At 38.6% G+C, this 53,366-nt stretch overlaps 1 pseudogene; it reads right to left on the bottom strand.

The window, feature by feature from the left end:
• Positions 1 to 11,229: 11,229 nt before the first annotated feature.
• LOC123251669 lies at positions 11,230 to 42,055 on the bottom strand (annotated as a pseudogene).
• Positions 42,056 to 53,366: the final 11,311 nt, after the last annotated feature.

Here is a 53,366-nt window from a genome sequence, read left to right as displayed (position 1 = left end):
CCTTCCTTCCTTCCTTCCTTTCTTTCTTTCTTTCTTTCTTTCTTCCTTTCTTTCTTTCTTTCTTCCTTTCTTTCTTCCTTCCTTCCTCTTTCTTTTCTACTTATTTTTTTTTTTTGCTGTTGTTATTAGCTCCTGTATATGATAGGCCAGAGTGAGTGTGCCAAAGACCAATTATGCAATCATGGTATCTGAGAGTTGGAAGAATCCTTGAGATAATCTAATCCAATCACCTGCCTGATGAATGAATTCCCTTTCTGACAATTTTGCCTACCAAAAACTCTCCATTAACACTACCATCCTCCCCATCATTTGCCTAGAGAGTTTTTTTTTTTTGAATTGTGACTTATTTTGCTCAACTTTGGATTTGTTTTTGTTTGTTTTCATTCTTATAACCTCCGGACTTTCTGAATTGCGTGTGTGTGTGTGTGTGTGTGTGTGTGTGTGTGTGTGTGTGTGTGTGTTGATTAGGACCAGAAGCAGGAGTATCAAAGTACAAGAGGACAGCTATTCTTGTCAGAGTTTTGGACTGACTGAAAACCAGGAAGCCCTGGAAATGTACTGAGGGCCTGCCCTTGACAGAATTCCTGCCCAGAGAGATTGGTCAAGCTCACGATCTGTGCAGGAGGACCACCCCTCTACCACAGTATGCCGGGAACCAGAGTGTCTGTGCTAATGTCATGGTTTGGGAAAGAGTAATTGTCACCATCCAGGCAACACACCATTTCAATGCATGTCAACAGTGTCCGCTTGACAAGAAATCAGTTTTCCCTGTTCTCCACCCTGCCCAAGAATTTTCTGGTATGGTTTGGCCCTTCTCTGCCACATTCCATCTCAGAACCTTGGCCTTGAAGTGAGAAGGAACACGAGAGCCAAGCAGAGAGCCCTCCTCCCTTCTTCAGGCTGGTACAGCTTGACCGCCAGTTGACATCAAGGTCGACAAGAGACCAGGAACAGTTATGTAATGGAGTTTCAAACTAAGTTTGAGCAGGACAAGGGCCTAGATCAAATGATTAGGGCTACCCTGTTCCAGAAAGGAGGAGTGATGCGTCATCACGAAATTGAAAAGGCGGCCCCGCTTGCTGGGTAGGACGGGAATGTTGTATCATAGGGGGAAATTCCCATCTATTTCCAGGGTTCCTGGAGACCACTGAGCCTGCTGTTCTCCTTGCCACGTGGAAAAGAATAAGGAGAAGCAGTTGTGCTCAGTGGGAGGCAGGATCTACTTGGCAGGAAGGCTTTGATGAAACAACAGCAAACATAACACACACAAACAGAATGGGCAGAAACAGGAAAAGGGGGAAAAAAGGAATCGAAATACATGCCACTGATAGATTGCTGAGAAGTCTTGCTTCTTAGAGCAGAGGGAGAAACCTAGATGGGAAGCAGAAAAAAAGGGGGACAAGGGATAAGTATGAGGTGAAATAAGATCAAAACATATACCACCCTTAAAAGAGGGCTGAGAAGCCTTAAATGGGATGCATGGAGAAGAAATGAGGTAGGAAAAGAAAGAGATGGGAAGATGTCTAACAAGTGCTACCATTTTTTCCAAGATTCTCTCTCTTTTTTTATTCAAAAATATTTTATCTTTTCAATTACATATAATAACAATTTTCAACATGTTTTCTGAAAATATAAGATCCCAATTATCTCCCTCTTTCCCTTCCTTCCCCACTCTGAGATGGCAAACAATTTGTTCTGGGTTATATATATATATATATACTATCTGCAAAACATACTTCCATACTAGTCACTGTTATAAGAGAATGTAAAACTAAAGTAAAACCAAAAAAATATCCAAAATAAAACTATAAACTAATGTGGAAAATAGTATGCTTTGATCTGAATTCCAATTCTAACAGTTGTTTCTCTGGAGGTGGATAGCATTCTTTGTTATAAGTCCCTCAGAATTGTCTTGGATCATTATATTGCTTTGAGTAGCTAAGTTTATCACAGCTGATTGTTCCACAATATTGCTGTTAATGGGTACAATGTCCTCTTGGTTCTGGTTATTTTGCTCTGCATCAGTTCATGTAGGTCTTTCCAGCTTTTTCTGAAATCATCCTGCTCAAAGTTTATTATAGCACAAAACTATTAAGATTCTCTTCTTTAGAAAGGCAGTGAAACATGACCATGGTCATAGGCTTTCATAGAGTATCAGGAATAGATCAATTAGTCAATCAATATTGATTAGCTCCTTCTATTTGCCAAATGCTAAAAATACAGAAAGAAGCAAAACACAGGCCCTATCCTCAAAAAGATGTAATGATTAAAATTCTCTGAAGATCATATCTTAATAGCAAAAAGGAGGCTGAAGAAATTGAAGCACAAGCTACTTGGCCAACTAGCTAAAAGACCAAGAGCCTGGAGCTGCCTGCTCTGTGAGCAACTGAACAAGGCCAGAGCCAGACTGCACCAGGATTCCAGGGTTCCCCAAAAAAGTCTTATTTCCAGTCAATCCAGTCATTTTATGCTTTTCCTGATGTCCCTTTCCAGGGCCTCTCTGACTGAAGAACTCAGACCTCAGTCAGGACAAGAGGTAGGTCTTCCTGATGCCAAGACACCCAGTTGGCAACCCAGAATGGCTGCCTAGCTAATTGAATTACTTTACCACCCAAGAGAGTTCTTATTTACAGATAAAACAAGGAGAAGGGTTCCACTGTGCCAATTTTTACATCTAGACAAAAGAAGGGAGGACCCAACATAGCCTTGGGAGAGATCATTGGAGCCTCAGCCTTAAAATCAAACTATCTGATTTAAAAATCAAAAGGTTTTTTTTTTGAGAGGGTAAGTAGAGGGGCACAAATTAATATTAATTTTCCATAAAACTTACTATCTAATGGGGAGACAGCATGATAACCAATCTATACAAAGCTAGGTGGACCCAGGTGTGAATTATCCTTCCCCTTTTCTTTAGGCAAGGGTTCTTAGCATTTTTTTGTGTGTCATGGACCTCCTTTGGCAGTCTGGTGCCAAAGTCAATGAAAGTCTTCTAAGAAGCTTTTTTTTTAAGCCCTTAACCTTCCATCTTAGCATTGACACTATGTATTAATTCCAAAGCCGAAGAGCGGTAAGGGCTAGGCAATGGGGTTTAAGTGATTTCCCCAGGGTCACACAGCTAGGAATTATCTGAGGCCAGATTTAAATCCAGGATCTCCTGTCTCTAGGCCTGGCTCTCAATTCACTGAGCCATTCAACCATTCCTGGAATACTTTTTTAAAAATGCATAAAATAAAATATATAAGATTATGGAGGAAACCAATTACAATGAAATAAAGATGTAGTTTTTCCATCCAAGTTCATGTACCCCCTGAAATGTATAAGATCCAAGGTTCTCTATCTAAGAACTCCTCCTGTCTTAAGGGCATATCCAATGGTAAAGTTTTCCCCAAGGTGTGCCAGGAGGACTGACCAATTTTCTATGCACCACTATGGTCACAGTTCTCAACAGCATTAGAAATATAGCCATTTAATGTTTCTAAAACTGATTCATGTACTGTTTCCAGGATATTGTCAACTAAACATATATGCCCACGAGTGGCATTCTCACGTACATGGCTGAGATATCTTATCAACAGGAAGGAAGGATCAAAGGAGAGAGGGCAGATGATGGTTTGCTTTCCCAGACAGAGGTATGTAAAATGGTTTTCTTAAACTAAAAGAGAAATAGAGAACGTAGTATACTATCACGACCCTGCTCCAGGCTAAGATGATTCTATTAGTACAGAGAAGAGAAGTCAAAATGGACCAATACAGAGAAGGTGTTTCCTCCCATATGTGTGGAGGACAGAAAGTCAATGAAGGCAGACCCACGAAATGAGGAAATTTGTTGTGGCCAACCTTGTAAGATGCCAGGAGGGCACAGATGTTTCCAGTCTAGTTCTTTGTAGTAGCTAAACTGAACACTGAGGGGGAACTTCTACTTGCTGGTCAGCATACATCTGTATGCACACATTTGGGAAGGGGAGGTCTTATTTTCATTCTTATGCTTGAAATTAAGACTGTAAATTAAGACTAATTCTGTCCAATGTCTCTTTAGGCTTCCAGTTGTCTGTATGTGCTTTATATAATAGGGCAAATAGAATAAAGAAAAGCCCTCCTCCTCTATGCCAACTTGGCAATGGATATAGGCCCAGATGCTGGGCTGAATGTCCTAGGTTTCTTTATTCCAACTTGGTCCCTAGCAATGGTCACTAGTGTATAGGGGAAATTCATATTCTAGTGAGACAGGGGAGGAGGCAGGAGAGGGAAGAATATCCTTGGAAATACAGCAAAGTAAGAGTCCAGTATCTGAAAGATTGGAAATGGGTAAATTCTATTAAATCTTGCAGCTCACCCCCTGCCAGAGAAACAATTATTCCCCAGGGCTTTGTTTAATGCATTTCTTGTTAGACTCCCCAGGGTTGTGAAAATGAGATGAGACAGGAGACAACTAAAAAAAGCAAATGGAAAAAACAGAAGCCGCCATCCCTGGTGTTACTTGGATTGTCCAGGGATGGTGAGAATGGCACCCATTTGTTTCCACTACAAACATAACAGTGTTGCATAAGCAGCTACCTTGCTCCAGCTAGCACTGGGTTTGTGTGCTTGCACACCAGACTAAAACTTAATACACTTGGCAGGTTGTTGTAATATATGTCCTGGGTTCAGTAACAGGCTCTCTAGAATCCTATCCCACTAGAATCTGATTAGTATACCAACAAGCCTTTAATAAATGCCTTCTAGGTGACAGACACTGAGCCAGATGCTGGAGAAATCAAGACAAAAATGAAATTCTATTGAGGATAAACAATATGTATACATAAATATCACACATGGAGACATACACATGCATAATATATATATATGTATACATACTTACCTCTTGATATAATATATATATATTTTAACTGTTTTTATTGGTATTTTTTCTTTTTTACATCATTGTATTTTTTTTCAAACCCTTAACTTCTGTGTATTGGCTCCTAGGTGGAAGAGTGGTAAGGGTGGGCAATGGAGGTCAAGTGACTTGCCCAGGGTCACACAGCTGAGAAATGTCTGAGGCCAGATTTGAACCTAGGACCTCCCATCTCTAGGCCTGACTCTCAGTCCACTGAGCTACCCAGCTGCCCTTTCATTGTAATTTCTTAAGGATCTCTCTCCCTCCCCTTCCTAGAGACTTGTCTGATAACAAATAGTATTTTGGGGGGAATAGAAAAAGAAGAAAAAAATCAGCATGATTAATTATTACATTAATAATTATGTCATATGTAAAAAACTTGTAGACTTTCCATTTCTGTAAAGGGGTGAATCAGGCCTCAAATCTCATATATCTTCTTCTAGGAAATGCCGGTACTTTATAATTTTGCATCATTCCCTTTTTTCTTTTTCTTTCATTGCTGTGTTTATTGGAAGGGATTCTAGTTGATCTTTGTTACAAAAAAAGTTAGCATTTGTTTTAAGATACATAATATTTGCCATTTAAAGAAAAGATTCATTTATTCTTATATTTTCCTCTGTTTTTTTTAATTATTTTCACTTCAAAATTAAATCCTTCTCTCTTGCCCTTATCCTACCCATTGGGAAGGTAAGCAGTATGATACCCCCTTTTGTATATGAAAGCATGCAAAATGTATTTCCAGATATATAATATATGCATGCATGATAATATCATATGTATATTCTTAAGTGAATTTAGTGTATATATAAGAAAATGCCTGACAGGATTTGAACCCAAGTCTTTCTGATTCCAGATACAGGACTCCATTCGCTCTGTCTCTGTCCTTCCATCTCTGTTTCTCTCTCTCTCATATTATTGTATATGTATACAGCTCTGAATAAAAAAATCAGAATTTTATCTCATTTCTGTATCTATGCATAAATACATATGTACACATATGTCTCAAGAAAGAGTCAGCAAGAGATATATAATTTGTAATTCTATTGTAGATGAGAGAACAAATTCTTTAGCAACCTCTGAGCATCTTTTCCAATGTCATCTTCTTCCCTTCCCATCAAACCACCCTATAGAGTGGGGAGGAGTTTAGGGTGTGAGGGTGGGTGTCTTGAGCTCTGCCCCTTGATCCTCCTTCCCTTTCCTCTTCTCCACTCATCCCAAATCTTACGTACAAATCAGTACCAGTATCTGATCTCCTTAGACATCCATTTTTTTCCCCTAAACCCCATGGAGCATGTTTTGCAATTGTGCCCTAAATGAGAAAATATCTTATCCCAAATCCTTTCTTTTTAGGGCTTAAGAAGGGTCTTCTTCTTGACTTCCTTCTCCCCAACCCCTGCCAGCTGGAAGACTTGGAGAAGATTTAATTTTTTTGGTTCATTTTTTCATGCCATCCTCACATAACACCATCCAGATCCTGGGAATGGCTAAATGAAAAGCCCTTAAAACAGAAATCATAGCTCAGGGATGGACAGGATCTTCTCCCTTAAGCTACAAATCAAGGTGTTTGGGTTTGTGGGGGGAGTTGAATGTTTTTTCTAGTGTCATATTTGAAGTTAGAGAGATTTTGTATGTGTGCTATGATTAACATGATATTCCACAGTTCCTGGGTTGGATAAAGTAAGAGAGGCAGAGACAAAGACAGAGACAGGGGTGGTGGGGAGCAATCAGTGGATGGAGAACTGGATCTGGAGTTAGGAGTCCCTGAACTCAAATCCTACCTCAAACATTTAACAGCTGTGAGACCCTTGGCAAGTCGTTTAACCTTTGTCTCTCTCAATTTCCTCATCCATAAAATGAGTGTAATAATACCTCCAAGGGCAGTAGTGAAGATAAAATGAGAGAATATTATTATAAAATGCCTTGCATACCTTAAAGTGCTATATAAGTGCTAGCTATGATGATGATGATGATGATGAATTATTTTATTGTTCAGTCCTTTCAATCGTGTCCAACTCTTCATGTACTAATTTGGGGTTTTCTTAGCAAAGATACTGAAATGGTTTGTCATTTCCTTCTACAGCTCATTTTACAGATGAGGAAACTCAGGCAAATAAGGTTAAATGACTTGCCTAAGATCACACAGCCAATATTTGAGACCAGATTTGAATACAGATCTTCCTGACGCCAGGTCAGGTTCTCTAACCACTGTGCCACTTAACTACCCCTATGAATTATTATGAAAAAATAAATCAAAATAAATTTTGGCCACTGAGAGTATTGCCAAAAGACTTTGTGAATGAGGTGGTAACTAAGTCATTCTTTGGAGAAATTATTGAATGCTACAACTGAAAGTGTCCTTAGAAATCAACTAATCTAACAGATTCAATATCTGAGGCTCATAAAGGATGTGACTTGCCCATGGCTACACAGCTCATAGATGTGGCCTTATATAAGCAGAGCATATGTTCCATACAATGTATTTGCACCTGGAATCTAGACACACAGAGCTAATGAAATCCATACTTCATCCGAGAATAGCATGGCTGTTTCTCAGCAAAAACTACTTCAAACACATTTGGATCTCATTTTTTCCTCATCTCCTTTCTCTCTCTGACATACTCCTTCATGAAATAGAATACTGTACAAACCAGATTCTTAGAGTTGGATGAGACCTCAAAGATCATCTAATCCAACCCCATAGCTTCCCAAGAATTCCCTCTACAGTATCCCCAAGTTTCCTCTTTTAGCTCCTGTTTGAAGACCTCCAGTGAGGGAGAACACAGTTCTGCTAGACGTATCCCACATGCTAGTTGTGTATAGCTCTAATTGTTAGGAAGTTTTTCCTGTTGTCCACTGAAATCTTTTTAATTTCCATCCATTGCTCCTAATTAAACCAATATCGCACCTTCCATAGGACCCCACATCTGAATTAGAAATAAAGAGCAAATATTTTTTCTCTCTGTGTTATTGTTGTTATTGTATTGTTCTTTACATCTGATCTCAAGAGTTCAAATAGAAGTCATCCTGGAACAGATAAACATTGTTTTATGTGGAGCATTTTTTAAAAATCTCTATAATTTTATTTTGTTTTCTTCTTAATTACATGTAAAAACAGTTTCCAATATTTCTCAAAGAATATTGAGTCTCGAATTCTCTCTTTCCCTCTCTCCTAATGCCCCACCAACTTTGTTGATAAGCAATCTCATATAGATTTCACATGTGCTACTATGCAAAACATCTTTTCAATGAATCCTTTTGTGGAAGGAAACTTAAATAGAAAAAAAAATCAGAAAGTGAAAAAAGTTTGCTTTGGTCTGGATTCAGACTCAGTTCTTTTCCTCAGAAGTAGATGGCAGTTTTTATCATGAGTCCTTTGGAATTGTTTTAGATTATTTCAGTGCTGAAAATAGCTGTTATTCACAGTTGTTCGTTGTAAAGTAGTCCTGTCACTGTACATGTATTCTCCTAGTTCTGCTCATTTAACTCAATGCGAAGTTAATGTTAAATCTCCAGATTTTTCTGAGCTCCTCCTGCTTGTCATTTCTTGTAGTACGATGGTATTCCACTACAATCATATACAATAACTTAGCCATTCCCCAACTGATAGGCATTCTCTCACTTTCCAAATCTTTTCCCCTCCCTTAAAAGAGTTGTTTTAAATGTCTTTGTACATATAGGTCCTCCCTCCCCCACTTTTTATCTTTTCAGGGATACAAAACATACAAGGATATGTACTGTTTTATAGCCCTTTGGTCATATGTCCATAATGTTCTCCTGAATGATTGAATCAGTTCAAAACTCCACCAACAATGTATTTATGTTCCAGGTTTCCCATATCCCTTCCAAGTTTTGTCATCCTCCTTTTCTGTCCTAAATCAATCTGATAGGTGTGGGGTGGTACCTCAGAGTCATTTTAATTTGCTTTTCTCTAATAGTGATTTAGAGAAGTTTTTGCATAAATATAGAGTTTTAATTACTTTGAAAACTGCTTGTTCATATCCTTTAACCATTTATCAATTAGGGAATGACTTTTATTCTTATATATTCAACTCATTTCTCTATGTATTTATTTGAGAAATTAGGCCTATATTAAAGAGACTTGTAAAAAAAATTGCTCCATTATGATTATTGTGTATTACTTCCTTCCCCATTTACCCCTGTTTAGTTTCTGACTACTACCTCTCCCAATTGGCCCTCTTTTCTATCAGTCTCATCCTTCTCTTATCTCCTTCTCCTCCTTCTTTCCTATAGGGTCAGATAGTTTTCTATGCCCAATTGATTGTGTATATTCTTCCCTCATTGAGTCAATTCCATTGAGGGTATGGTTCACATGCTTGCCTCCCACACTCCCTTATCTCCCCCTCCAATGTGAATGCTTTTTCATGTCTCTTTTATATATAATAATTAACTTATTCTATTTTCCCTTCCTCCTCTTTCTAATGCATTCATGCTTCAATTTTATTTTTTTATACCATCCCATCATATTCATGCTTCAATTTTACTTTTTTATACCATCCCATCATATTCAACTCATACCCTCACCCTCTGTCTATGTATATTCCTTCTAACTGCTCTAATAAAGACAAAGTTCTTTGGTGGTACAAGAATCATCTCCCCATGCTGGAATTTACACCATTTAATCTTATTGAATGTCTTTTGATTCTCTTTCCTATTTACCTTTTAATGATTGCCTGAAGTCTTGTATTTGAGAGTCAAATTTTCCATTTGGCTCTGGTCTTTTTATCAGGTATATTTAATAGTCTTCTATTTCATTGAATACACATTTTCCCCTTAAAGATTATACTTTATCCAATTTTGCTGGATAAGTGATTCTTGGTTGAATTCCTACCCCTCTGAAATATCCTCTTCCAGGACCCTGATTTTTTAATGTAGAACGTGCTGTCTTGTCTTATCCTGACTATGGTTCTCCCATATTTCAATTGTTTCTTTTTGGTTGCTTGCAATATTTTCTCCTTGACCTGGGAGTTCTGGAATTTGGCTATAATATTCCTGGGAGTTATCTTTTTGGAATCTTTCAGGGCTTGATCAGTGCTATCATTTCTAAGTAGAACCCTCACTTATAACAAAGTAGAGAAACATAATAAGTCATGGATTGGTCTTGGTGACCAGAAACCTGGATTCAAATCCTGTCTCTGAAATATTCTTAGCTGTGTGACCCCAATCAGTCACTTACCCCCACTATGCTTCAGTTTCTTCACTTATAAATGGAAGATAATTCCTGTAGTACCATTTCAAAGGGTTATGGTAAGGTTCAAAAGAGATATGTATGTTGTCAAATAATTTTCAGTAATGTCCTGCTCTTCTTGACCTCATTGGGGTTTTCTTAGCAAATATACTACAGTGGTTTGCCATTTCTTTCTCCAGTTCATTTTATAGATGAGGAAACTGAGGCAAATAGGATTAAATGATTTGTCCAGGATTGCACAGCTAATAAGTATCTGAGGATGGATTTGAACTTTGGAAGAGGAATCTCCCTGATTCCAAATCCAAATGCTCTATCTACTGTACTACCTCTCCTCCCTTGAGATAGTATCTGTAAAGTGACTCACAAACTTTAAAGCACTACATAAATATTAACTATTATTATATAATATTTTATGTAGGCCAAACAACTGACCCATTAACTTTGTGGACAATATGGGCTTCATTCCAGGCCTGTTTCCACCATATCTCTGTTAAGAGGAAAGCTATATTTAATTAATAATCCTCTGGAGTCACAATTAGTCTTTTTATTTTTATTGTTCTCAGTCATGATCTCTTTTAAGGTTGATTTTATTTACACTGTTATGTATAGTGTTCTCTTGGTTTTATTTATTGATTATATCAGTTCTTATAGTCTTTCAGAATTTCTTTGGATCTTCCATATTCATTATTTCTTAAATGTAATCTTCCACTATATTCACATATATCTCGATTTGTTCTGCTACTCCACGATAGATAGGTACCCATGTCATTTCCAGTTGCTACCACAAAGAATGCTGATATATTTTCTGTCATTGATCTCCTTGGGGTATATTTCCGATAATAGAATTATTGGGTCAAAAGATAATGACCTACCTTGCAGATTTCCAAATTCCAAGATTGTTTGAATTCACTCATTTAAAGATACCCTGTGAATATAGTCATTACTGGTTCTGAAGTCTCATATATCACCTATTGTATATTAGCGAATTGTTTTCTGGTTTATAAATGAGTATCTTATACATTGGTCTTCCAGTACCCAACAATCATTAGAGAAAATGACAAAGATAAATTTCTAAAACAGACAATAGATCATGGTAGTACCACCACAACTAAGGTAAGGCCAATCCTTAGTAGGTCACATACCTCCCTTAAGTCCCTACCACATTTGGGTTGAAAGGAAGAGTGAGTCTCTTTTGGAATAAGTCATCACAGTTTATGGGTTGGAGAAAATACGATACTTTATTTCAAGAATGTCTGCTTTGGCACCCAGTCTTTTTTTCTAAACCTTGTGGAGAACACCATGCAAGAAGTCACAGACTGCCACTGTCTTGCTGCCTGGAGAGGTTTGTAAAGAATATTCTCATACAGATCAGAAACTTCCTGGCTATAGAAATGTGTCAAGCCACATAGCATCTCATACAAAGCAGCCCCAAACACCACTACTCTACTGTCCAGTCATCAGGTTGTTTTCTCAATGCTTCAGGAGCAAAATACTTCAGAATGCCACATTAATTGGATGTGGTTTCTTCTAGTTCCATTCCTTCTTTACAAAGCCCAAAATAAGTCGACACAACATGGTGCTGGCAATCCAAGAGAATATCCTCAGGTTTCAAGTCCCTGTAAATGGTGTTCAAAGAATGTAGGTACCTAACAGCACCAGCCACCTCAGTATCGAATAGAATCAAGCTCAATGTTCTAAGAAACAGTGTTCACATTTCAAGTGAAAGAAGAATTCTCCTCCACTGATGATTTTACAGTTTTAAAATAGCCTTTCTCACAATAACATTGTGAGTTAGGAGGTAAAATTCTTATCTTTATTTCCATTTTGCATCTGAGGATACTCAGACTCAGAGAGGCATCTCCTCACAGTCGCATAGAAACTAACTGTTATAGGTGAGATCTGAATTCCAGCCTTCTGGTTCTTAGGCTAGGGTCCAAAATCAGAAAAAAACCACAGAAGATAACAGGGCAGGAAGCAGGCAGAAAGAAGGTCAGACCAGCTCTAAGGGCACCCTAATAACCTAGGCAACCATCTGCCTCAATTAAGGTGATTTTTTCAACTTCCTCTTGGGACAAGATTCAGTACCCGTGTCTTGACTAAGACCTTCTGGCAAAAGTAGATACACAGGGGCAGCTGGGTAGCTCAGTGGATTGAGAGCCAGGCCTAGAGACGGGAGGTCCTAGGTTCAAATCCAGCCTTAGACACTTCCCAGCTGTGTGACCCTGGGCAAGTCACTTGACCCCCATTGCCTACCCTTACCACTCTTCCACCTATAAGTCAATACACAGAAGTTAAGGGTTTAAAATTAAAAAAAAAAAAAAAGTAGATACACATTTTAGCACTTAGAGTATGTAGAAGGAGAAAGTCAGGTACTGTCATCACAGAAGAATCTTCCTTAAAAAAAATGTTTTTTTTGGTCTAAACCTGTGATTTCATTAATATAATGATTTCCTCATGAGGGAAGTCCTCTACCAGAATAAATTAATAACTATTCTACAATGTATAATCTGTAGAATTAGCTTGACAGAGCAGATAGATTATTGGCCTTCTATACAGGAAAACCCACATTTAAATTCTACTGGGGTACTTCTGGGCAAATTACTTAGCCCTTCATCTATAAAATGGGCATAATTATAGCTTCTATGTTACAGAGTTGTTGGGATGATCAAATGAGATAATATATTTAAAGTACTGTATAAATGTTAGCCACCATTACTAGCAATTTGCTAGGGAGACTTAGAGCTATAAGTCAATCAGCATTTACTACATATAGGCACTGTGCTAAATACTGAAGATAAAAAGAAAGGCAAAAACAAACAAACAAAAAATAAAACAAATAAACAAAAACAAAAAACAACTACTGCTAAACCAACCAAATGACGGTAAAAAATAATAATTACACACACACACATATATTGTCTGAGCTTTAGAGGGAGAGATATATCTATATATATCCAAAGCTCTAAAGCTCAGACTTGAACCAAAATCTTCTTGATATCAAAGCCACCTTACTATCCTCTACATCATGATAATTCATTTACTGACAGATGATTTACACTAAATTACACTCAGTTATGCTGCATTATCAAGCTCTTGTAGCCACTTCGCTTGATGATGGAGAAGGGGATCAAATACTAAGAAAATCTAACTCATAATCAATGGTAAGAAACTGGTCAGGTTTTAATAAAATTTAAGTTTACTCTTTAGCCAAGAACTCTTCCTTGGAGATGGAGTCTAAACTGGTGAGAAAAAGTCAAGATCTTTTAGAAGAGAATGCCTATTTACAACTACTTTCTAAGAGGAAATTTAGAACAACTGAGAAGAGGCTTCAATTCCTACATATGCTCCATGGGGAAGGTGGTCTCAGACTAGGACTAACATCTTTTTCATTAAGACTCTCATTCTCAAGAGCCTTTTTGCCAACATTGACTAGGCTCTTGTCACAAGTGGTCCAGAAAGTTGTTTGAAGACAGCTTAGCAAGCAGGTGGCAGACCTTGGGGGTATTTCAGCATTAGAAGAAAATGAAATATAGGGATGAAGAAGTCAAGGGTACAGCTTTAAAGCAAGTGAGAATGAGGGTCATAATTTCATGGTATGGTATTGGGATCCTGGTAGGCAAGTGAACAAATTTTGTCCATTCACGGAAAATGTAAGGGACTTTTTAAAAAATTCAACAGGTATAGTGCATGTAGGATATTGCAGAAGAGGCCAGATGGTCTCAAAGTCATTGCCAGGTCCTAGAGATAGATAGGGAGGATGGACTAAGGATCCAAGAAAGTATAAGTGATGGCATGAAATTACCATAAATGCATGTTTCCTAGGTCAGTGTTCACATGTTTGAAAAGAAATGTGGTTTGGCCTCAGCTCAATTTTGCTTCATATTTTTTAAAGAATTAGACTTCTTTTGCTTTATTGGTTTTCTTAGAGAAGTCTTCATTCTCTTTCTTGCCTGTTGTTTCCTACTTGAAGCCTCACATTGACAGTATTAGACAAAAATATATGTATATTTTATATGTATATGTATGTATGTACATATGTACATATATTCCTTGCCCTTGAGAAGCTTACATTCTGCTGAGGGAATAGGGGGATATATCATATAATTAAATAAAAGACACACAATCTTTTAAGAAGAGAGAGAAAGAAAGATACAGAGGAGGGAGAGAAGAGGGAGAGGAAAAAGCAAAGTCAGGGAAGGAGGGAAGGAGAGGAGAAAGGAGAAGAAAAGAGAAAGGGGGTAGAGGGGAAGGAAGGAAAGGAGAGGGAGTAGGAGACTAAAATTTGGGGGCAGGGGTGTCAGAAAATGATTCCCTTCAAAAATGCCACCTGACTTGAGCTTTGAAAGAAATTAAGGATCCTAATAGATAGAGGTAAAGAGAAAATGCATTCCAGGAGAAGGGAACAGAGTGTTCAAAGGTGCAGGGACAAGAGATGGAATGTTGACTTTAGGGAAGAGCTAACAGACCAATTTGACTAGAACATAGGGTGTGTGAATGTTGGGTACAAACTCAATATGACTCAACACGGTGATGTGGCAAGGAAAAAAAAAATTATAATGTGGACTTGGCTGTTTTGAAGGAGGCATAGTGTCCAGGACTCACAGGTAATAGCATCACTTTACTCTTTCCTGGTCAGACCACATCTAAAGTATTTTGTTCAGTTCTGGATGTCACATTTTGGGAAACACATGGAAAAAGATGTAGAGTATTCATAGGAAGGCAACCACGATTATGGAAGGATACAAATTAATACCATATGAGGATTAGTTGAAGGCATTTGGGATGTTTAGCTTGGAGAATGGAAGACTTGGGGGCAGGAGGTTGGCATGATGGTTGTCTCTAAACATTTGAAAATCTGACACATGGAAGAGAGATTAGACTTTCTCTGCCTGGTCCTTGAGACTAGGAGCAAAGGGAAGAAGTGTCAAAGAAGAAAAGTTACCCTTGAGGTAAGGAAAGCTCTCCAATGGATTAGAACTTACCCCTAAACTGACTAATCTGCCTCTAGAGGTTATGGGTTTCCTTTCCCTAGAGACCATCAAGAGAATATTAGAAACAATTTATTTGGTACTTTGTAAAGAGAATTTTTATTCAAATATGGGTTGGATTGACTGGCTTCTGAGAGCTTTTCCAGCTTTGAAATATGATGATGTTTTTTGTGGTTTTGAGTAATGAAGTATGAGTTTGGGAAGGTAGGGTAGGAACCATATTGTGGAAAGCTTTAAATGGCAGTTCTGCCTGTTGTCTTCTCTACTAGAATGTAAGATCCTCAAAGGCAGGGACTGTCTTTCTTTTGCTTGTATTTATATCCCTAGCACTTAGTACATTGCCTGGCTCATAGAAAATATTTAAGAACTGCTTGTTTCCTTGCCTTGCTTCCATGAATACAGATCATGATTCATCTACTCCTTATCCTATGTATTGTTTCCATGTTCTGCTAAATTTTTTTCTAAAAAGGAGGGGAGGTTGGGAAGGAGTTTACTAGGTATTTAAATGTAACAAACAAATTAAATTAACTTAGTAAAAATTGTGGAATTGGGAAATAATTTTCCCTTTGTCCCACCCCTAAAACAGTTTGATTTGAAAGCTCAAAAAGTCTCTCCCCCAAGCTATGAAACTGGGCTGGGTCCTCCCTTCTTTTGTTATAGATTTTTTGTTTTCCTTAAGGATAACTGAGTTAAAGACATCTCACTAGTCTGGCTTTAGTTACTAGCAGAGTGGAGACCTTCTTATTTATCTGTAAACAAGAACTCTCTTAGGTAATGAAGGCAGTCAGCTCTAGCAGCCAAGTTGTAAATTATGGTGGTCCACCACGTGATGAGGAGGGAAGGGTATGTTGTGTCCTTCTGAGACCTGCCTCTTCCTATGATGAAGTGAGAAGGGAAGAGTTGAGATATCTGAGGCTATTTCCTTTATGCCTGTTTTCTAATCAGAGATGTTTAGGCCAGGGATTGGATGATTGCATATATATATATATTTCCCATCTATTATAGATATTATTCTTATATATTTCATATATATATATATATATATATAGAGAGAGAGAGAGAGAGAGAGAGAGAATAAAGGTTTAAAAAAATGGAAAATTCATAAGAGCTAATGAGGGAGAAAATGGAATTCCTATAAAGGTGACAAGAAGTCAGGCTCTTGTTTCATTTCCTTGTCTGTTGGAACTGTGAAGGAGTCCATTGGCTAGTAAGATTTATGTAAGTGGCCCATCAATATATAAACTTAAATTTAATACATATAGCCTGCAGAGAATTTCATTTTTTTTTTTGTTTGTTTGTTTCATATATTTGTGTGTTTATTTTAGGGTTTCCGTTTTCTTTTTTTTTATTTTTATTTTGTTGATTAATTATGAAAATTTTTCCATTGTTACATGATTCATATTCTTTCCCCTCCTCCCCCTCCCCATAGCCAACACACAGTTCCACTGGGTTTTACATGTGTCATTAATCAAAACCCATTTCCATATTATTGATATTTGCACTAGGGTGATTGTTTAGAGTCTGCATCCCCAATCATATCTCCATCAAACCATGTGGTCAAGCAGTTGTTTTTCTTCTGTGTTTCTGCTCCCACAGTTCTTTCTCTGAATGTGGATAGCATTCTTTCTCATAAGACCCTCAGAAATGTTTTGAATCATTGCATTTCTGCTAGTGGAGAAGTCCATGACAATCCATTGTGCCACAAAGTTTCAGTCTCTATGTATAAGGTTCTCCTGGATCTGCTCCTTTCACTCTGCATCAATTCCTGAAGGTCATTCCAGTTCATATGGAATTCCTCCAGTTCATTATTCCTTTTAGCACAATAGTATTCCATCACCAACAGATACCACAATTTGTTTAGCCATTCCTCAATTGAAGGGCATCCCTTCATTTTCCAATTTTTTGCTACCATGAGGAACAAGGCTATAAATATTTTTGTACGTCTTTTTCCTTATTATCTCTTTGAGGTACAAACCCAGCAGTGGTGTGGCTGGATCAAAGGGAAGGCAGTCATATGCCCTTTGGGCATAGTTCCAAATTGCCCTCCAGAATGGTTGGATCAATTCACAACTCCACCAATGATGCATTAGTGTCCCCTATTTTGCCACATCCCCTCCAACATTTATTACTTTCCTTTGCTTTCAGAGAATGTCACTTGTTACAAACAAGATAAAAGGTAAATAAGTATCAAAACCCAAGATCCCTAAGAGTGCATGTGAAAAAAAAGAATCAGCAAAGGCATCACAGAAAAAGTGACAATTTAGCTTTGAACTACTGATGAACTTTGAAAGATACAGTTAGAGAGATACAAACTATTCTAGGCAGAAGAAATTAAATGCCTACAATCCCAGGAAAAAGAAAGTCCAATATGTGTTTGGAGAATGTCAGAGTCTGAATCAGAAGATTTAAATTTATCTAGACCACAAGTGACCCACAAAAGTCCCTACTGCTATCTGTACCATATTAAAATGTAACTGGGAGATATTTAATAAAGTTTTTAAAATACGATAGAACATAGATATTGTTATTTTGTGGTTTTCTAAGTCAACATGTAGTCTACAATAATCCATTTTTGTGTTTGATATTACTGGATTGGTTGGGGGAATAATGTTGACTTGGTCATAAGGTTAGAGAAGCAGATTGAGTGCAGATTATAGGGGACCTTAAATACCAGGTCAAATGTGACATTTTTTTTTTTTAGGCAATGGGGCACTATAGAAATTTTTTGAAGAGAAGATAGATGTAGTCATCAAGGAGCTTTGTAGGTCAGTAAAGAACAATGAAAAGTCAGGAGGCCTGGAATCTATTCCCTAATTTGCCACTAACTGGATGATCTTGACCCAGGCCCACTTAAAAGCAATTACATTTCCAATGTTCTTTGAAAGTAAACTGTTAACTTTTAAATGTAAGGTAGTCTCTACTTGTGATAAGCACCTACAAAAAATAAAACAAAAAACAGAAAAACCCTCCAAATAATACAGTACAGTAGTAAAAGTATTAGATTAGTATTGAAAGGTTCTGAGTTTAAATGCTTATCTGCAGGATGATTCAGTCTGCTCATCTATAATATTAGGAGTTGAATTTCATGATGGCCAAGGCCCTTCCTACTCTACAGATCGTGTGATTCCAAGAGTAATCTGGTAGCCCAGTGCCAGAGAAATTGGAGTGAGGAGAGTTCCAGAGACATAATTTAGGAGGCCTGATGAAGGTGAGTAGCAGCATATTTTCACAAGTACTCTTAGAGATCTTAGTTTTTATCTTATCAAAATATATTCAGATGAAGGCTTCTAGGATATTGGGTAGATTCTTTTGTAGCAAAAGAAATTCTCTGGAGGCTATATTATTAAGTTATTTTATTAATGAACCACTTAAGAAAATCTAACTAACCAATGGCTCCCTCATAGTCTGAACAGACACCAAAGATTAATCAATTAATGACCACTTAAAGTACCTTGTAAGTAACTTTTGATAGATTTAGAGCTAGAAGGACCTTTAGAAGCCAATCTGTTTTAACTCTTCATTTCCAATGAGAAAAAAAGAAATTAAAGGGCTTGTCCAAACCGACAGAGAGATGGAGCCAAAATGATGGCATAGTAGCAGAATCTTGGAGTCTTTCAATTTCCTTCTAAACAATTATTACAAAGTGTTCCAAAAAGACAGAAATTAAAACAAGATGAGCAAAGGAGCTCTCCCACTGGATATAGTGTGAAAGCTAGGAAGTGAGTGGGGATTCCCATGCTATAAGGGGGTGAAATTGCATGAGTCAAAATGCAAGCTGACCACCCCTCCCCACCAACCACCTACCATGCCAAAGTTATATCTAGGGCCAAGGAAATCTCCAAATTCTTGGGGGTTGGCTGAAATCACCACAGACTTACCCCTGACCCAGAAACTTTCAATAGGTTATCCTTACTTTTAATGCCTTATTTCTAAACTAGCTCACTATTTTATACAAAAGCCCTCAGGAGTGACAGGGCATACATTAATTTGATGTCTTTGAAAGATCACTTGGTTCAATAAAGATGTTTTCACCCAATAAAAGTATCAGTATCATTTTGTTAGTTACTTTAAGTGGAGCGGGATAATTGATTGAATCAATTGGACATCCCACCAACCTATGTACTATATACATAGATATAATAATATAACTATTATAATAATATAATAATGTGTTCATCAATATTTGGTTATTTTTTTCCTCCTATTTGACATTTCTTTGACAGTGCTTTGCCTTTTTGGGTAGCATAGGTTGACAATTAATCAAATGTGACATTATAAGGCATGTATGTATACTGCTATACATTATTTACATTACATATATCAGTTAGTGGATCAACAAGTATTTATCTAGCACTTAGCATGTGCCAGACACTATGGCAAGCAGTCTGGGTACTAAGAAAGACAAAAAACACAGTATTCCTCTCCTGAAGATGCTCACATTTTAATGGGGAAGATAACATACAAATGTCTGTTTATTTACAAGACATATACAGTGCAAACAGAAGATAATCCCCAAAGAACAACACTAGAGAAGGAGAGATGACTGGAAGATGCCATTTCCTAAATAAGGTGGGATTTCCCACTATTGCTTGAAAGAGACCAGGGTACTTAAAAAGTGGAGCTATATTAGGAGAACATTTCAGACATGGACAATAACTCTTGAAGAGGCATGGAAACAGATGCTAAAGTGTCAAGCAAGAGGAATAGTAAGTAGGCCAGTGAAGCTGGAACCTAGAGTACATGGAAGGTAGTAAAATATAAAAAGAAAGAGTGGAAGATGAGACCAGCTTAGGAAAAGCTTCACATGCCAGGGGAATTTGTAATTGATCCCAGGTGTAACAGAGAGCCACTGGAGTTTATTGAATGGGGCCCTGGAGGAGCGAGGGAGGATTATATGGTCAGTCCTGTACCTTAGGAAAATTACTTTTTTTAGATAAGTGAAGAATAAATTTGAATGGAGAGAAAATTAAGGAGGGAGACCAAATAGAAATTTAATGAAATACAAGTAGGAGGTGATGAGAAGCTACTATGGCGGTAGCTGGGAGAGAATATATTTGAGAGAAGTAAAGGTAGAAATAAGAAGATTTTCTGGCTGTGTGACCCTGGGCAAGTCACTTAACCTCAGTTACCTACCCCTTACTGATCTGCCTTGGAACCAATACTTAGTATCAATTCTTAGACAGAAAGTAACAGTTTTTTTTTTAAAAAAAAACTAGAAATTAGATGATTCCTGGCTGTGTGACCCTGGGCAAGTCACTTAACCCCAGTTGCCTAACCCTTACTGATCTTCTTCCTTGGAACCAATACTTAGTATCAATTCTTAGACAGTAAGAAAGAGTTTTTTAAAAACTAGAAATGACAAGATTCACAGCAGATTGGATACATGAGGTAAAAGAAGAGTTGAGTATGACACAGAAATAGCAAGTCTGGGTGACTGGAAGCATGATGGTGCTCTCAACAGTAACAGCAACATTTGGGAAGAGAAGTAGGTTTTCAGGAAAAGAAAATGAATTCTACTTCAGACATGTTGAGTTTGAGATGTCTATGGGCATCTATTTCAAGATGTCCAAAAGATAATTGATTTTGGGACTGTAGCTCAGAAGAGAGGTAAAGGCTAGATGTACATATCTGAAAATCATCTGCTTAGAGATGATAATTGAGCCCTTGGGAACAGATGAGATCACTAAGCGAGATCATATAAAAGGAAAAGGGAAGAGGATCCAGGATAGAGCCTTGGGGCATATCCACAAGCAGTGGATGTGAAATATATAAGGAAGACACAGCAAAGGAAACTGTGAAAGAGTGGTTAGACAATAGAAGGAGAACCAAGAAAAACTAGTAAATGTTTGTATACATATATATATATGTATACATCTACCAATCTTTCTGCCCATCTGTCTTAGAGAGAGGTTTTAATTTTGAAAAATAGTTAATCCATTTTTAACAGCAAAAAAGAAATGATCAGAATTCAGAATCATCTATTTATTTGTTTAATTTTAAAAACAGAAATTTTCTTCCAATAAAATGCCTGAAGCTTCAGTCTTTCTAACAGGTTAAAAGGTGTAGCAAACAAGTTCCTGAATTAATTAGTTGTTACCACAGCAGACCAGAGGCTTTCTTTGGTCCACAATGGCTTAACTTTTCTCTGTCTTTCTTAAAATGCAAGGCAAATAAAATTATTTTCTTCATTTATCAGAGATATTATTACAGATTGGGCTGGTATTATGGGCATCACCAATACAAAAATAACAATTTATCATAAGTCTTTGGAAGAAAGATTTTTTAAAAAATATTCTTGAGAAATGTTCTGCAGGGATTGCTATGACTATGATCCTAGGGGTGATGAGAATGGGCAACTCAATTGGTCAACAAACACTAAGAATTCACTATATGCTGGGCCTTAAGATAAGAGATGATATGAAGAAAGGTGAAAACAAACCCTGTCCTCAAGGAGGGTGTTCTATTGGAAGGACCTACCTTCAAATTGACACTGTTTAGAAAACTTCAGGTCCCTAGGTGAGGACCACACCTTATAGGATGGAAGCTCTGAGAGAAGGATCCAGTGCTATAACCTGTCACTGTTCTGCTATGAGCCCTTAAGAATTACTCTGAGGGTAAAGGACTGACTAATACAAAAATATTTATAGCTGCACTTTTTGTGGTAGCAAAGAATAGAAAACTAAACAAATGTCCATCAATTGAGGAATGGCTGAAAAAATTGTGGCACAGGATGGTAATAGAATACTATTGTGCTGTAAGGAATGATGAATGGGATGATTTCAGAAAGAGCTGGACAATCCTACATGAATTGATGCAGAGGAAAATAAGCAGAACCAGGAGAACACTGTACATAATAACAACAATATTGTGGAATGATTAACTATGAAAGACTTAGCTACTCTTAGCAATACAATGATCCAGGACAATTCTGAAGGACTTATGACAAAGAATACAATCCACCTCTAGAGAAAGAACTCTTGGAGTCAGAATGAAGATCAAAGCATGCAATTTTTCACTTAAGTTTATTTCGGTTTTTGTTTTGGGGCTTTGGTTTTATATGATTATTTGCTTATAAAAATTAGTAATATGGAAATATGTTTTGTATGATAATACATGTGTAACCCAAATTGAAATGCTTGTCAGCTCTAGAAGGGGCAGGGAAGGAAGGGAGACAGACAATTTAGAACACATAACAAGAAGACTTATGTAGAAATTTGTTGTATGTAATTGGTAAAAATTAAATAACTTCATAAATAAAAAAAATTAAAAGAATTACTCTGATAGGCTCAAGGCCTGAGGTTTGGGAAAGAAGGAAGAAGGTGATTATTGATGCTAGAGAAGAAAGCACCATTTGTCAATTTAAGACAGCTTGATCATAATTGACTCCTCAAAATGAAGTACTATTATATTAAGTGGTACACTAATGTCTTCCCCCTAAATGGGTGAGTAACTGATGAAAGTGACTAAAAAATACCCTTACAAATAAGCAATTGCTGTACTATAGGAAATCACTAATATGGGAAACAGAGAAGCATGAAAAGATTCCCACAAACTGATGCAGAGGAATGTAAGAAGAGGAAAGAAAACAATATATACAAGATTACAACAATGTAAATGGAAAGAATAATCAGAAAATAATTTTTTATGTATCTGTTACAAAATTACAAAGAATAAGGATGGTCTTAAGATTCCTTGCCTACTCCTTCATAAAGATAATCTACATATTGATTATTTCACATATTATCATATTAGTTTCTATGTATTGATCAATTTTACTGAATTTTGACCTCCTCTTCCTCCTTTTCTTTTTAAAAATTTTGTTAGAAAGGATGGGGAGGAGGAAGAGGGACATAGAGGAAATCTAGGTACTATAAAACAAAAAATGTCAATATAAATCAATTTTTTAAAAAATAAGACAAACTTACTTAGCTAGAAGAAACATACTGATGGACTTTCAATAAGACTTGCCTTGGTTGGGTGCATTCCTGAGTGATTTTAGCTTGTCCACAAAATACTACATGAATGTGCACTTCATGTAATTCTTGGGAAATGAGGCAAGGTAGAAGACATTGTAATTTCTCCAACTGGATGTAAGATGAACTTGATTCTTAAGCTGTACCCTTTGATGGGGAATGCTCATGTAGCTTAAAGTAGTAAAGTTTCTGCCTTACCCTGTGACATACTTCACATTGCTCCACCTCATCCCCTCAGGGGCAATAAGCATCCTAGGGTGCGCCCCCTTAGCACATCCTCCATCTAAGTCTGTGATAGGGAGTATATCTATTCATCTATGAGTACATTTGACAAATTCTTTAATTTAGAAACCTACACATTACACCTTCCCCTCATTCCCTCAAGGCTATAACACTCTCAATCCTCGTCTCTACTTTCAAAGCTTCTTTCAAGACTCAGTTCAAATCTTGCCTTCTGCAGAAGGGCTTTCCTATTCCTTCCACTAATAGTGTTTTCCACCTATAGTTATTTTATATTTACACTATATGTATCTTTTTCTTTTTCTTTTTTAAGTCCTTCTCTTCTTTCTTAGAAGAAGCTAGGAAGTATTTGAGGCCAGATTTTAACCCAGGACCTCCCATCTTCAGGCCTGGCTTTCTATCTATCCATTGAGCCTCCTAGCTTTCCCTGTATAGATCTTGTTTATATATAGCTGTTTGCAAGTTGTCTCCCTATTAAAATGTGAGCTTCTTAGGATTAGGAACCAAGTTTTTGTTCCTTTTCTGCAGCCCCAGTGCCTGGGACATAGTAGTTGAGCAATAAATGCTTATTAAGTGATTGGCTTTCCATTATTGCAGGGTCATTGGCTAAACTGGTCAACCTCAAGCAATCCTGAAGCTGAGATTTGGTGCAGAGTGTAGCCTCTCTAAAGGAAATTCTATCCAAAGACTCCAAAGTCTACCCTGAGGCCACATGGTGAATCCTGCCTGCATAATGAAATGGAATAAACATTCATTAAGAACCTACTATATCCCAGGTACTATGTAAAGTGCTTTACACATATTACTCATTGATTTTCAGGACAATCCTGTGAGATATTACTATCTCCATTTAAAGATGAGGAAATTGAGGCATACAGAAGCTAAGTGATATACTCAGAGTCATACAGCTAAGTATGGTCAAATTTCACCTCTGGCTTTGCAGATTCTGTGCTATATATCAACTTGTTGCCTCTGGGTACCTTTAGTGAATGAGGAGATGCTTGTATTAATGAGATAACACTTTGTCCTAGAAACCAAGAATGATTTGGAATACAGCCTAATGATCATTCCTTTGTTCCCTGATGTATTCCCCTGCTTGGAAAGCTGGTGTAAAGTTTTTTGTTTTTTGTTTTTTGTTTTTCTCTCAGGAGGCATTTTGTAATTATTGAAGGTCTTCCTTTATTTGGTTTTTTAATTTCTTTTAGTATCCTTTGGTTCAGGAACAGCTAGGTGATTCAGCGGATAGAGCAGCATCCCAGGAGATGGGAGGTTCTGGTTTCAAATCTCACCTCAGGCACTTCCTAGTCATATGACCAGGGAGCAAGTAGCCTAACCCCTCATTGCCTAGCCCAAACGGCTCTTCTGCCTTACCAATACAGAGTCCTCATTCTAAGACAGAAGGTAAGGGTTTAAAATTTTTTTTTTCTTAAAGAATGCTTTGGATAGTTTTTCTTGGATTTGGTAGGTGTTTAATAAATGCTTACTGAGTGGATGAATGAATGAATAGCTCTTTTGTTCCATCATCTCCCTTCCTGAAGGCTTAACTTAAATTATATGCTTTCATGTCCTCTTGTCTTAAAAGATAAAAGAAGCAATTTTTCAAATGGCCATGATAAGCTTCTATCATGTTGCTGTTTGTGTAAGAGGAAATCATGTCAGCATTAATTAAGGACTTAAAAAAAAAGAAACAAATGCTTGTCTTTTTGTATATTGCTACACAAAAGGGGCGTGCCTGTGCACACCAGCTGGAGTTCAGATCTGCTTGGCTTTGGTTTCTATTCTTCTATAAATGAAAGACTTGGTACCTTTATTGGATAGGGAGAAAGGGCACCAAAGTTTTCTCCAAACTCCCAGAAGATGAGGGGATACCAAACCCTTTTCCTTTTGTGCTGTGTATATGTAGCTGGAGCAGCCAGTTAGCACAGGGGACAGAGTGCCAGGTTCTAACCACTAGGGTCTATCTTCCCATGGTTAGGAAGCCTCGATTTCAAATCCATCTTCAGATACTTCCTAAATGTGTGACCCTGGGCAAGTCATTTACCCCTGTTTGCCTCCATTTCCTCATCCATCAAATGAGCTAGAGAAGGAAATGGCAAATCAACCCAGTGTCCTGGCCAAGAAAACCCCAAATGGAGTCACAAAGCATTGGACAGAACTTAAATGACTGACCAACTACAAATGTGGAGCTGTTGATCTTGTCAGTGTAAATAAATCTTGAGTCTGTCTATTTTTTCCCAGGTCCTTCTGATTTTCATACATACAGCTTTAAAGCATCACCACTGGCAACATCAGGGATAGATTCAGGCAGAAAGGTAACACATTGGATCTAGCATTCTACCTGGAGTCAGGAAAACCTGAGTTCAAACTCACCCTCAAATACTTACTGAGAGACACTGTGCAAGTCACCTGACCTCAGACTGTCTCTGTTTCCCCAGTGAAATGGAACATAAGAATAACCCCTAGCTCCCAGAATTGTTGTTGTGAAGATCAAATGAGATATTTGTAAAGCCCTTTGAAAATCTTAAAGTACAATATAAACACTTATTATTACTAAATACTTAATTACACAGTACCATCTTTACAGTGAGAAGTCATGCGACATGATAGAGGAGCTTCAAGTTTAAGTACTGCCCTGACATATATTTGCTGGGTGACCCTGAGTAAGTCATTTAAATTCACAGTGTTATAGGCATCTCTTTATATATCCAATCCAGAGAAAATAGCTATCATAGAGGGAGTTTTCTCATCCTTTAATTGTTTTGCCCAGGGTCGTTCACTTTTATTGTTCTCTCATACCAAAAAAAGTGGCAAGCCCAGTCCCTATCCTTTTTATGCAGCACATAACAGTGCATCATGCAAAAACAACTTTATTGAGCTGCCTCAAAAATCCCTAACATGGACATATATGCACATAAAAATTCCAACTGAAATTTAGCATTTCCTTTGTCAACGTGGAATCTAGTAACCCCTGAACTTGTAAACAGAAAGATTTCGTGAACCCCAGTTTACTTAGCTTAAAGGTGACAGCCTCAGCCTTAGACTCCTCATGTGAGAGTTCCTCTCTGAGGAAAGGCCAAGCCCAATGACTCTTCTTGTATCCAGAAGCCTCTCCCAGTATATCATACCCTCCTTCTGAGGACTGAACTCAGGACCTTCAGCTTATGACACTGATGTGCTGCCTACTGCGCTAAAGAGTCACTCAGCTTGGGCTTGGCCTTTCCTCAGAGAGGAACTCTCATGTGAGGAGTCCAAGGCTGAGGCTGTCAACTTTAAGCTAAGTAAACTGGGGTTCATTTAATCTTTCTGGTTATGAGTTTGGGGCTACTAGATTCCACATCAACACGTTCAATTATGAATTTTTTTTCAACCCCTACCTTTCTGTCTGAATTAATACTAAGTATTGGTTCCAAGGCAGAAGAGTGCAAAGGTTAGACAGTTGGAGTTCGATGACTTGACCAGCTAGGAAGTGACAGACTTCAATTACAAATTTTAAAGAAAAGAATTTTGTCAAGAAGGGTTTTATCAGTTCTGCAAACCACCAAAAGGGTCTTTGATGCCCAAAGCTAAGAACCCCTGAAATAGATGATCTCTAAATTCTCATCCAGTTCTACCATTCTACAAATATATGAATGCTTCATTTTAGGACTATGACCTCAGACTCATCTGGAGAGCATGGCCATGCTTGTATTTTTTTGTATTTTCCAAACATCTTCCCAAGAGAAGTCTTGCCAAAAGTGATATAACAATGCTTAAGGAATGCATTATAAGTCTATGGCTACTGAATCCAGCCAATATCACTTGTTATGGCTCAGCACTGGTATCAAGAGAATTTGAATTGGCTACAAAACCCTCAGGAACTAATACATGGATTAGAGATGAGGATCAAGGAATTCCCACTTTGGGGGGAACTCATTGCATGACCCCAAATTAGGTCAATCTCTGTTTTTGCCTCTGTCTCTGCTTCTGTCTCTGTCTCTCCTTAAAATCTAAAAGGGGCAGGAGAAATGATAGTCTACTTTATCATGAGGTTGTAAAAAAAAAAACAACAACCAAGGAACGCAATTGTCCAGCACATAGAGATAATATGCAAAGATGCTGTTGAAATTCTTAAAAGCAATGATCATTATCACTTTGTTACATAAGAGTTAGTTAGGGTCAGATTTTTTAAAAGCACCAAATGAGAGATGAGGCAATGGGAGGAGAAAGGAAAATTTCCTAGATTTGTGGTTTCTTTGCTTGGAAGAAAGCATTCCTGACTCCATAATATTTATTTCATCATGGTGAGGCCCTTACACATTATTGCAGTGGAATTCCATGTCCAGATAAGGAGCGCAATGTGATGCACTCCCAAGCCAGGTGGATGCAGCAATTCTAGGTGATGAACTAGCTCTCAAAAGCCACAAGTTCTGTGTTTCACTGGTCTAGCTCACAAATTAGACAGTTTTTATTGTTATAAATGAAGTCTGGAAAGTGACTGAGACTATCTGCCAATCAATACTCACAAGGCTTTCCTGTTAGTTATCTGGGCCCCAGAATCCAACCATAGCAAGGCCTTTTTCTTTCTTTATATACAAAATTCCTTTTTTTTTTTTTCCCAGCATCGAACTCTTGGCTAAATGTCCTGAAATTGTCACTCTAGGTTTAAAATTTCTCTTTCCCTGCTTCAGCCTCATTGTCTATCTCTTTCTGTTCTTATCTCACCGTCTGTTCTCTACTCTCAAGAGAAATAATGAAGTAGAAGGAAAACATAATTTTTCCTCTATCACATCTGTTTGTCTTCTATGAATATATTCATCCATATTGTATCTGTTTAGGCTTTTTCCTAAAGCCACTTTTGGAAAGGGTTGGTGTCGTTCTTGGAAGGACCTTATCCAGTTGATGAATGGGACCACGTGACACATTTATGTAGAGAAATGCTGAGTCAAGGAGAAAAGAAAAATGAGTCCAGAGGAAATGATGTGTTCCCTGATAAATACTCAGGCATGTCTCAATAGGTGGTAAAAAAAAAATCAGTGAGGTCAAAAAGGTCTTAACACTGGAAAAATAATGAGGCAAGAAACTGCTAGTTTATCAACAGTGCTCTAGTCTAGACTCTCAGTTCAGGACTCTGTCTGCTCTAATCACCTTTCCCAAGATCACCTGATATAGATATTTGTCTGCTCCAGCTCCTAAACTGTCTGTTTCAGAACTGACAAAGAAAAATATCTGAGTTCCTGTTACATCCTTCTTCCCCACTGTCATATAAGGTACCCAACAGGACAGAGTTTTTCCTGATGACTGGAGATTAAGTTAAGGTGTGATAGGTCAAATGCTTAACTCTTCAACCAAATCTGCAGACCATGTCATTAGTCCTCAGATTCCTTCTTTGGTGAAGTTAGTGTCCTGGCTCCAAGGCAGGGGCAGGCTTATAGGAGAGAACACAGACAACACGGTATAGCCTACCAAATGCCTTTCCCAGAGGTTTAGTAGCCAGGGCCACACGGTAATGTAGAAGAAAAGAGTGAAATAGCCCCAGACCACCAAAGATGAACTACAAACTTTCTGAAGGCTTACCTGGCCTTTCATTACTTTGAACACTGGCCTCTGAGTCTCTCACAAAAGACAGACAAGCTTAACAATTGCACAGCAATTTCACCTGTATCATGAATCTAATATATTTAAATACCTTCTCTTGCTCAAGTCAAGTATGGGGGAGACTCTGAAGCTCATTCTTGGTACATTGCACTAGCTGCAGCTCTTTATTCCTTGTATCTGTGATTCATAGCCATCAATAATAATAAATATTATATTTACATAATCCTTCAAGATATACAAAGCAGGCTATTTCTAGTAGCACATTTGATTCTCTCAATAATCTTGTGAAATAGTGAAATATTATTTTCCCAGTTGTACCAATGAGGTAACAGAGACCCTGTCCTGGAACCTGTGCTGATGCTGTCCATATCATCTTAATGGTTGGACCACATAAAAGTAAGGTGATGTATATGCTTTTAGGGGCAGATAGGTGGCACAGGGGATGAAGTGCTAGGCTTACAATCAGGAAGACTCTTCTTCCTGAGTGCAAATTGAATCTCAGTAACTTACTGGCTGTGTGACCCTGGGCAAGTCACTTAACTTTGCCTCAGTTCATCTGTAAAATGAGCTGGGGAAGGAAATGGCAAATCACTCTAAGTATCTTAGCCAAGAAAACCCCAAATGTCAAAAAGTCAAACACAACTGAAAATGATAAAACTACAACCTATGTATTTAAGTGTAACTAGGAGAAGAAGTAAACTAGATTTTTGATAGATCTGTGGACATTATTTTGTGTGATTTTCTAAAGACCAGAAGCCTTTTTTAAAAAAATAGGTTTTTAAAAATATATTTTGTTTTTTATATCAACTTCATTTCTACCTGCATCCCTCTCCCTCCCTAGTTCCCCAGAACCATCCTCTTATAACAAAATGGTTTTTTAAGAGGAAAAAGAGGAAAACATTCCATAAAAATAATGAACACATCAAAAAAATAAAATCTGTCATGTTCCACACTCATGGACCCCCATCTCAGCAAAGGAATTTGTGAAGATGGGGTTAATTCTCCCCTGCCTACTTTTAAATTTAATCACCAGAAGTAATTTTTTAATCAATTTTCTAACTTTATGTTAAAGTGGGGGGTGTTCATAAACTATTTGCTAAAGGTGTTTACACTCCAGAAGCAAGTGACTGCCCCCTGGGCAGTCCTAAACAAAGTTATAGTCTACAATTGGTCCCTGTAAAGTGAAGGAAGACACAGGAAGTAACAAAAAGAAGAGTCTTTAAAAGTGACTGCAACTTCCTATGAGACAATCTTTAAGCTCTTTCGAGGCTAAGGAGGCCAGTGGAGGGTCATCTTCTTTAGCATGGACCTGGGACTCTAGCATTTGGTAGCACTGCTCTGAGATCTTCTCTCTTTGGACTTTGGATTGGTGAGTGGAAAAAGTTGACCTTCCTTTCCTGACTTCCAGAGAGATTAACACCACATAGGCCTCCTTCTCGTAGGAGGCCATGTAGGTGAACCCCTTGCTTAATTTACCTCTGGGGCCTCCAGCTAGGACTTCTGGAGTTCTGCCAGAGTAGAGCCAAGGGCCAGAGCAAATATTTAGGGTGATAAGCCAGACTTTTCACTCTGCCCTCTTTCACATTTCTCTACCTTACTTTTTCCCCTCCATTTTATAAATAAAGCTGCTGAAAAGTCATTTTTGACTTAAGTCATAATTTTGGCGACCACATTCTCTCATATTTTAGTCAAACCATTCATTTTAACCCTTACAAGTTGGTATGGAAAGAGGGAAATCAACTCATATCTCTTCTTTGGGACAAATTTAGTCTATGTAATTTTGTGATATTCTTTTAACAAATGAAATTCTCAGGATCACATATATATTAAATTTTAAAAAATATTTATTAGTTGGCCAATCAAGATTTCTAACTAGCCAGGGTCCTCCCTCAACAGTCTAAACAGATGCCAGATAACTTGAGTGGGGCAAAAAGTGAGCTTTTTAAGTGTGAACAATGAGGTATTAGACCTAGGTAAGAGAGCTGGGCAGGAGCATGGCCAGAAGAGAAGGGCAAAAGTATAAGTAGCTAGGTAGCTAGACTAGGTGAGAAAAAGACCTGAGTTTCCTGGACACAGCAATATATGCCCACTGTGATGTCATCATCACTCAGTCCTTCCCCAAGACATCTCTGATTGGAAAACAGGCACAGAAGAAGTGAACTCAGAGACCTCAGTTTCTCCATTACTACTTCTTCACAGGAAGAAGCAGGTCTCAGGAGGAAGAATACACCCTTCTCACTCCACCAAGTGGCTGTACCACCATACTTTCCAACATGGTGGCTAGAGCTGACTGACTTCATTACCTAAGAGAGTTCTTGTTTACAGATAAATAAGTAGAAAGTCTCCACCTGGACTGTAATAAAAGTCAGCCCTATGAGATATTTTTAACCCTGTTATTTTAAACAAAGACAAAAGATCTAGACAAAAGTATAGAGAATCCTACCCAGTTTCATAGCCTAAATGAGATACTGCTTGTAGCTTTAAAACTAAAAGGTTTTTCATGGGGGCTAAAGAGAAAATTTCACACATACACCAAAAAAAATCTCAATTCAATATTAATATTCCACATTCAGATTTGGTTATTTTTTGGTTATGTTCTTTCCACTTATGGTGTGCTCATTCTGTAGTTGTTTTCCTGGCTCAATCCAGGAGCCTTTTAAGAGTATCTGAGGAAATGTCTGCAAAGGGTCTTTATTTTTGCCAGAATTCATTTTATATTAGAGATCAATTCAGTACTTCTCTCCAAAAAATGGAGAGAATTAATATGATGTTCCAGGAAGGACTAAGAATATTTCTTGGGGTAGAGAAAGCAAGTTTTGTTTTCTTGATAAACTTTGAAGGTAACATCAAAGTAAGGAATTATCTGTGATTTCCTTGAATAAGAAATTCCCTGATGAGAAAACTCCCTCTCCCCTACAAGCCTGAGCCTTCTCTTAACTTTTCCTAAGAGCTTTGCTTAGAGTACAAAGACATTAAATGATTTGCCCAGGATATGGCCAAGGAGGGGATTCTCTAGACATTACACCATACTGCCTATCCAAGAATCAAAGTAATGGTGGTGGGTACTGGTACGTCCCTGAACAGAGAGTGAAGCCGATTACTGACTTTGTGCAACTCTGCTTCCCTTAAATCCAATTCAGGTACAAATCAAGACATCACTCCTTGGTGTCATTGGTCCTCTTTGAAAATGAAGGATGAACTTAACAAAGAAAAAGTAATGATTGAGATGGAAGGAGAGAGTGAAGGAGGAGTGATTTAGAGAGGGAGGTTTGAGACAAGAAGAATCTGCATTAAGAGTTCATGAAGAAAATTCCATCAATATCCCCATTAGCTGAATGGAGACTAAATTAAAGGAGCTTTTCTTTTCTTTCACCTAAGAAGGAAGGGTGACTGGTGGCAACGTCCCTAATGATACCATGTCCACTGCTCTTTTTGAGAAGAAACCCAAATCCTATTGATTAACTGGGAATATATTACTTTTCAACATCAATTGTTTATTCCTGGGCAGAGTCTACCAAGATTCCACCTCTTACTGGTTCAGGAGCTCCTGCTGCTTAATGGCTTCTCACTCAGTATTAATAGCGGCCACATTCCTTGCTCCTCTCAAGAATGAAGTGGTCATTATGGAAATAGAACAGATGTGGTCAAAGGCGGCAGCAGCAGCAGCACACAATACTCCAAGCTCCCAAAATAAACTTGCTTACATAATATGTGAAACCTCACAATCTCTCCCTTAGGTTCTCTTGGCAGAACAGCTCATTTCCACTAAGAGGAAATATTCTGTTAGTTGAGATAAGGTGCCCCATTCACTCACATTTTTCTCACTCTTCTGATGGCAACTTCTTTTTAAACACCCAACAGAACTGGCTTTTTGCTTGATGGAGCCCACAAGGGAGCAGCAGAATATAAACTCCTTGAGGTTGAGGACTCTTCTATTCTGCTCTCTATATATGATCAGAGCTTAGCACAGTGAAGGGTAGGAGTGGTTAGGAGGGAGATAGAGGGAATGGACACAGGAGACACTACAACAATATTTCCTGACTTGAATTGTGTAACAGTAAGGGGGCCTAAAGGCTTTTGTTTTACCTCTTATCCCAACAGAAATAATGAATCTGATCTCTCTGAATCCATTTGGTAAGATATATTTAAAAAAAAAAAAAAAAAAAAGGAAGCTCAGTGGTGCAATGATCCTAGAATCAGGAAGCCTCTTCTTCCTGAGTGAAAATCTGACCTCAGATACTAGCTATGTGACCCTCAATAAGTCACTTAACCCTGTTTGCCTCAGTTTCCTCATCTGTCAAATGAGCTGGAAAAGGAAATGGAAAATCACTCCAGTATCTTTGCCAAGAAAACCCCAAATAGGGTCACAATGAATCAGACATAGTCATGTCTGAATGACTGAACAACAACATATTGAAGTGGTTAAAGGGCTAGCTTGGAAGTAAAACATGTGTGTGTTCAAATCCTGCCTCTGACACTTCCTGGCTGGGGACCATCACTATATTAACTTCTCAATGTCCCAGGTAGCTCTAACATCATAGGTACAAAATAGTTGCATATCTGTGTCAGTAGAAAAGATATACATGCTGGGAATTTCCCCTCAAGAATGAAATCACAGGTCTGCACACTCACATTTTTGCATGCACATGGATACACACACACATACATACAGGGTTTGGATTTAAGATTTCTTTAATACAGGAAACACCTGGTGAGGAAACAACCTTAAAATTCTCTGCAATTTGCTGTTTAAAAGTTGTCTGAGGCACTGAAAATGAGCTGGCTCAGGGTTATCATGTCAGTAAATGCAGAGGTATGATTTGAACCCAAGTCTGCCTGATTTGATCCACCATCTCATGCCAAAAGGCATTCACGAAGTACTAAGTTCAAGTCTTACCTGAGCTCCCCGACCCAGAGTTTCTCATTCATTCCTCTACCCTCTGCAATTTGGCTTTGAACTTCATCACTCAACTGAAACTGTTCTCTTCAAAGTTACTAATTCTCTCTCTCTCTCTCTCTCTCTCTCTCTCTCTCTCTCTCTCTCTCTTTCCTCTCTCCTCTCTCATATGTATGTATACATAATATATATATCTTTTTAAAAAATTTTTAAAAAAAACCTTACCTTCTGTCTTAGAATCAATAATAAGTATCCATTCCAAGGCAGAAGAGCAGTAAGAGCAAGGCAAGAGGGGTTAAGTGACACAGCTAGTAAGCGTCTGAGGCTGGATTTGAACTCAGGAAGGTGAACCTTCCTGGTTTCTCACCCAGGGCTCTATCCACTTTAGCATCTAGCTGCACATAATATAATTTAAAAAAACAGTTCCTGCCCTAAGGAAGCTTACAATCTAGATAGGGGAAACAACATATAAAAAGGAAATGAAAAAGGTTGTATTAGGAAGGTGCCTACACAGGAGCTATGGTGGCAAAATCTTGAGAGTCAGAAGCAGAACCAGGAGAGGAATGAAAGATGACTGGCCTAGGGCCTTTCTTCAAAATGGTGGTTCCAGAAGAAACTTATCAATGGGAGAAAAGAACAGAAAGTTGTTTAAGGTGAAAAAATAGCTGTGTTATGGTGGTGAAGTCTGGAGAGTTAGAATCAGAGCCAAAGAAGATGTATCTCCTACGGTGAAGGAAGTCATTTCCACACTGGAAGTTTCTCATATGGAAGAAGTCATAGCTCCTTCATGAACTCATGTTATTAATTATCAATAATATGAAAATCAATCATAATCAACAAATAGTTATTGAATGCTTGTTAATGTGCCAGAATCTGTGCTAGCTGCTAAAGGTATAGATAAAATAAAACAATCCTTGTCTTTAAAGAGTTTTGAATCTACTAGGAAAAAATATGCATAATTACATATACACAAAACATATACCAAGAAACTACAGAATAATTTGAAGATTGGAGGCTCAGAGAGCACATTAAACATTCAGAAATTTCAGAAAAACTACCTGACGAAAGTAATCGATGAGCTGTGCTTTGAAGAAACCTAGAAAGTTTTGTAGGTTAAGATGAAGAAAAGAGTGTATTCCAAGCACGGAGATCTGTCTCTGCAAATGCATGAGGGTAGGAAACAGACTTGGAAATAGGCCATCTTCACCTGGAACATACTGTAAAACACATGTGGACAAATAGTGCTTAATCAGTCTGGATGGACAGAGGCTGAAACTTGGTTGTCAAGGGCTTTCAATGGCAAAAAGAGAAGAGAGAGTTTGTATTTTAACTTAAAGGTAATCTAGAGTCATTGAGACTTTCTGAGCAGGGGACTAACATTACCAACTGGTACTCTAAGAATATAAATTGAATCACTAGGTAGAGCAAAGGGTAAAGAATGATCGTGAGGTTATAAAACTGAATGAATGGAAGCATACGTAATGTCTTGACAAAAAAGAAGATACATTTGGGGAAAAGAATTCTGTATTGGACACATAGAGTTTGAGGCGCCTATAGGGCATCCAGTTAGAGATGTACAGAAGGATGTTTTTGATATAGTATTGAGCTCATAAGAAAAATGAGGATTGGCTCTATAGATTTGGTAGCCATCTACACAGAGATGATGACTGAAACCACTGGAGCTGATGAAGCCTCAAAAGAGTGTAGAGAAAGAAAAAAAAAGCCATTGGATTTAGCAAGTAGATTGATGGTAATATTGGAAAGAGAAGTGGTGGGTTTTGAAAATAAGACTGCATTGGGTTAAGAAATTAGTGGGAGATGAGGAAAAGAAGGTGGCACTTTTTCTAGGAATATAGTGTTGAAAGGAAGGAAAGGGGATGGCAAAGTCAAGTAAAAGATTTATGTTCATTTTTGTCTTTTTAATAATAAGGTAGACCTGAATACATTTATAGGTAATAAAGAGAGTCAAAGGTGAAGGAAGAGACTAGAAATGATAAAGATGGTGAGGATAATTAAAGACTCACAGAGGACATAATGTAGCTACATCGTGAAGGGCATTATAGGAAATCAAATCACAAAGAAGGATCTTATCGTCTGAGAAAGGAACAAAGGGAAGCAGAGTTGGGGAAAATATTGAGGGTGTCTGATGTTTAGAAATTAGGAAAAGAGGGAACTCTTCATGGAAAGCTTCAATTTTCTTAGTAAAAGATGAAGCAAAATCCTCTCCTTAAAGGAAGTCAATATAGTATGGCATAAGTTCTTGAGGAGAGGAGTAAAAGTTCATAATAGATATGATGAGCAGTGATAGGGAATCGGCCAAGGAAGAATAAAAAGATTTCCTTGCAACAGCAAAGGCTCATGTGATATGAACAAACCTGAATTTATCATGTACAAATTACATCATTGGATGACCTCCTTTGGGGGTGTTCAGTAACTCATAAGTCAGACTAGAAAAAGCAGATAATAGAGGCAACATATGATCAAGGTTTGGAGAGGGATGAATAGTGATAGGTCAAGGGTAAAAGGGATTCAAAGGATGAAGAAAGCATAAAGCTAAACTGATTAACTACAGTAGAGATTTCAAAGGGAGGAAAGTAAGATCAAAGAAGAAGGGACAGACTAGGAAAGTAGGGAAGGGTAGAAGGGCTAGAGGTTATGGTGAGGGAAAAGAATAGTTATAGGAGAGATAAGGCACAGGGAAAGATGGAAAAACAGAAGGTTATAGTCAGATAGAATCATTTCCATTTGAGATCATGGAGTAGATACATTTGGAATGAATGACCTAGAACAGTGATGGACAAACTACAGCCAGTGGGCCAGATGTGGCCCCCCAGCAGCGGGACATTATTCCTAATCTGACGAATACAATGAGTAGGATACAATACAATGAAACTTTGAAAGAATTGTCTTAGAAACAGACTGACAGATGAGCATTTCCTTTCCTTTGGTCCCCTCTTTAAAAAGTTTGCCCATCACTGACCTAGAAGATAAGTGAAAATCAGGATCCTGCTTGCAAAGAGAAGGGAGGAATTCGAGAAAAATCTCACATAAAGGACTTTTTGTTAACGATATTAAAAAAAAAAACCAGGAACAAAGACAGGAGGTCATGGGTTCATATCTGGCCTCAGGTATGTTTTAGACATGGATGAGTCACTTTATTTCCATTTCCTAGCCCTTATTACTCTCTGCCTTGGAACTAATAAAAAATATTGATCATAAGACAGAAGATAAGGGTTTAAAAAACACACAATATAACAGAGGTTCCATAATGCACAATGGGAGGACAGCATAGAATTGGATAGGACCATAGGAAAGGTAGGTTTGAAGTAGGTGACTAATGAGAGATTGGGCATGATGGTAGAGAAAGGGAGATTTAGCCCAGGCAGTCTTTGCTACTGAATCACAGGGATCTAGAGAGGAAGAGAAAAAAAATTGTTAATAACTGGAGATTGATTGTTTGACTCTGCTCAAACTATCCCAGTTATTGATTCGACTGTCACTCACGTTTAGTTTTTTTTCATTCGTTTCTGACTCTTCCTGACCTCATTTGACAAAGATACTGGAGTGATTTGCCATTCCCTTTTCCATTTCATTTTACAGATGAAGAAATTGAGGCAAAGAGGGTTAAGTGACTTGCTCAGTGTGGCATGGCTACCAAGTGTCTAAGACCAGATCTGAACTCCTGAAGATGAGTCTTCCTGACTCCAAGCCCAGCACTCTATCTAGCACCATCTAGACGATTATCACTACCACATACTGAGAGAGAGCTGAGTCTAGTCCAGAGAGGTGTGTGTATATATATATATATATATATATATATGAGACATTGCTGAAGATGGACCCATTGGGAAGACTCTTGTTATCTGGGTCCTTAATGTTTGGAGAATGGGGGAGGGGGAGATCAGTCTTTGGACCCAGTATTCTTTGGGACTAAGTGCTAAGAAGTCCATCATATATTGCTTATAACATATAATTATGAAGAATATGTACAAATAACGGCTAGAGAAAGAGTTGGATCTGGGATTTCACTAATATAGGGAACAATGGAATGAGGTAACTCCTGCCAATGAAGGCCAGCAACATATATTCTTAGAGAATCATCTTAGTACCCTGGCATGCCATTACTTACCCAGAGTCACACAGCCAGTATGTATCACAGGTATGACTTGATCTCAGATCTATTTGACTCTAAGCTCAGCTCTAACCACTGCTCCATTCTACCTCTCTGTATACCACAAATCATAAGGTGTAATAGAGTTACACATCTTTTATATTCTGCAGTAAAAATGGATATCACATATACACATATGCATGTATGTATATGCATATAACCTTACAATGACACTTATACATAGAAAGGCAGCACAGCAGGATAGATAGTGTGTGGGGTCCTCAGTGAGGAAGATTTGGCCCTAACGTTGACACAGTGTTATATGACATTGGGCAAGTCACTTACCCTTCTCTATCAACCTCAGTACCTCATCTGAAAAACTGGAATAATACCATCTATGTTTAAGGGTTACTGTATTAAGGATTCTTGGCAAATATACTAGAGTGATTTGCCATTTCCTTTTCTAGCTCATTTTATAGATGAGGAAATTGAGGGAAAAGGGGTTAAGTGATTTGCCCAGGGTCATATAGCTATTAAGCATCTGAGGTTAGACTAGAACTCAGGTCTTCCTCAGTTTAAGCGTGGTGCTCTATCCATTGTGCCACCTAATTGCCACCACCCCCAATCCCACTCCTGTCCCCAAAACTTAAGAGAATCAAATACCTGTGGTTTTTTTCTCTATTGAAGTTCTGCGTTTCATCTTGGAAAGAAAACCCATGTTGCATTTGCGTGCAAACACACACACACACACTGTGAACCTGAAAGCCTTGGTCATCAACTAGCACCTACAGAGGATTTAGAGAAAGAAGAGTTTGCAACAGTCTCAAGGATGCCAATTTCTATTTAATGAACCCCTAACCATGAGAAGGAAATGAGGAACCAAAGGTTTTTCTCTTCTGCCAAAAGAAATGGTCTGATCATCTTCCCATCACTGCTGCTGCACAGATGTTCAAAATCAGAGCGAATCTCCAACCCACCTCTTGATTAAACAGGGGCCCTATCCCTTTCATTTTTATTAGTCTGCTATCAGAATATAGCATCTGAGCAGAATTCACTTCATTGATCTGGTGCTTGGAGGAAAATAATAGCCCATTTGGGCCCATTCTCCCAAAAGGGCTTTGGGTACTATCTATTCACTCCTCTGTTGTCTCCTCATCGCTCACATTTATGTAGAAACAGGGGCAAATTCGCTCTTCCTTCCCAGTTATTCATCCCCTGAGGGGAACATAACCCAGAATGTGCCCAGGCTAACTCTATGTGAAAGCCAATCTCCCCTCTCTGAGAAGTATAAAAAATTCAGAGTAGATAAATCAGGACTGTTCATGTCACTTTGACTCTAAGTGTGTAATGCTACAGTGAAAAATAATGCAGTCAGAGTAAGTCAGGCTTGGAGGCAGAAGATCTGAGCTCAAAACACTAGCATTAGTGGCAATATGATCTTTAGCCAATTGCTCCAACCCTCTGAATTCAGACTCTTCATTAATATAAGGAGTAAAGGGAGGGAGGGGGAAGAGAGTTACTTGTACTACTTGGGTCTCAGGATTTTGAGGAAAGTGAGATGATGGTGATATTGTTGGGCAACTAGATGGTACAATGGTACAGTGCTGGACTGTGAGTCAGGAATACTCTCATGATCCTGAGTTCAAATCTGACCTCAGAAACTTGCTAGTTGTGTGACCCTGGACAAGTAACTTCATCTTGTTTGCCTCAATTTCCTCATCTACAAAAATCAGAGAAGGAGACAGTAAACCACTCCAGTATCTTTGTAAAAACAAAACAAAACAAAACAAAAAACAACCAAATGGAGTTAGGAAGAATCAGAATGACTGAATTGATCAACCAACAACAATGAAAATGCTATTAGTATACATTAATTAGCATACCTTAAATATATATATATATATACATCACCTAGATGTGGCACTGAGATCAGTGACACTAAAACATTGGCCTATTCTTTTGTAACTTTGTTCTGATTTCCACTGAATTTAATGGGACTTGTTTTTATTATTTTATTATTCATTAATAATTTATTATTATTCAGCAAGACTGCAGAGGCACCATTCTCCACTGCCTAGTTTTCTTCTCCTTCCTTCTCAGCTGGAAAAAAATAAATGTTTGTATAGATTTAAAATATATATATGTAAAGTATACATATACAGATGTGGAATAGTGAGAGCAATGACAGACAAAAAGACAGGACCTGTGATTTCATCAGTATAGAGAAACTCCCTTTATCAGTGCAGGGCAGCACCTTCTCTGGCAACCTGTAGCCATAGAGTTACTTTAACAGCAACTGACATTTTCCCAGAGTCAGTCACACTGGCAATATATGTCAGAGGCAAGTGACAATTATTTAAGATCTCTTCACAGCAAAGATGCAGAAAAGCAGAATTTAGTTCTGGGGAGTTTCATTACCTGGATTGCTACCTTTGTTTAGGTTTTCCTCCCTTTGTGTTATCCCTGGGATAAGGCTCACCTGTGCTGCTGTAAGCCAGAAGTATCAAACAGGTGGCACCATACGGGTCAGATTAAACCAGATTAAAATGTATTAGTTAAAATATTTAAATTAAATTTAAATTTATTTATTAATGTTTGTTATATTTAAATATTTGTTTGATTTAAATAATATTTAATATTCAAATATTTTAGTTATTAAATATTTAATTTTTCAGTTAATATATTAGGAAATAACAAAATAAGCAAAAATACAATAAACGTAGATATTGCATTTAAAAACTAAATCAATGTGCAGCCTGCAGGTATCCATCTGAATGGCTTGGTGGCTCCCCATTTCTTTTTGAGGACACTACCTCTGTAAGCTATTTCAAGTCTTCTGCAAAGAGGACAAAAGAGGGTTTGGCAATCATGAATCTCGGCACCAGCTGCATCCTAGGCAGTGCCCTCTGAGCCTTTCCCTATTCGCACAAGCGCACCTGTATCAGAGGTCAAAGGACCCTGGCAAGCAGCGGTCACTGGATCTTGACAAATGGCCCCCAAGTGCAAAGTTCAGACTCTGCTGCTTCCTCCCAGAAAACAGCCCACCTTCAGCAAACAGCACCAGGCATTCGTGGCTTAGGTCAGCCTCGGTGGTGGTGATGTTTTAAAAGTAGTTTTTATTGTGCTGGTGGGATATGAGGGAAGGAAGCTGAAAGGCAGGCACATTGAGAGTGTCAACCAACAGCTTTACTTTATGTAATGCTTAGAGAAACCACTTCCTCCCATGCAGAAAGCCCCGCTACCCAGGTGTTGCCCAGGGAGTGGGGAGAGCTTTTCAAATTGCAGCAGCCAGATCGTCAGGTCTTCTGTATGTGTGCGAGACAATGAATTGGCATAGTTCCTGGACAATTTCTTTCTTTATGCAATCCCAAAGTGTAGACATTCAATAAATAATTTTTGAATGAATATGATTTGGAACTGTGGCAGAACTAGCTCACAGGGCTAATTGGACATGTTTGATAATTGGACACGTCTGTGGGACATCCCCACTTTTTGAATTTTTCCTTGAGAGACCCTGGAAACTTTGCCAAAACAGCCTGGAATGACGGGGATTTGCCCAGGCTGTTTGGCGAGGGCTGTCCCAGCCTGCCTCAGAGCGCTCCTTTTTTCAGGGGCTTCACCTCTCTCTGCTCCTTAGCTCCTAACCACAAGAACTGGCGCAGGGTGGGGTGGCAGGGGCGTGTGTGGTGAAGACTGCATATCTGAGCGGGGTGTGATTAACAGTCAAGGTCGTGATGTTCTGCAAGGTCAGTTTGGAAACTCCCAGGCTCCCTCGCGGCTCCCAAACGAGCCTGAGAAGTGGGCAGAGCACTCTCGCCCAACCTGGGAATCTGAGAGAAGCAAATGAAGCCCCGCTATCTCTTAGCCATTGCCCACAGCTCTCCAGCCAGTTGTTGGTTTGTGAAATTCTTATCAGTGGTTAAAACCTGACACCCTTGATATACGTGTTGAAGGGTTGATATGCTTTTTGAAATTCTCCTGTCATGTGGATTTTTACTTCTTAGCACATTATAAAACCCAGCAGGAAGCACTGTTAAAATAGCATCGGCAAATCCATTAACCTCCAGGAAGCAGAGAACAGGGGCTGCTCCTGGCTGGTTATCATGGTGCAGTTTATATTTGCAAAGTGCTTTTCCCTCCGTCTTAATGAGATGGGCCTCCAAACAGCCTTGCCAGCCCCACGTTGGCATTATTGTGGCCGTTATCCTCGTTTTATCAAGGAGGCACAGGGAGAGTTGAGCAATTTGCTAAAGGTCACTGGGAGTCAGTGGGGAGCTGGGCTGCCAGCCCTACGCCTGGAAGGATGGAGGCCACCCCCCTCCTCATTATATCTGCTGATAGGAGTAAACTTTTCTTTGTTCCTCCTGTTATTAAATCCTCCCTCCATAGTGTTGCAGAGAGCAAACGTGAGAATGATAAAATATTCATATCCCCATGTCCTCACGATGTAGAAGGAAAACAAAGAAAAAATCTGAAGTCTCTTCTTTCAGGTAGGATGAAAGAATTCCAGCAAGGGGCTCAAATGTTAAAAGCAGGCACATTCCCCTCTCCCTCGGTACTTCCTCTCCTTGCAGGTGGCAAGAAATGCTATAAGAACAGGTTGTACAGAACATTACTTCAAAGGTCTTGGGTCCATGGCATTTTGGATGCTATTACTACAATTTGTATCCAAAAATGATTTAACTTCCCCAGTCAGTGATGTGTACAAATGGCACACACCAGCAAACCACACATGCACGCAATGTATGAATTCCCACATTCTTGACTTTTCATTCCAGCCGGAACATTTTTTCCAGAGCCAAAAAGAAATGAATTAAGTTTGCAAAAGGACATGTGTGAAAAGGCCAAGGGAAAAATTGAAATCAGCTGCTTTTTAAAAGCTAGTGCCCAGGGTGCTTCACTGATGAGAACTCCTTTTTCAATCCTTTCCCCCATTCAGGAAAAGAGGGGACTCCATTTCCTATAGTTATTGAAGATGAGAGTGGTCTGATATGAGGGAGCAGTTAAATGTTTTATGTGTATTTTGTGCCTTCCAACTGGATCTGACCATTATGGGATTGCCAGGTCAGGAAAATGTAAGCTCCTTGAGGGTAGGCATAGTTATGTTTCTGTCTTTTGCACTTAGTGCCTAGAGAGGGCAAGGAGGGTCTTAATAGAAAGACCTTAATAAAGGCTTGCTGAATAGAATTGAAATTGATTGAGAGAGAAACCATCTCAGGGCATAATAATTTCTCTCCAGGAACGGGTCTAGGATAGAATTTTCTTAAACAAATAAATGGATAATGAACTGGGCCCAAAACTGAATAAGGAGAAGAAAGTAGGATAGGTTACTCTGGCAATAGTTCTTGTGTGTGTGTGTGTGTGTGTGTGTGTGTGTGTGTGTGTGTGTGTGTATGGGGTTTTTATAATTTAACTTAATTTTTTTATTTAACAAAAATCCATTTTTTCTCTCATTCTCCCAAAAAGAAAAAAGGAAAACTCTTATAAAACATGTATAATCAAGCAAAACTAATTTCCACATTGCTCTTGTCCAAAAAATATGTCTCCATCTATAACCATAATCCATACTTACCTCCTATGTCTTTTAAAGTTGTTGATCTTTATGCTGTTGTTATTATTAGATAAATTATTCTCCTACTTCAGTTTACTTCTCAAGTTTTTTTGAAACCATTCTGTTCATCATTTCTTATAGTGCAATAGTGTTCCATTGCATTCATGTATCCTAACTTCTTCAGTCATTTCTCAGTTGATGAGTTCCTCTCTGGTTTCCTCTTCTTTGCTGCCACAAAAAGAGAAGCTACAAATATTTTTGTACCTAAGGATCTTTTTCTTCTTTCTTGAATCTCTTTTGGGGTACAAGCCCACTATTTTTATTGCAGAGTTAAAGGATATGCACAGTTTGACAACTTTGGGGGGAGAATTCCAAAATGTTTTCCAGAATGGCTCAACCAACCAGCTAGCTCTGCCAACAGATTTAACAGAGGTTTTTTGGTAGGATGGATCTCTTTGGCAGTGTGGTGAAGCCTATGAACCCCTCCCCAGAATAAGGTTTTTTTTTCCTCAAATGCATAAAACAAAACATGTAAAATTCCAAAGGAAACCAATTATGCTGAAATAGTTCTGAATATATGTATATATTTTCAATCAAGTTCACAGACCCCAGATTAAGAACATTTGCTCCAGGAAAACTAAACAGTGCTTCTCCTTGAAACAAAGCACTACCTTTTAAAATATCAAAATTATTCCAGTAACATTATATGATTGCTAGTCATGAAATAACACAGCCTCTAAGAATCAACATAATGAGTGATCCAAAGGGTGATGAAGAGATACCTCATGGGTATAGATAGCCTGTATCACATTATGAATGATACATATGAAATAGTATAAAAAATACAATCATAGAACTCAGTGAATAGAAAGGAAAGCAGGCTGGTCATTTAGTGAGAGCAAGGGAAATCTTGGGTACTGCCTATAACATCAATTGGGACCCACATCATATACAAGAGTCTCATTGGGTAAGAAAGAATGGATGGGTTAGAATCTAAATCATTTCAGGAAAAACTCATATGATTTCAAAACATGAAAATGCCCACAAAATGAAGGAGAATACTTTTGGCAGCTAGACTTGATTGAAAGTAATGAAGAAAAACAATGATATATCAATAGGATAGCCATTTTTCCAGAGCTATGGCATGTAACCTCTTCTTCTTCACTTCATGTTAAAATCTGGAAAGAGTGTCAAAGTGTAGGGTTTCCAACTCAATAGCCCACAATGGTTGGGATGAAGCAGTTAGAACCAACTGGCTATCCAGAAGACTTGGGACAGTGGAGAGACCTCTGGGTTTGTAATCAGGAAACCTCCTCTTCTTGAGCTCAAATCTGACCTCAGATACTTACTAGCTGTGTGACTCTGGGTAAGTCATTAATGCTGTTTGCCTCAGTTCCTCATCTGTAAGATGAGCTGAAGAAGGAAATGCTAAACTACTCTAGTATCTTGTGCAAGAAAATCCTAAAAATGGGGTAATGAAGAATCAGACATTACTGAAACAACTAAACAACAACAATAAATCCAGAGGACTTACTGTTTAACTTGAACTGGGGTTAAATGTTTATTTGGCTATATACCATGTGTACCATGAGTGTTATATCAGCCTAGGTCACTTTTGGCTTCCATTTGACATTTCAAACAAACAGGAATGGACCTTTGATGTTGGAGTACCTGGGTTCAAATCCTGGCTTTGCTATTTAATTGTATGTGACTCTTGAACAAACCATTTAATTTCTATGGACCTCAGTTTCCTCATCTGTAAAATGAAATGGTTAGGTCCAGTGAGTTCCAAAGTTCCTTTCCAGTTCTCGTTATGTAATTCTTTTGATGAGAATACTGAATGACAGCAGATACTGTCAATGGTGTAAGAATAAACAGAGCCAGTACCCAAATGTTAGGGATGGAGGAGAGAGAGAGAGAGAGAGAGAGAGAGAGAGAGAGAGAGAGAGAGAGAGAGAGAGAGAGAGAGAGAGAGAGTTTATGAGGATGAGACTCTCTTCTAACTCTCCCCTCCCGCCAAACATGCACTGTGAGACTTGGAGGGGGTGTCACCCCGTAACTGGGTGACCCGGATGGTTGTGCTGCCCCACAGGTTTTGGGGGTGAGGCTTCCCTACAAGGGGAGGTATGGGGGACCCCAATCCAATTCTGAATGAGGGCGGGGCCCACACAAGCCTCCCCCCCAGATCAGTCAACTCTATAGCAGGGGGTCTGGCTCCAAGATGGAGGCAGCCAGACCAAGCTGTGATTCCCCTCCCCCTCATCTCTCAGGCACTCTGGAATGTCATCTGACTAGTGAATATCTTTCATTAATCACAATTCAGGGTTTGGGGAAAGGGGTGAAGGGCAGAGGGATTTGGGGGTGCTCTCCTCTCTATTCCCATGTGGTCCATCACTTGGGTGAGAACCCTTGGGGCTCCTGCTCTCAAGCATCTCCCCTCGCCTCTTCTCTTTCAGTTTCCATTTCTATTTCCTATTTCTATCCTTTCTATAATTGCAAAATCAAACCGGAAAGGGTCTCTCAGTAAGGTTGGGTAATGGGGAAAGGAACCCAAGAGATCGCTCCCAAAATGGAGACCAGAAAATTAGCTGACTGAAGTCTTGCTGGATTAGAAGCAATGGGATGCCTTTGACAGGGAATCAGGGTATCGGTGTCCAAAGAAGGATCCTCAGGAAGCCCTCGGGCCTGGATTCAAGCTGAGATGTTCTCCTCTTCCCTCTATCAGACCTCTACCAGAAGTTCTTTCCTTCTCCTTCCTCCTCTGGAGAATTACTCAGAAACCTCTCTGGTCCTAACAGTCAGTAACTGTCACCAATGGCCTTCTTCTGGCTCTTTTTGTCCCATCCCCCTTCCTTACAATGGCTAGAAAAACATACTGGTCATATCAGTCATCAACTTTACATTAATGTAAATTTCAGATATGTCTGATGACATTCTCTTTCATTCAGGAAATAACAATAGTTTCAGAAGGGGCTATATTGAATAAGCAGAGTTCTTCAGGAAGTCAACATAAGAATGAAAAGATCTAATAGCAAAAAAGACATTTTCTTGTTTATAAAGTCAAATAGGGTTGGAAAATAAAATGCTTGGATTATGTAGCTTTTGAGGAAAATAATCAGCATCCTTTTTGAGTGATCTCAATTGTTTTAGGAACTGCCTCCATCCAGCTCATACTCTTAAGATTAATGATGCAGACTCAAAGGAATGGGAATCAAACTTCTTTTGTAGATGACCCTTATATCAAGACATTTCAGGCATAACTGTAGCACATTCTTGGTAGGATCTTAAAATTGGGCACTAATCCATGAGTTAGAAGAAACATTACCATCAGAACCAAAAGTCCCATACTAAGAAAAAATGAAGAAGAAACACAATAGCTTAGAGTTTTCCAAGTTTTAACACAGTCACAGTTTTGAAATTTAGATGGAATCCCAAGAGATGAGCTGGTCAAGCTCTCTGACTTTAGAAATCAATCATTCAAAAAACCTTCATTAAACCCTTACTATGTGCCAAGCATTTTTCTAAGTTTGAGGGATAAAGAGAGAGAGAGAGAGAGAGAGAGAGAGAGAGAGAGAGAGAGAGAGAGAGAGAGAGAGAGAGAGAGAGAAAGAGAGAGAGAGAGAAACATGGTCAAAACTTCTCAAGGAGCTGAAAATCTAATGGGAGAGAAAAGATGCAAATAATTGCATTCATCAAGACAGATACAATACAGTTTTGAAGGTAATATTTGAGGAAAGGCACTTGGGAATTGAGGGAGATATCAAGCAAGTCCTATACAAATCTGAGATTTTAGCTGAATTTTAAAGGAAGCCAGGGAACTGGATAAGTGCAGTTTTCGTTAGCTCAAGGTCTAAAATCCAGAATCAACTGCCTTATTTAACTTGTTATAGCCACATACTAGTAAAATTGTGAATGTATAGAAATTGGGTCTCTTGCCTCTTAGAGTAAAACTTTCTTGTTTGGGGGAAAAATGTAAACATGTGTGCTATTTACCAGAATAGTAGAGAGAATAAGACATGCTGACTGGAAAGGTAAGCCTTGCACTAGGATGTTCCTGCTTCCCCAGGAGCAGGGTTCCCAGAACAGTGATGACTCATTGGAATAGTACTTCTAGCATCATTAAGGGAACCAAATAATGGAAAGAGGGCTGGAGTATGTCTTGTTTTGCATTTAGTGTTAAAAAGAGCTTTTGCTCTGCATGAAGTTAGTCATCCAGTCAATCCACTAGCATTTATTAAGCACCTACTATATACCTACTATATACTATATACAGTGTTAAGTTCTGAGAACACAACAAAAAAAGCAAGAGGCAGGCCTTGTTCTCAAGAAGTTCAAAGGCTATTGGAGGACATACCATGCAAAGAACTATGTACAAACAAGATATATGCGGGGAAACGTGGAAATAATCAACAGAAGAGAAGCACAAGCATCAAGGAGGATTCGGAAAGGCTTCTTGAAGAAAGTAGAATTTTAGCTGAAACTTGAAGGAAGCCAAGGAAGCCAGGAAGTAGAAATGGGGAGGAAGAGGGTTCCAAGCATGGAGAACCATTAATGAAAATGCATGGAATTGGGGTGGTTAGCTGGTTCAATAGATAGAGACCCAGGTTTGGATGTGCAAGGTCCTAGGTTCAAATCTGTCCTTAGACACTTCCTAGTTGTGTGACCCTGGGCAAGTCACTTAATCCCTATTGCTTAGCCTTTACTACTCTTCTGCATTAGAACCAACATTTAATATTGATTCTAAAACAGATGGTAAAGGTTTAAAAAAGAAAAAAGAATATACATGGAATCTAGTTTAAAAATAACAAAGAGGTCAATGTCACTGGATCACAATATACATGAGGTATGTAAATAGTAAGACTATTAGAAAAGGAGAAAGAAACCAGTGCTGGTGAGGTACTAAGGAAGGCTAAGTGCCTATGGGTATTGGATTTTGGGTCTTCTCCCATTATACCTGTGTTGGTGAACCTATGGCATGTATGCCAGAGGGGGCTGCTCCTCTCCCCCTCTCTTGTGCCCAAAAACATCTCTCCTATCACCTGCCCCTCTGCCCAGCAGCCCAATGAGAGTGCTTCCTCCCTGCCCTGTCTGGGGTAAAGCAGGGGACTCACATATGGTGTGAGGGTTGCAGTTTGGGTACTCAGTATCTCAAAGATTCGCCATCACTGTCTTATAGCATCATTGTGATAACCAGAGGGATTCCTGCGTAGTTCTGAGGCTATAAGCTTCAGCTGCCCCAGAGACCTGTCACCTGAGATTGGAAAGTGAATGATGGTTATGAAGCAGGAACCAGCTTTGCACTGCTTCTTTGAATGGTAGCAGTGAAGCTACTACTAGTTACTTTTTTGTAGAGAAGGGCACCTGAGCTGTGAGCATTAGTAAACTTTAGGCATCATTCCAGCACCAGAAGGGCCGAAGATTATCTAGTTCTATAGATGAAGAACCCCAGCTTCAGAATAATGAACTATCTTGTTCCAGATCATGCAGCTGGTAAGGAATACAACTGGGATATGAAGTCAATATCCAATGCCTCTGTCTGCTGAACTACATTGCTTCCTGAATCATAGCAGCTTTGTTTTCTAATTTTTTTATTCAGAAGTCTACACGAATTTGAATTCATTGAGTTTACTAAATAATTGGGATCCCTGACCACAAAATCATTAGTTAGGATGAGGATCATTATTTGTTACTCATTTCCTACCACTCAATCTGCTCTAGAGAGCCTCTGCAAATATTATATACTTGTTTGAGGTGGTCTGCTGCAAGAATTTAAAGAGATTCTCCAGAAGAAATAGAATGTCTGGTGCTACCAAAAAATAGACCCTTTGTTGGCTATTCTTAATTAATAAGCAAAGGTTATGCTTTTGTCAATCAGGTTATTATAATCTTTTAAATATGTTTGTTGTATATCTGCTCTGTTCTATTAATTTATTTTTCTATTTCTTAGCCAATAAATTAATTTAAAAAAATTTAAACCCTTACCTTCCATCTTAGATTTATTACTATGTATTGGTGCCAAGAAGATGAGCAGTAAGTACTAGGCAATAGGGGTTAAGTGATTTGACACAGCTAAGATGTATCTGAGGCCAGATTTGAACCTAAGACCTCCTGTCTCTAGACCTAGCTCTCAAGCCACTTAACAACCTAGCTGCCTTCAATTAATTAAAAAGAATTTTTAAAGCAAAAGCTAGAGAGCTTAAATGGAGATACCCAAGGTCATGGGAACATAGAAGAAAGGGAAGGGATACAACTACATTTCAGAGAAAGCAAGATATAAATGATCTAGTCACAGTCACTTGTGGACAACCAGAATCTAGAGGGATGCTTGTTTGGTGGATCAGAAAGAGTTGATAGTTCTGATAATGCCACTTTCCTACTCAATAAATACCAACTGGCTCCCTAGTACCTCCCTTCTTTAGCACTTCTACCCCAAGACTTTCCCCAGAAGAATGGATGGATGAGAACAATTTGTACCAATGGCCATGAAGGTATCTGAAACAGGTACTATGAAGCCCTTAAAAGCTTGGTCAAACACTGAAGATGCCAAGGTCATCCCAGGCCATTGCCAGCCATCCTGATTTTTGTCTTACCACTGGACTTCAATGACTGGAAGAGAGAGAGTAGTTAATGATTTTGTGCAACTCTGTCTCACTTAAACCCAATTCAAGTCAAAACACCACCTGTAATGTCATTGGCCCTATTGGAAAATGAAGAACAAGCAACAATAAAGTAAAAGTCTTTTACAACCTTGGACCTTGTCTACTTTTCCAAACTTATTATACACTATATCTTTTCATAAATTATTCATTACAAACTGGCCTTCTAACAGTTCCTTAGAAATGGTGCTCCATTCCCCATCGCTCTAACTTAACATGACTATCCACTATACCTAAAACACACTCCTTCCTCACTTCTGACTCTTTGCCTCCCAAAGCTTTCCTCTCAGTCAGCTTAAGGATCACTTTCTTCAGGGGTAGCTGGGCGGCTCAGGGGATAGAGAGCCAGGCCTAGAGATATCATAGGTTCAAATCTAGCCTCTGACATTTCCAAGCTGTTTAACCCTGCCCAAGTCACTTAACCCCCATTGCCTAATCCTTACCTTCTTCTGCCTTGGACCTGATAAGTAGTATTGATTGTAAGAAGGAAGTTAAGAGTTCTAAAAAAAAATAAAAATAAATAAATAGACAACTTTCTTCTATATAAGGCCTTTCCTGATGCTATCAGCCACAAATCCTTTCACCCTGAAATCTCTTTTTATCTACTTTGTTTGTCCGTATATATGAATGTTTTTATATGTATATTGTACACGTGTGTATATATGTACACATTTGTGTACATAGTTATAGGTTGTCCCAATAAAATTTATTATGTGTTGTAAGGGTTAAAAATTAGTGATGGATTAAATTTATAAGAGAATTATTACTCAAGTCAGAATGGCTTTTTTACGGTAATTTATTTACAAAAGGAGAAAGAGTGAAAGTAAGGAAATCAGAGAGATTACTCTGGCCTAGTCCAAACCAGGGCTTCAGAGGCCCCAGCAAAGGGGGCCCAGAGGTAAATTAAACAAGAGTTTTAGCCACAAGGTCTCTTCCAAGATGAATAGGCCTCTCCAGAGGCTAGTACCTCCAGGAAAACCAGGAAAAGGAAGGCAGCTTTTTTCATTCACCCACATGGTAGTTTTAAGGGAAAATTCAAGAGCAGTTTGAAGTTCCAAGGAGGAGCTCCTCCAGGGTCAAGTGGAAGGCAAAAGACTTCCTCACAGGAAGTTCTTGCAACTTTAAAGACCATTCCTTTTGTCATTTCCTGTGCCTTCCTCCCACTTTACGTGAACCAATTACAGCTAAAGTTTTGCTTAGGACTGCCCAGGGGGCAGTTGGTTGATTCCAATTAGTCACCCATTATTGCACACATGGGTCACAGACCTCCTCATTCTTAAAGATAAGAGGGATGTATAAGCATCTGGTGATTAAATCTAAAAATGGGCAGGGGAGAGTTAATCCCATCTTCACAGTGTGTGTGTGTGTGTGTGTGTGTGTGTGTGTGTATCTCTATATAAAATCTTTCCCAGTAGAATATGGGTTCCTTGAGGGCAGGGACTGTTTTTCTTTTTCTTTTTTGTATTCTCATCCTCATAGAAGTGCTCAATAACTACTTGTTGACTGATTAATGGTCCTGTGAGAGGCTGCCGTGCCTATCATTATACCAATACTTCCTACGCCTCTGTAGTCACTCTATGGATCTGGACAATTCAATGACACTCAGGTGAACTCTGTTTTTTACAGGGATGGGGTGTGCTCACAATAAGGCACATCAGATTGGTTATCTACCTTTGATATGATGTCACAGATAGAAAATGCCAGTTAGTGAAGTTCCTGGCATAGAAGATTTGAGAAAGTGTAGCCAAATCACAAGAAGTGGATATATCAAGTGAAGACTGCCCCTCACAGAGAAGACCAACTCAGAAAAACCAAAGCTTTAATTTTTGTTTGTTTCTAGACTAGCACAACCTCTGCCTAGAAGAGAACTGAAATTCATATATTTACTCCTAAAATATTTGTCACAGCCTGCATCTGACTCCCCTTCTTGAACTTTCTATTGTTCTCAGGGCATTAAATTCCATGAGTAAATGATCCATAATTATCATCTGTAACTAATATGATTTGCATTGTTGAGAATGCTTCCAACTAACCTTGGAATAAGGTCCATGTGCTGTAGTCTCCCCATCCACCAAATGGCTTTTATCCCATCTAATAAAAAAAAAAATGCAACTCATCCTGCCCGCTCCATTTGTCATGGATCAAATGCTTACTCTTTGGGGTTGAGACCGATATTAATCATCATCAGGCCCTCTCCTGGCCCATAATTTCCAGGTAATTATTTCATGTAAGTAAAACCAGATTTGCATTTATTCTAAGGCCAGCCAAGCTGGCTTACCTGATAACTACTCCCAGAGGTCTAAGGGTGTGCCCAAAGGAAGTTATAATCAGCTGCTGCTAATCTATTGCAGTCAATTAATTGTAACCTGGATAAAAGGGTAATCATATTACTAATAGAAAAGGTTCAGGCCTTATGAAAACTCTTCCAAATCCAAATGCTGGAGGCAATTCCAGAGAGAAAATAACCTGTTGAAACACTAGCCCAAACTAGAGATGAACTCAGTGGAAGAATTTCCTAAGTGAGCCACCTGAAAGTCTTTTTGGAACAGAAATAAGGCAAGCAGGCCTGCTGGCAAGCTCTAGAACCAAAAAACAGATGTGTTCAACTCCTCCCTTTGGGCCTTTGTTGCCAGTTTAAATGACAAGGCCTCCACCCTTTGAAATGACACCTTGGGACATTAACTGTGGCGGCATAATGCTTTATGAAACCCAGGTCTTTCTCCCAGTATTGGCACCTCCAATTGGAAAAAAAAAAAAAAAGAGGCCATAATTTACTCCCTATTTCCATTGCCCTATTGGTTCTTGTACAATTTGTGCTTCATTACTACTGTTCTTCCTTCCCACTCTCACCACTAATGCCCTCATTCAGACCCTTTGTCTGGACATCCATAATGGCTTTCTGATCTCTCTTCCTTCACACAAGTGCCCAATTTATCTTCATTACAAACACTTTGATCCCAGTATTTTCATGCTCAAAATCTCCTTCTTACCCACCGAATAAAGTCCAAAGACCCTGTCCTGTCATTCAGTGTTCCCAATTAAGTCTCAACATTCCTATCTGGCATCATTTCCTACTTTTCTTTTGATCGCACTATATTTTAGCCAATTTATTATTTGCTATTCTCCATATTTATCTCATTTTCCCCCAATTCTATTCATGAATGTATACCCTTCTGCAGACATGGAGATTGCAGGGTATAGTATTTCAACTGAGCTTAAGGATAGATGTGGGAATTTAATAGGAAAGGTCAGAGTAGGGGATGAGAAATAGATTAACTAAAGGTAGAAATGTGG

Source organism: Gracilinanus agilis, chromosome 1 (genome assembly GCF_016433145.1).
Source record: "Gracilinanus agilis isolate LMUSP501 chromosome 1, AgileGrace, whole genome shotgun sequence".
NCBI classification, from domain to species: Eukaryota; Metazoa; Chordata; class Mammalia; order Didelphimorphia; family Didelphidae; genus Gracilinanus; species Gracilinanus agilis.
This window is presented reverse-complemented; position numbering and strand designations above follow the sequence as displayed.